A 72,089-nucleotide genomic window follows, 5' to 3' on the forward strand; every position below is an offset into this window, starting at 1 on the left:
CACTTATCTATGAGCAGAGAGAAAAGACATTTATTCTGCTATGAACACTGTGAATTGCAATAATGACCAATGTGGCAAAATACACCCACTAGCATAATCAGGCATGGATGCTACAGGGCTAATCAATTGCTTTCTGATTGGAATTAAAGCCCACTCCAGAGAAGAATGCACATTCATGGCACTGCAAATCTGGCTAAGCACCCAAGATTGGGAAATTTATAGACCTGAGGAGGAGCCTACTTCTAGTATTTTGGTCTTTCTCTCATCTGACTGCTTAAAACAAAAGTGGGGACCAGTCAGAAGATACTGTGTTAGTTTTCCAATATGACCAGAGAAAACTGACAGAAATTTAATAGCTTGAAACAAAACCCATTAATCTATTGTCTGAAACATATTCTTCTTGTGTTGGAAATATTTTCCCAGAATCCAGGGGCTGGCACCATTTTTTTTGAAATTTCTTGCTCCTTCTCTCTGTCTTTAATTACAGTCACAGCTACTATAATACTTTCAGTTTGTATCACTCGTTTTTTGTTTTCTTCCCCTTTTTTCTTGTTTTATTTTATTTGATTTTGTGTGTGAGGCAGGTGTCCTCACACTTATGTATAGTACAAGCTGGCCTCAAACTTGCAGTCTTCTTGGCATGCCTTCTTCTCAAACACCAGGATTGCATCATGCACAGTGGCACCTGGAACCCATTCTTTCAGTTCTCAGTATGCCCCCAATGATATTGCCCCCCCAAGACAATTCATGAAAAAAAGTCCCTATTTAAAGTGAGCTAATTAGCAACCTTCATTACAAATACAGCCTCAATTTCTGTTGCAATGTCATGTAACAGATTCACAGATGCCACTGTTCATCCCATGGATGTGTTTGCTGGGAGCATTACTCTGCCAATCACAGGAAACCAGCTTTGGTATATGCTGATTTTCTCTCCCCCTGCCTTCTCTAAACTACCTTATACAAAATACAAAATTGCTGATAGTAAATTACTTATTACATTTATTGATGTTGCTCCACCAAGGACTTATTCTCAACACAGCAAAGGTCATCAAAGAAATGTATGGAAATTTTAGGGTAAAATGTACTTCTTTCATTTTTCCTCTGAAGATCGTCATTGATGTGTGTAGCAAATAAACCATTGAATTTCTTAAGCTACTGGCAAATATGACCACAAAGAATGAGAAGAAAACAAAGAGAGGAGCCTAGTAAGTGGTGCTGAGAGGCAGGTAATAAAGATGATTACAGCATCTGCTTGGTCTGAGATACTCAAGAGGTCCACTTGCCTTTCTTGTGAAAGGCAAAAGCTTGAAAAACAGCACTTCTTGGAATAGGATGAATTCTAACGTGAACGTATAGAATAAAGTACAGCATAATTACTCAATGTGGTGATTGCCACTTCTCACTGTGGTAGTAACTGACCTAGTCTTGTGTTATGGATTGATCTATCTTCTATAATTCTAAACTGAATGAAGAGTAAAAGCTATTGCTTATATTCATTTTAAATAAATACAAGCAGGAAGGCAGAAAATTATTCAAAAACTCAAAGGTAATATGTTGGAAGAAATGTGTTATGTAACTTTTGCAACCACATCTGTGGCACTCTTTTCAACTCTGTGCTCTGGGACCTTGGTGGCTGCTAAGCTTCCCTAAGAATAGAGTTTCCTTCATTTCAGTCCAACTGTACTTGGCTCTCATTGCTGGCACTGATTCCTGGAACATAATGAAGCTGGACCCTCTTCTAGTTCTATCATCTGAAGTGTGCGATAGAATTTGACACTTTGATATTAACATTTATGCAAAACCATGGATCCCAAGGGGGTAAATGACACCTCCTTACTGATGCTGAAAAAGACTTGACAAGTGGCCACTGGTGAAGGAAGTAGAGATGAAGGATACACACCCTTTTTCTCATGTATGTATCAGATCCGAGCATCACTAGGGTACTGTATTGAGTTGGGTTTCATTTGGTCCGGGGCAATACGTGATACAACCAAATGATCCCATTTTTTCCTGTAAGTAGAAACCCCGGGAGTAAGTTCATAATTTTTATTCCTTGAAAATGTATTTGTCATTTTATTTTGTCACATTATTACTGCTGCAAACCAGAGAAGTAGTAGCATTACTATATGTAGTACACACCCCATAGAAAACTATACCTCCTGTGGATAATGAAATGAGATGTTCGATGAGATCTGTACTTCCTGATAGTACTGAGTTTGTAAAACAATCCTAGGCTCCATCATTTCTTGATACTTAATAAATGAATAATAGTTCTTACACTTTAGTATACTGTCTTGATTATCTGGTCTTGATTATCATTGTGACTAGACAAAGATGTGTAGCACTAGAGAAGTGTGTGTAAAAATTTTTCCAACACACCTCTAGCATTTTGCTCTATTCTAGGTTTTCTGAACCTAATAGAGATAAGAGGATTGACACATGGAGTAGGAACTCCATATGAGTGGCAACATTAGAACTCTAGGGATCCAGATAAGAATAAATATTAAGCGGGGTGCACGCTTTAATCCTGACACTCAGGAGGCAGAGGTAGGCCAGCATCTCTGAGTTTGAGGCAGCCTGTTCTGCAGAGTGAGTTCCAGTATAGCCAGGGTCACATAGAGAAACCCTGTAGCAATACATACATACATACATACATACATACATACATACATACATACATACGTAAGTAAATACATAAATACATAAATAAATAAAATAAAATTTAGAGAAGAGGAAGCCAGAAACCAGAAATCACGTGGAAGGTCTTTACTTCCTGAGTAAGTGTGGCTGTTGGTGCATACATAGCCTGGGAACATTATATTGCAACTTCTTTAGGGTTTCAACACAAAATCACATCAGCCATTTTCTAGAGAGCTTCCAATCCTTCATAATGAAATGGGCTTTGCAGACTGCAGCTTCTTGAACTGAGAAGCTATTGGGTTTTCTGTCTCTCTATCATTCAGATCACCATTGCTGGACTATACAGCCTCATATCTTGATGCTAAACTAATAAATTCCCTTTGCAATATATGTATGTATATTATATGTATAAGGTAGACAGAGAAATAGGTGATTGATAGATAAATGATAGATAGATAGATAGATAGATAGAGATGATAGATAAATAGATTGATAGATAAGAGAGAAAGTGACAGACAGACAATAGGCAGACAGAAAAAGATATATAGAAAGATAAATTCTTTTCCTCTAGAGAATCCTTATTAGCACAAACTTAGATTGAAATATTCTCAATTCACACAGTTCATAGCTAATAAATAACTTTAACACAATTCTTGGTTTTTCATGCTTAAAGATAATTATGTTCCATAAAAAATTGACATTTATATACTTGTTTATTTGAGTTTTAAAATAATATTTTTTTCAATCCTGTACCTACTCTAAAATAAGAATTAAAACATTTCCATGAAAAGGGTAGTAAACATTAAAAAGCACAGTAAACTGGTTGAGAAAGTGAGACCATATAACTGCTTCCTAATTTTTTATCTCTTCTTTGGGGCATGTTACTGCCTCTGAGGTAGATCTCTCTTCTTCTTCATCTGAGTACATAAATTCTTCTTTCATATTGAATTTTTCTTATATCACATACATGGTTGTGAATGACCTGTTTCTACTTCACATGAACCCAATTGCAAGGAGAAAACATGAAAATGAAAAAAGGTAACTATCAGAGAAATAATTTTAAAATGCACTCAGTATTGGATAATATTTGGTCTTCTGTGTCCTATTTAACACCAAACATAAAGTAAATTTTAGTAGACTCACAGCCACATTATCATGAATTTTATAGCATCAGACACAGAAAAAAAATTTTTTTCCAAACTCCTCCCCTGTCAATAGATACATCCCAACGGGAAAACACCTTAGAGTCAAGATGGTCAAACACAGGCCGGGCGGTGGTGGCACACGCCTTTAATCCCAGCACTCGGGAGGCAGAGCTAGGCAGATCTCTGTGAGTTCGAGGCCAGCCTGGGCTACCAAGTGAGTCCCAGGAAAGGCGCAAAGCTACACAGAGAAACCCTATCTCGAAAAACCAAAAAAAAAAAAAAAAAAAAAAAAGATGATCAAACACAATGGAATGAGAGCTGAAAATCCCAGGGTAATATATATTGAAGTCACTACCCATGAATGATCTCATTTTCCACTAAACCTGTGATGTCAAACTGCACTTCCATATGAATGTAATTCCATACGTGTTAATGACACATGTGTGCTATTGGCACAAAATGGCTATTTGGACAGTAAAGTGTGAGTGGCAATCTTTTATGTTACCTCTGGGTAGAAAGTGCATAATGTGTCATGCTCACTGCACTTGGCTTATTAAAAAAATATGGCCACTTGACTTTCTTAGCCAATTATGTATAAATCGAAGTAATGTATGTCACCTGCAGGTGGGCCTTTTCAGAACCTCTCTACAGAGCTCCCCTTTATCTGCATTGCTAATTACAGGAGCATTTGAGGTAATGACTTAGCTTGATTGGATTATAATGTACAAAGTGCCTTTTCCATTCTGCATTTGATATTCAGCTTAAATAAAAAAAAATAGCTATTTTTCTTGTTAAGTCACCAAGATGTGTAGATTGTTCATTAAGATCGCATAGCTAACTCAGCTGTTCTCATAGAGCAGGGAATCTCTCCCCATTCAAACTATCTGTGAACATAGACAAGTCATTTCCAGACAGGCAAGTAGTTAGAACAAATACTTCTATTTCTATTGTCCCAAAGTTACCTAAGAAAGTACTGACAGGAAAATTGATAAAGTATGAAATAGAAAGATGGGGAATTCACAAATGACTGGGCCAACTGTAAGAGCAATGAAAGGAAACTTGAACAGCAGCAGCCCCCTCAAGTTGAAGTGTGAAGAGCACAGCTTGAAAAATGGAAGAAGGGGGTGGGGATGCCAAATACAGTTAGCTGGGAAACAGGAGGGATAGCTCTGTAACAGGATACATGAGTACTTGAAACATTTAAATTATGAAGTAGGCAAGCCACAAAACAAAAGAGAAAAGTAATTAAAGATTACTAGAAAAAGTGTATTTTAAGTTTCACGTTAATGTAGAATTTCAAATGTAAAACAAAACACTGAATGAATTATAAATTAATGACATGTACAGAACATAATACATCTGCCTTTGACCTAGAATATCTTTTGTATACAATATAGGAATTAGGATAATACACCTCTAATGTAATATACAATACTAGGAAATAATCGTGAACAGGACAAAAGAGCATATCCTATAACCAGTACAGTTACAATGTGAATCATGAAATATATTCAAAAGGGTTTTTACTTTCCATGTGTATTTTTTATTTAGAGAAAATTATATTCTTTTTTACAACTAGATGAAAACTAGCAATACCATTATCTCTTCAAATACTCTAAAATATAAAATAAAAGCAGTGTGATCCATTTTCTCCATGGGATTAAAAGTATATTTTTGGTCTAAATATTAGAATGCACATTGTCATAGTGTCTTGATTACTTTTCTATTTTTTTTAACAAAACACCATGACCAAGGCATCTTGTAAAAGAAAGCATTTAATTTAGGAATTCATTATTTCAGAAGGCTAGAGTCCATAACCATCATGGCAGGAAGCATGGCAGCAGGAAGGCAGGCATGATGCTGGAGAAGTAGCTAAGAGCCTACTTCTGATCCAAAAGGAAGAGGTAGAGAATATTAGCTAACTAGGAATGGTATGGGCTTTTGAAATCTCAAACTCAACCCTTTGTGACACACTTCTTCCAATGAGGCCATATCTCCTAATCCTTCCCAAACAGTTCCACCAGCTGGAGACCAAGTACCAAATACATGAGCCTATAAGGTTCATTCTAATTCAAACTACCACATTCACTGTAGTTTATGCTACTCTAACAAACTACCTGAGACAATGTAGTTTATAAGGAACAGAAATGTATTTCCTACAGTTCTGAGTGATGAAAAGACCAAAACTCAAAGGGCTGAATTCTGGTTAGGAAAGTGAGAGGCCTGAAATCAAGCAGCATTGAAGAGAGGAGATGGAAAGACCAAAGGCCATCTATTTATTGCAAAACTATTCTGACTATACACTTCCATGACAACCTTAATTCATTCCTCAAGTCAGAGTCCTTGTGTCCTAATTGCTCCTTACAGGTTTTGCCTTTCAACAACTGTTGTATTGAGGAATTAGAAATACCAGTACACAGATTTTTAGGGTACCATTTAAACCATAGCTCTCACAATGTCAATCATTATTGCTGTGATTTCAAGTCCTTGCATACACTGCTAACAATTGTGCTGGGATCAAAGGAAGGCTTTGCCAATTTTGAGCCTGATCCACATGGGGAAGGCTTTGCAATTTCCCATGGTATGAGTTTTTCCTCCTTGACATAGCAAGGTTCAAGTTAATATTCACTGAGGATTTCATTGACTCCTTACATTTTCACTCCAGGCTTTCTCCATTTACCACTTTCCCCAAACTACTGTGAGTTATAGGGTGAATTTCCAGCTTGTGGAACTATTAGAAGTAAGGGAAACAGCATAAGAGATTGGACATAATGCTTTCAACTGTCTGTCTACTAAGGGCATGCATTCCTGACACAGATTGTAAGACCCCAAACTCTTTGTCTTTTTTTGATCCCCGACTACCGTGAAATAAGAGACCTGTCTCTACCACATTCTCCCCACCATGATATGATTGCCTTTCGATACACCGAAAAGCAACTGAGTTAAAGAAAACCTTCTCTCATAATAAGTTGACTACTTAAGACATATCTTGTATGCATGGAAAGTTAACTTTAATGCAGTCATCAGAGGCTTTACCAAAGAAAAAGGACACAGAGAAGATCAAGGGAAAAATCAGCAGGCCCCATGATCCAGAGAACTTGGCCAACACAAACTGAACTCCATGATTTTCAGTGGCTTTTTTTAAAAGAGAAATAAAATACATGAAGTTGCATGAGGGCATGTGGGTAGGGAGAGGATCTGGAAAGAGTTGGGGGAAGAAAACAATATGATAAAAATAAACTGAATAGAATTCTCAAACATTTAAAAAGAAAGAAAGATATTAGTAAAATCTTACATGTAAATTTATATATTTTTAGATCCATATATTGCAAAAGCAATCATTTGAAAATTTCTTTAATATAGTGAGTGACCATGCAGTGAGTCACTAGACTAGTTGATCCTATATAATACTATCCCTGGAGAGTTTTCTCTCCGGGTCCTGCCAAGCCCCAGCAGTCTGACAGCCCACTTACAAAATAAACATACTGACGCTTATATTATTTTAAACTGCTTGGCCATTAGCTTAGGCCTATCATTGTCTAGCTCTTACTCTTATATTCAGCCCATTTCTATTAATCTATACTTTGCCACGTGGCTCGTGGCTTACTGGTTGGTACCTTACATCTTCCTTGTCCTGGCAGCGGCTCCAGTCAATCTCTCCCTCTGCCTTCCTGTTCCCTCAATTTTCCTCTCTGTTAGTCCCGCCTATACTTCCTGTCTGGCTACTGGCCAATCAGTGTTTTATTTATACAGAGCGATATCCACAGCATAATACTTTTGTTTGGAACATTCTATAGCATTTTATCTCAACTGTCCTAATGCTGTGACCCAATTATACAGTTACTTATACTATGGTGACCCCCACCATAAAATTATTTTTGATGTTACTTTGTAACTGTAATTTTGCTACTGTTGCGAACCATAATGAAAATATATGTAAATATATGTGTTTTCCTATGGTCTTAGGTGACCTTCTTGAAAGAGTTGTTTAACCCAAAGGGATTGCAACTCATAGATGGAGAATCACTGTTCTAAAGGAATCAGGGGTTATGGTAGGCTTCTATATTCGGTAGTGCAAACAAGCAATAAACTAAACAGATAAAATTGTTCTAAAAAAGCAGATCATTGAGTGATCTCTACATAGAAATTATGTGGTTAATATAATTATAACTATGTGGCTTCTATTATCATGATTAATATTTGGCATATATTATATGAGCACAATTATACTATTAATTAACTCTATTATTTGTGGATGATTACGTGCATATTTCCTTGTCACCCAGAATCCACTAATCAGTACTTTGTCTTTGTGCATACCAATGCTTCACATGGATTAACTGTTTTTCCAACTATCTGGGAGACTGGGCTTAAGTAGTACTTGGGCCCAGGACTTTGGAGCCTGATTGAGCAACACAGAAAAATCCATATTGATGGAGAAGGTGATGCTTTTAACAGTATTCTTACCTAAAGTACACTCCCATCTGGCCCGGTCTGGAGCTCCCATCCAGACCAGAGACCCCCCAGCGGACCCTACAATCTACACACCCTGCCCCCACACCCATCCTTACCTAAAGTACAAAACAATGATTTAACCAAGCAGAAATCTAACTCATTCATTAACCAACTGTCCTAACTAAATAACTAAATAAATACATAAATGTCCTCCAAGTTAGCTCTAAACACATGTGCTGTTCCCATGCAATAAAATGTTTCTTGCTGAAATTTCTCCCTAACATGGCATGAATGTAAGAAGCAGGAGGCTACAGTTGAGAGAGAGCAGTAGGCAAAGGACTAGTTATGTGGTTTTACCTGAAAACCAGCCTTACATCAACCTCACGGCAGTATTAGAGGAAGGCAATGTCATGGGTTTTTTTTTTTTTTCTGTCCAACATAAATCATAAGTGACTAAGCATTGTGTTATGATTTACCCCGCAAAACTAAGTTTATCTTGGAGTGGAGACAAAACAGGAATGAATTACAACTGAAAGACATTTTCTGATATATTCCAAACATATGCAAACAAAAAAGAGCCAGGCTGAAAATCTATATGGCCCCTTCCTCAACATTAGGGAGTGACCTCATTGAAACTGTTAGCTACTACATGGAAAATAACCAAACAGATTAGCCTCCTGTAACAAAAGAAATAACATTACAAAGTCATATCACAAGCAACAAGATCCCATAGGAAGCAAATTCCGTAAACGGAACTTTCAAAATCCCTTTGTTCTGGGTTTATCACCATGAAGAGCTAAAGTTCACGGAGCTTTGGAAAGAGAGAAAGCTGTGGCCCACACTCCACGAAGTTCAGATCCCTTAATCCTTCTAAATTGCTCCTCCTTGTTTAGAGAGATCTGCTTACAGCCATCTCTGTGCAAGTGTAAACACAAATGCTCTCAGAGGGTTCTTTGTGCTTTAGATCTGCCAGATATCTCATGTCTCATTTTACAGGCTAGCCCTCAACACCACCATAAGCTTCTTTTAAAAACCAAACCATAATGTGTGGTGCATGTACAAATCGTTGCATGTCTGGCTTTCCCTATAAGGACTTTGGGTTTTGTTCCCATCACAATGCTTGTTTATAAATCACTGAATTTATAGCCACCCTCTTAACCATCTTCAGTCATCACATTTTATTTCTCATTTCTGAGGGAAAATACAGATCTCTCCACAGTAAAGCAGATATGTTCTCCCATTAAACTTGAGGTGGAATTTTGCTTTCTGTGTTTTTTTCTCCTGAAGTAGCTCACATATAAGACTAAATTGTGCCAAAAGAATTGAGATGAGTGACTTTGACACTAGAGCTTTAACATTTCTGGTGAATTCCATTAGCTATAAGTCAGGAAAACAAAATTTTAAGCCAAAAGCTTTATTAATTTAGTGTTGACTAACTGCCTATCTCTCCATTTTGTTTTGCTTTCATAGAAACACAGACTCCTACAGCTAGGAGAAACCCTGGGATTTTACCAAATACAACTTCTGATTTTAAAGAGAGAGTCCTATATCTCAAACCTCTAATTGAACCTCCCTGGGAGTAGAGCTGGAATGTCTTATCTTCAAATTTTACAGCATTCCTACTGCCTGTCCACTATGCACTGACTCATTTTCCTCAGCCATGGTCTAATGACAGGTTTCTTGTCCCAGGCACATTGCAGGGATCACAGGAAATGTTTGACCTGGAAGTATATTGGAACATTAGTAAATATAACCTAAGTGCAAGATGCTGTGTCTCTTAAACTTAACAAAGGCTGTAAAATGCAGTATAAAGGCTCCTTTTAAAGCTACTTTCAGAATTTATAATAGCAGTATCAAGAAAGACATTACAGGTTGGTAAGACGGCACAATTGGTAAAAAGGTAATAGGGCAAGCCTCAAAACCTGAGCCCAATCCCAGGAACTCACATGGCAGAAAGAGACTCAGTCAACTCCTGCAAGTTGTTCCCTGACCTGTGCATCCCATAATCCCATACTTGGGTACATGCATGCACACATACATACACACATAGAATAAATAAAATAATAACTGCTGTGGGATGGTCTGTATGTTAAATTGCTCTGATTGGTTAATAAATAAAACACTGATTGGCCAGTGGCCAGGCAGGAAGTATAGGCGGGACTAACAGAGAGGAGAACAGAGAAAACAGGAAGGTGGAGGGAGTCACTGCCAGCCGCCGCCATGACAAGCAGCATGTGAAGACACTGGTAAGCCACGAGCCATGTGGGAAGGTATAGATTTATGGAAATGGATTAATTTAAGCTATATGAACAGTTAGCAAGAAGCCTGCCACGGCCATACAGTTTGTAAGCAGTATAAGTCTCTGTGTGTTTACTTGGTTGGGTCTGTGTGGCTGTGGGACTGGCGGGTGACAGAGATTTGTCCTGACTGTGGGCCAGGCAGGAAAACTCTAGCTACAAATAATATTTTAAAGGGAGTTATATTTCATACCCACCATTGTTAAGACTCTGTTCTCTCTCTCTCATGAGAGAGAGAGAGAGAGAGTCTTATAGCTGACTATTTGAATGTACAGTTTTCAGGGTAAAATAATAAAGATTAAATAACTTTCTTAGCATAAGATTAAGGTGGTGCCGGGCGGTGGTGGCACACGCCTTTAATCCCAGCACTCGGGAGGCAGAGCCAGGCAGATCTCTGTGAGTTCGAGGCCAGCCTGGGCTACCAAGTGAGTCCCAGGAAAGGCACAAAGCTACACAGAGAAACCCTGTCTCAAAAAACCAAAAAAAAAAAAAAAGATTGAGGTGGATGGTGGCCTTAAAAAACATGAAAAAAAGAAAAAGAGAGATTAGTTCAGAGGCACATGTACATAAAGGTTGTACGAACCTACAGCACAGAGACAGACATTTGTAAACTGAGAATAGACACCTTGCCAGGAACACAAATGTTAGAATATTGATCGTAGAGTTCCAGTCTGTAGAACTAAAAAACAGTAAAACTCTCCTGTTGATAGGCCCCAATTGGACCAATAGCCCTCTTCAGAGTAAAGTGTACAGAAAGCTATTAATTTAAGAAATGTGGATAAATATGCAGTTCCTATTAATAGAAGTCAGGTTACATTTTAAAAAGCCAGCCATGTGTGTTTGGGTAGCAACTTTCCACATTGGTCCCTGACACATCTGGCTTTTAAAGAATGTGAACAAGACAAGCAGCTACAAACACAAAAAAAAAAACAACAACAATCTAATCAGGTCCTTAACATCCTGATTACATCCAACAAAAACATGTGGCAAGCCGTATTCCAGAGCAATAAAAAAAAATGTTGTGCTGTTGTTTCTATTTCTAAATATATAACAGGTCTAGAAAATAAAACAAACAAACTATCTCATCCTTCCATCAGGAAAACCAAAAATATCTTTAAAGAGAAGAAACTTCGAGACTTGTTTCCTCCCTTCTTGAACTCTGGGCTGATCAGTGCTTGGGGCTGGTGACAGGACGCCACCACACTCAGGTTCTTTTCAGCTAGTAGAGCATTGTTCCAGCTGACGCTGCTGGAGTAGTAATTATTTAAAGTTCTTTCCCCTTCCTCTCTAGCTCTTAGTTGCAAGTATTTTCCCCCAAACTGTTTCTCTTTTGTGTTGCCAGAAAAATCCAGGCTCTTTTTCAATGATTAGATTACCAGCCAGTGACTTTCCTTTGTTGAAAGGACAAGCTTTCTAACAAAGGAGGTGCCTTTCAGGGTAAAATGAGATGCAGCCAAGCACTGCCTAGCCTACATGACTGCAGTCTTCACACAGCTAAGCAACCCTGTAAGACACCTTGACAGTACTGTAGCGTGAGCCTCCTTCTTCCTCTTTCTTTGTCCTTTTTCAGCCTCTCTGCCTTTCGTAAGGCAGAGGGCTGAAACTAGGGCCTTCTTGGCCAAGCAGTCTACTGTGGCAGTAGAAGTCAGAGAAGACTGCTCAGACACAAGTCTAAGCCAATAGAAAGTCTTCATTAGGCAGCTGATGGCTACACTGGGTCTTCAAGATCCCAGTGTAGCCCTGAGCCTTCCTCGGGTGAGCTTTCAAGCATAAAAACTATATCCTGGGTTAACATACTTCAGTTAACAAGAACAGTTAGCCAGAAGCAGAACTACAGAAGCCCGAAAGGCAGATTAGTAAGTATATTTAGAGACTTTCCCAGAACTATGGACACTGATGGATTCAGTCTTTGTTTTTGTTTTGGCAGGTGCTGCTGTTTTTATGCTGAGTTTTATGGTTTGAATGGTACTTCCTTCATGGAGTCAGTGTGCTAAGATCTGGGGGCCTAAGGCCCGGGGAGGCGGGGGTTGGTTACACTGTCACAAAGCTATATCCCTAACCCTCATCTTTCTACCAAAATAAAAACACAGAAAAGATTGTCCAATCATTCTCCCAAATAACATTCAGTACTATTAAATAACAAAGTTTTTATTTTAAAAGTAAAAAGAAGGACTGAAGAGATAGCTCAGCAACTAAAAGCACTGGCTGCTCTTCCAGAGGACCTGGGTTTGATTCCCAGCTCCCACATGAGGACTCACAACCATCTCTAACTCCAGTTCCAGTTTATCCAACACCTCTTCTGGTCTCCCCAGGCACCAGACACATACACAGGCTATGCAGGCACACATGCAAGCAAAACATAAAATAAAATAAAAATAAAGGGGATAAAAGTAACGCCATTCAACTACTGAGGGATCTGGATGCAGGGATCCATGGCTAGGCCCCGGGTGGATCTCTGGGAGTCCAATTAGTGAGAATGAGGAGGGTTTATATGAGCGAGAATTGTTGAGACCAAGGTTGGATAAAGCACAGGGACAAATAGCCAAATGAATGGAAACACATGAACTATGAACCAATGGCTGAGGGGTCCCCAACTGGATCCGGCCCTCTGAATGGGTAAGACAGTTGACTGGCTTGATCTGTTTGGGAGACATCCAGGCAGTGAGACCTGGTCCTGTGCTCATTGCATGAGTTGGCTGTTTGAAACCTGGGGCCTATGCAGGATCGCTTGGCTCGGCCTGGGAGGAGGGGACTGGACCTACCTGGACTGAGTCTACCAGGTTGATCTCAGTCCGCGGGGGACACTTTGCCCTAGAGGAGGTGGGAATGGGGGGTGGGCTGGGGGGAATGTGAGGGGGGCTGGAGGGGGGAAAACAAGGGAATCCGTGGCTGATATGTAGAACTGAATTGTATTGCAAAAAATAAAAATAAAAATTAAAAAAAAGTAAAAAGAGATCACTATATATTGAACAAAAGCTCATGAATACATTTCTATTGTGAAGGAATAAAGGTAATTGCCATGTTTGTGTATAACCATTTAAACTGCTTCTTTTATTCCTCACTTTAAATTATGTCTTAAAATTGAAAAATTCTGAATTTCTTCCATGTTTTTTTCCAGTAAAAGTATTACAGGAAATTTCTTTTAGCATTGAGGGTACATTTTGTTTGTAAAAGACTTAACAGAGTGCTAAAGAAAATAAAGGAGGATATGTGATATCCTTGTCAATTCACTTCACCCATCCTAAGAAAACTGTTCATTCAAGGGCTTGTTTCAAGTTTTCCAATCATATCTGTCTCCTCTGTCCCGATATTCACAATCTGTTCTTGTCACTCACCTCATAGCCATTATTTTTGGCTTTCCCTAACAATCATCTCAGATCTGGAGGAACTGCCATTGTCAGATAGAAACCAAGGCTATATTAAGAAAAGGATTCTGGGAAATGATGTCCAAGAAAAGGAAGTGGAGGCAATAAAGTCTTGTCCATGAACAATGCAGTATATCTGAGAAAGCTGAGTAAGGAGCCCCATGCCCCACTGAAGTATGGCCTCTGATCACAAGGTCAATATTATTTTTATCACATCAGTACCATGTTTCAGACTTTATGCAATTCTGGTTTGTATTCTATCTTTATCTTTTATTTGTTTTATTTATCTTTGTTTCGGTGATATTTTAGTTTAAATATCTCTTTTATCTTCCTCCTCTGGAACTGTCTACCCTTCAACGGTGTTTCTTCCTCATACCCAGTCTGTCTCACACAGGCCCATAACCATGCCACAACCTCAGTTCCAAACTTCAATCCATTTCCATTCTCTTCCCCACCAGGGTTTTTCTCTCACTAATTGACAGTCTCTCATTTCCAACAGAACAGTGGCAATCTACACATGTCTTTTCTTTACTTGTTGCATGATGATACTTTTCTTGCTTCCTTGGGATCAAAGTCATGTCCTTCTGTTATTATCTGCTGTACAAAGATTCTACTCTGTAAATCTAAAGATAATGGGATCCTGGTCTTCCTTCAATTTGTACTGACTTTTATCTTTTAAGCATTAATTTTCTTTTTAAAATAAATTCACAGAAGCACTAAATCATGTCATATAAAGGAAGATATAAATAACAAGTCAATAGTTGTAGAATTCAAATTAAACTTCATAAAGTCTGACACACACTGGAATGTTATAAACAATATTAGACTCAGAGTCACAGAACATTGGTGCCTTAAGGAATGCTGCCTTATATAGTTGCTTTTTAATTTAAGATCTGTTATTCAACTTTCCTGATGATGTTTCATTTTCTATAGACTTCTTGATACCTCTACTTATGCTGTGTCTTCTGTGAATCTTCTAGAAAGAGCCTAGAATTGTATTTTCTAGGATTCCCTCCTCAACGTGGTTCATGTTTTCTATCTCCAAACATGTATTCATGATACAATGTATGAATGTTAGAATGAGATTGAAGTGGTGGCAGAAGGGAACTCAGGGGAAAACTCTGTTGTTTCATTTTAGTTCTGTGTCAGCATAGTATCATAAGACTGATCATGAGATCAGCTTATAAGATTTCATGTCTGAATCAAAACATTATGAGCAATCCTGACACAAGCTAACTGACATATATTCACTGTTGGAGAGGTGTTACACCAGCCAGATGGAAGATGGATGGATGATGCAACTAAATGACACATAGACTCTTTTAAAGATAACCTGAGAAACTATAGATTAATCTTCTCTCTCAGAAGACCCACTGGTATATTACTTTAATAAATTTCATATAATCCTAGCAAACATTTCTTGCTAAATCCTTTTTTTGCATCTTGTTGAAATCTTCTTAGCAAGAACCATGGAATTCTTGTAATATGAAGACAATGGTTGGTGAGCACTAAATGGTTGGTAAGTCTAAGGCCAATATACAAAGGGGATACCAATTTAAAGTATGACTGTCTCATGTAGCACTAGTTAGTAGTGCTCACCAAATGTATGAAGTGCAAAAACCAGCTGGTACTGTATGGCTTATACCTACTACTAGGCAGCATGAAAGAGATCATTTGCCTACCTCTTGAAGTTAGGATGGATTGTATAACTAGTTGGGGTTATGAGAAATGAATCATAGGAAAATATACAGTAAGCACTGTGGTGATAGTGTGTTCCCCAAAATATTGTGTACCCTAATAAACTTATTTGGGGTCAGAGAACAGAATAGCCACTAGATAGACATAGAGGCCAGAAAATGGTGGCACACATGTCTTTAATCCTATCACTTGGGAGGCAGAGATCCATCTGGATTTCTGTGAGTTCAAGGCCACAGTGGAAACAGCCAGAGGTGGTAACAAGAGCCTTTAACCCCAGGAAGTGATGGCAGGAAGCAGAAAGGTGTATAAGGCGTGAGGACCAGGAACTAGAGCTGGTTAAGCTTTTAGGCTTTTGAACAACAGTTCAGCTGAGAGGCATCCAGTCTGAGGAAACAGGATCACCTGAGGAATTGGCGAGGTGAGGAAGCTGTGGCTTATTCTGCTTCTCTGATCTTCTTGCTGGACACCAGGCTAGCTCTGTGTTCAGGGGAAAGATGGAGAATGCCAGAGCATGACATCTAAGTCCTCCTAGGGCTTCCATGGTGAAAGTACCTACATATACATACACACATGCACATGCACATGCACACACACACATGCACATAAACACGTACATGCACATGTACACATATGCATTCACATACATACATATAGCAGAAAGTATAGGGAGGGACGGTTGGGAAGAGAGACAGAGACAGACAGAGAGAGAAAGAAGAGAAGAAAAGAGAAAGAAAATGGCTAAAATAAAGTTAGTTATTGAGGCTGGCAGCCCAACAGTAGTTGGGCAATATCCTGACTTCTGGAATGTAGTTTATATTCATAAAACCATTCATAGTCACACTAAAACACCATATGCCTGCGAATCACTCAAATGACATGTGAACAAAACTTTTTCATAGAATTGTGGTATAAAAAAAATGTTGAGTAAAATGAAAAATGGCAAATTAGTGAACAGTGTGTGATCTTCATCAGCTAGAAATATTATTTTTAAGACACTTGCATCTTCTGTACCATGACTGAAAAACAACATAGTGGAGAGACATCTCATTGTAGAGCTTATATTTGCCACACTCTATTGGAAATCACATATAAAATAAAAATTGAATGGTAATTACTTACAAAAAAGAAATACATTGTAGCAGTATATTCCTGCTTCACATTTTAGATGAGGATGTATGACTATCTGGCTGTGGTGCTAATACATTCCATTGCTCATGTCAAAATTCTCACCTTCTCAAATTGCATGAGCACAGACGTTTTGGACCTTTACACCCATGTCATTCTGGGAAACAGTCTTACCATTCCTCAGTAATATTTTTCAAGTGAACTTGGTGCAGAAAGGATCACTGGCCCAGGATGTATTTGTCAGTAGGGGAACTGTTAGCAGTCTTCTTAATGACTGTAAGTCATAATGATATGCAGCCATTGTAAATGCCATTTGTAACATTTGTCCCTAACATGTGAGGCACAGTATAAAGGAAGGAAAGAATAAAAGTCCTGTATTATTCAATTATTTCATTTATAATTAAATCTGTGAGTAAGCACAGCATCTTGTAGGTCCAAATGTAAATAATGCCCCAATTATATAATAACATCTTGTTATAATTCTGCAATGTTCTGTAGATCTAGGAAACAGAAGATTTGTGAATGGAGATAAATCTATCTAGTCTCTATTTATTCAAAATTTCAATAACTTTTAATTTCTTAAATTCCTGTTTGAGGGCCTGGTGGTGGTGACACACGCCTTTAATCCCAGCACGTGGCTGGCAGAGGCAGGTGGATCTCTGTGAGTTCGAGGCCAGCCTGGCTACAGAGTGAGTTCCAGGAAAGTTTGCAAAGCTACACAGAGAAACCCTGTCTCAACAAAACAAAACAAAACAAAACAAAACATCTGAACACTTCTAGAATTTGGAAACCTACTTTTTAATGGAAAAAAAGTAAAATTTATATCTACGTATTAAGTTATCATAAAACTCTAAGACTCTTATTCTAGTCTGAAATATATTATAGTGATATATAGACACAAATATATCTATTCTTCCTTATGTGGACTTGTAAACATTTAATTTTAGGAGACGTCACATGCATTTTTAGATTCCTCATAAGTTGTGGTCCTTTAAAGAAAATCATATTGGAAAGCAAGCATGTAGTACACTAAGAAATATATAACATATTGTTTTTAATGAACATATCTTTCATGTTTTATAAATAAACATTTAATCTGTTTTCATCCTAGACTTGTTTTATCCTTATTTACATTATCTATAGGAAATATAATTATCAACTCAGTTACTAAAGGCAGATGTTTGGCATTCTTTCTTCTAACTCATCACCAGATTAAATTGACTCCACTTTATATCTTTATGTACCATTCTTCACAAAGAATTAATAATCTTTCCAAGTGACCAAAGAAGTGTTGCTTTTTAACAGGAATCCCAGAAATCTCCAGCAGACCCCATCTGCTAATAGTCAAACCACTGTGCAATTCTTCTCCCCTGAGAGTTGCATGGATATATTGATTTCTCAGAAACAGAACAGGACAAAAGTAACAGTATGTTATTTCTGAGCTTACGGTGAAAAAGCCCATGCTGTGTTTGATCTCCTCTGGCTGTCCTGCATCATGGTCTTCGATGAAGCAAGTTGCCACCATGAATTGCCTTATGGACAGGTTGACGTGGCAAGTAACTAAAGATGGCCCTGAGTTAATACTCAGTGAAGAACTGAAGCTTTCCATTCAACAGTCCACAAGGAACTTAATTCTGCCAACAACTACAAAGTCAATTTAGAAATGGATGTCACTGGGTGGTAGTGGTGCATGCCTTTAATCCCAGCACTTGGGAGGCAGAGGCAGGCGGATCTCTGTGATTTCGAGGCCAGCCTGGTCTACAAAGTGAGTTCCAAGAAAGGCACAAAGCTACACAGAGAAACCCTGTCTCGAAAAACCAAAAAAAAAAAAAAAGAAAAGAAAAGAAATGGATTATCAAATCAGCCCATAAGATGCCTGTGTCCTTAGCTCTTATTTCTATATCTGCCTCAGGAAATACTCTGAGCCATAGGTCCTTGGGAAAGTAGAGCTAGATTTTTACTACAGAGATTCTAAGATGATAAATATGGTTCAGATAAGACTCTAAGTTTGGAATCACTTGTTACAAAGTAGAAAATTAATGTATTTTCTTTTATTTCAAGCCCTTCATTCTCATATAAAAATCTCTAGCTAACCACGTAGTCAATACCTACTCATAAGTTTTCCTTTTCTTCTCTTTGTCCACAGCACTGTGGCCAGACTAAGTTTCTCCTCTTAGGTTTTGTAGTAAATGAAGCTCTTGTATGAATGAGATTTTTTTCACACTAATGTCTCTGTTAGTGGACTTCGTCTTCTTTCTTTCCATTGCTGAACTTTTTAGCATGTTTGATCTTCCTGAATCCTCTATGTAATGAAAGCTCTCCCTCCACCAGTAGCTGTCAGATGCTTTTAACCATTTGTTACATTCGGAGAACTTTTCCAACTTGACATAAACTTAAGTGTTGGATATTTTCATTCATTTAATCTGCATCTCTCCCTAAGGCCTGACTAAGCCAAGATCATTCTATACCCAGAGTCCCCCAGAGCATGCATGCCCCCTGTGCCGTGTTGCCAACACCATTGGACTGTACGAGCATGCAACATGTTTTAAGTGAATATGCTTGCTATGAAACTTTCTTTGCAGCTGTAGATGATGCAATATAATTATTTTAAAGTTCAAACAATATTTAGAAAATGGAACAATCAGAGTCACAACAAAGAATGAAGCCAAAAATTGATGACCTGTGATTCTCATGATTCTCATGGACAGAAATGTAGTTCTAGTCTTTGCTTTTAGTGTGGCTCCCCACCCCATACTCCTGCCTGAGAGATTGTACTATGAAGAAACAGTGTAGAAAGTTTAATTGTTTTGTGATAGAAAATGGACATTGCAATCAAAATTCAAATATTGTATTGAATTGTCACCTATTATAAAAATTACATCATCTTAAAAAATACCTGAAGCTATTTAAAGTACATTATTACAAACTTCTCAAAATCATACATACTCATATACTAAGGAGAAAGTCATGTGAGATGAATGAATACTGACACAACAGATCTGTAAGAGCACTGAAAAGCCCTCAGAAAATAAATGTCATCCTAGAGATATTCAAGCCTAAAATCTTGCTTGTTGTGTTTGATTGTAACACTTTGCAGAGTTTCTTAAAAACAAAGCAATATTTCTGTCTCCATTTTAATAAAGATGAGTAGCAGTTAAAACAAAACTCTGCTATTTACTGTTTTTAGTCAAAACAGGTAACCTAGAGCCCAGTGACACTTTCAATGTGACTTATTAGTTTGATTCAGAACTGAAAATTTAACTGATTCTCATTATGTCAACTTTATTTGCCCAATTAAAGGCATGTCAAACTGCACAAAAAATACAGTAAGCCCTTTCTTTTATTTGAAAATTTCCAAGCTTTCCTTTCTCCATCTTTCTGATGCTTGCCCCAAGGCCATTTCATGTTTAAAGGAATTGAATTGATTTCTGTGCCCATTGGTGCTGCCATTTGCCATCTGTTGTTTGAAGTATTTATATATTTAGAAACATGGGAAGATGAGAACTTTTGAATGGAGAGGATACAGAGACTAAAATATTCATTATATGAACAGTTGTTGATTCACAATATTTGGAAAGCTAGATTAAGATGTGACCTATTAAGACCACTGGATAAAAGGAATAATAGTGATGCAAAGGAAAGAAGCAACGTTGTAAGAATTTGTTGAGAATATTAGCATATGCTAGACACTTTGAAAGTAGAAAACTAAAAATAAACAATTTTGCTTAATAATCTTCAACAACTGTTAGCTTTTAAGAGAGTTTCTTACTGACAAATAAAATGTATTAAACAAGTTTGTGATCCTCTTTAGCCTTCTGATCCATTTATTGATATCTTGAGAGAAAGGGAAAGTTTTTAACTGGATAACACATTCATATATATGAAGGAAAGGCAATGAGATTAATGTGGTAAAAATGACTAAGTTGTGATTGTGAACTATTCAAATTATAAAGAAAAAGTTAAATAAACATCTCAGAATGGTATGTATGTAGCTAGAGTTTTCCTGCCTGGCCCACAGTCAGGACAAATCTCTCTCACCCACCAGTCCCACAGCCGCTCAGACCCAACCAAGTAAACACAGAGACTTATATTGTTTACAAACTGTATGGCCATGGCAGGCTTCTTGTTAACTCTTCTTATATCTTAAATTAACCCATTTCTATTAATCTATAAGTTGCCACGTGGCTTGTGGCTTACAAGTATCTTACATGTTGGTACTCATGGTGGTGGCTGGCAGCATCTCTCTGACTCAGCCTTCCTGTTCCCAAAATTCTCTTCTCTGCCTGTCCCGCCTATACTTCCTGCCTGGCTACTGGCCAATCAGCATTTTATTTATACAGAGTGATATCCACAGCATATGTAAGTATGTTTCTAGGGTTATAAAACTGCCAAGAGATCACACACACACACACACACACACACACACACACACACACACACACACACACTCATAAGAGAGAGAAAGAGAGGCCAGTGAAAAATATTACTCATGTTATTTATGTGCCTGGATCTCTTGGCATTCCTTCTCCCCTCTATTCCTCTTACTAATTCATACATTTCCCTTATTTTTCTATACTTCTTATGGTTGGTCTGTGGCTAATGTGTACCTCCTATGGTGGAGCTTGGCCAATATCAAACATTGTTCCCACGATATTTACTACATCGATGAAATTAGACTACAACCATGCTGTGCTTCCAAGATTTCTCTTCCCACAGTGTTAAGAATTCCCACAAAGAATTCATTTGCCTAATATGTCAACATCTGGAAAATCTGTGGAAGTCATAACTTATGATCCCACAGTTACAGCCCTGATATCAATGAGTGCATGAGGGAAGGAAGAGGGAGAAGTTCAGGGCATAGGAAACACTACCCAGAAGGAGGATGTATCCAGCCCATCCTGCACCTTCTAAAAGAATCAAACACATGAACTATAGTTTTGTAAGGTGAGATCTTCAGAAGAGGGAAGTCATAAATTAGTTGTTAGAATCTATAGCCAATGAGGATCTGAAAGAATGTAAAGTTTATATACCTGTTACTCTGGATTCAAATAAAGGTGCCAGGGACTAAAGAAACAACACTCTGATGACTTCCAACAATCTGAGACTTTAATACTGACAATAAAAAACTTGGCTTAGTTTAGATTTCTTTTACTATATTTGTGAACTGGAAATTTTGTGTGTTTATTTTCATACACATATGTGCATATATGTACACTAATATTTTACTAGCTTTGATTTTTAAAATATTAAGTGTTATTTTGATAGTAGGATTAAGAAAATATTATAGTTTTAATGAGCCTATCTTAATGTCACAATTTATATATTATTCTGTAACTCAATAAAGTAGTATATAACTATATAAAACTGTATATAAGTTGTAATATGACTTGACAGTTGACACAAATTTATGTTAGATGATTATTTAGACATGTATTTATGAAATTTAGAATATATTATGTATTATATATATAATTATACATAGTATATATGGTAATTCCTCACTAATAATAGAAACTGGCTCCAGGATACCATATGAATACTAATGTGGGAAGATGCTCTAATTAGTATATGAAATGGAATAGATTCTGAGCTGAAGTGATGACTAGACAATTAAGAGCATTGTTTGCTCTTGCAGAGTACACAGATTTGGTTACAGCATCCACATAGCAGCTCATAACTGTCTATAACTACAGCTTCAGGGAATCTGATGTCCTCCCCTGACTTCTGCAGACACTGTATGTTCTTGGTGCCTATACATACATGTAAGCAAAATGTTCATACACATAAAATAGAAATTAAAAAAATATTTGAAAGTAGAAAAATATATACTAGATTTGGGGGCTGAAAGGCTGGATCAGCAGTGAAGAAAATTTGTTGCTCTTGCAGGGGACCTAGATTCAGTTCTCAGTACCCACAAGGTGGCTTACAACTATCCAAAATTCCGGTTCCACGAGAATCAACCTCTGTGGGCACTAAGCACGCATGTGGTTCACATGAATACATGAGGGAAAAACACTCACACATGTAAAATATCTAAAGAAGTGTATTTCTTTGCATATAACGTAATAATACCATGGTCTATTTCAAATTATCTCTATTTATGCATATTAACAGTATACAATATTGGTTATGTTATTAAGTCTTCATACATGTACAAACTGTATTTCAGTATATTCACCCCTCACCATGTGCTCTATTTTCCTCTTCTCCCTTCCACTAATCCCCTTCTTCTCTCCAAGTAGCCCCACCTCTACAGTCTTGTCATTTTTCCTCTTGTGACTCAATGATTTTCATTAGAGATGGGTACAGGATCATGGTGGGAGTTACTTTAAGCAGTGTGAGGCACCTTACCAATGACTACTCTACTGAAGAAACTGTCTCTCCATCCTGCATCAATCATTAATTTGTTATAGCGTGCTTCATGGTAAGCTTGCTCTAGACAAAACACTGATGATAATGGGAATCCTGCTGTTTTCTCTTCCCTTTCCTCTTCCTCTTTCTCCTCCTCCCCTTCCTCCTCTTCTTTTTATTCTTCTTTGATTAATTAGTTCTAAAATCCAGATAAAACATCAGAAACTCTCTTAAACAATGCCTAGTTTTCATTTGCATTTCATATATTCTATATGACTTTAACTATTTTGATAGTTATTTTTAACTATAAAAATAGACTTTTTACTTTTAGAGATTAGGTGCTCACGATATTATTGTTAATTCAGATTCCAAAATGTTTGCTGCATCATTTAAGGTACTCTCTCCTCCCCCATCCAGGTCTGCATCTCAACTCTCACCAGACATTCTTCTGATTGTATCTAGCATAGGCTGTTAGTGCTGAGAACACTCCACGCCTCACCCCACTTCAGAGTCCCTTAAAACTACCCACTACTCAGCTATTGGTCCACAGTTCATCTGTTTCCACTAGTTTGGCTAGTTGTCTCTGTACTTTTTCCAATCATGGGAGACCTTGCCTTGGAGTATGTGGGAATGGGGGGTGGGTTGGCGGGGAGGACAGGGGAATATGTGGTTGATATGTAAAATGAATAAAAAATCTCTTAATTAAAAAAAAGGAAAAAGAAAACTACCCACTACATCTACTTCAAAATACACACATCGTCAAAAGTCAAATTGTTTAATATTTACATAAAAATGTTTTGAAATTCATGACAAATTTTTCATTTGAAACACAACTAGCACTCCCAGATTTAGTACCTTTCTGTCTAGATGACTCGTCTATTACTTTACAATGCCTTCATTTAAGATGCCATTCCTTGGGTTTCCACTTTAATCACACTATTAACTCCTAATATAGAAAGTAAAATTTTCCAAAAAAAATCAATGTGTTTCCAATACAACCATGTGTTCTATCTGCTTGAGTGATCTTCTCAGGCCGGGTTCAACTTTTCTTTCTATTTTATCACATAGGAATTAAGATTGTTAAACTTCCAAATTTTCTTCTGCATTTATATTTAACTTTCTTCAATGCATGATGCATCATTTAAAAACATTTTTAAGTTTTATTTTTCTTTATTTTTTTGTGTGTTTGTATGCTACATGTGTGTGGTGCCAAGAGAGGCCAGAAGTGGGCATCAGAGTGTGTGTGTGGTTGTATGCTTTATGTATGTGGTGCCAAGGGAGGCCTGAAGTGGGCATCAGATCTGGAGCTGAAGTTACAGGTGGGTTGTGAGCTGCTGAGTGTAGGTGCCAGGAATAAAACTCTTCTAGAACAAGTCAGTCCTCTTAACCACTGAGCCACCTCTGTACCCCCTCAATAGATTTTTATATGACAATGAGTTATCATTATATTTAGTTCAAAATGTTTTCTAATTTCCAAATGATTTCTTTTTTGCATCCAGGTTGTTTGAAATGCTTATTTGAAGATTTTCCCTTCATCTTAATTGTGCAAGGACTTTCTGAGTTTTCCATTTTGCTGTTGTTTCTATTTCCATCTTAATTTCAGTTTTGTCACAGTATATTTTTTATTTTTATTTAATTTTCAAGTTCATTTTTGCAGTACTAGAGACTGAATCACAGCTCTAGCCTCCAGCCTATGTTTTTTGGACATATATTTTTATTTTTTCCATTTCTCTTCTGCAAACCTGTTAGTAATACATTCCATTATTGTTTTTGTTTTGGTTGTTAAAGGTCTTTTTAAAAATAGCAATAAACTTTTAATCCCAGACCTTGAAAGGCAGAGGCAGATGGATGTCTATGAGTTTAACCACAACCAGGTCTACATAGAGACTACCAAGCCACCTAGGGCTACATAGTAAACATCTGTCTCAAAATAAAATAAAATAATAATAATAATAATAATAATATCAAAAACTTTCATTATTTTTAATATATAGTTCAATGATATTAATTATATTCACATTATCTACATATGCAAAAATAAAACATTTACAATCTTTTAATGGTATTATTTATTTTAGATACATTTTAAAACACACAGGGATTATAATTATTACTTTCTTATAACTTAAGCAATCAAATTTTAGTCATATTTGATACTTATTTACCATTCCACATACTCTTTTTCTGTTAACATTCAATTATTTTTTCTCCTTTTATTGAAAATAGTTTCTTTTCTCATTCAAAGTATCTTAATTGTAGATTCCTCTCCCTCTACTCTTCTGAGTTCCTTACCATACCCCCTCCCATCTAGATCCACTTCCTTTCTGTTTCTCATTAGAAAAGAACAGGCTTCTGAGTGATAACAACCAAACATGACAAAATAGAATGTAATAAGATGAAGCAAAACTACCATATTAAAGTTAGATTCAGCAACCCAGAAGGAGGAAAAGAGTCCCAAGAGCAAGCACAAGAACCAGGGACCCACTCATTCTGTTGGAGGACAGCTCCAACCTGTCAAGGGGTTCTTGGGAGGAGGAGTGAGGAAGAATTAGAGAGAAATATAGAGAGAGATGATTAGAAAGACAGAGATACAAGATGGCTTCTGGAGGGCCTTGGGTCGCCTCAAGTTTAATCGTGATGTATTTTTATACATCAGCAAGAGGAGAGGCAAAAGACTTCCCTCTTTAAGATCAAAGCACAATGTACAACCAAGTGTAGACCCTTCAAAACACCTGGTAACCACACCCTTGGTCAAATAATCCTATTATGCAGCCCTGCTGGATAAAGCAAGCTCAGACTTTCTGACCTCGAGTAAGGTCTTACTAGGGAGTCTCTGTGGGCCCCACAATTCTCATAGTCAGCCACCCCATGAAAATATTAAACTATTTAGCTGTAATAAATATGCAGAGGACTTGGTGCAGACCCATGCAAGCCCTGTGCTTGCTGCTTCTGTCTCTCTGAGCTCAAATGCACCTTGCTTAGTTGATCCAGAACACTTGTTCTCCTGGTGTCCTCTATCTCCTCTGGTTCTTAAAATCTTTCCTCCTCCTCTTCCACAGAATTCCCTGAGCTCTGAGGTGAGGGATTTGATGGAGAACTTACATCTAAACTCTCTCTTCATTGTCCAGTTGTGGGTCTCTGCCTTAGTTCCCATCTGCTGCTGGAGGAAGACTCTCTGTTGGTGACTGGATAAGGGACTGATCTATGAGTATGGGAGAATATCATTAGGAGTCACTTTATTGTTACTTTTTTTTGGCCAGTAGTGTTTGGGTTTACCCTAGGTCTCTTGGCTATCTAGTCTCTGATTCTTTGTTACCCAAGCAGTGTCAGGTATAGGTTACTTCTCATGGAGTGAGCCTTAAGTCAAATCAGACAATGGTTGCCTACCCCAAAAGTTCTGTACACTCAGATTGGATACATATTTACCATTTCATATGCTCTTCATTCATTCTTTAATTACTATTCTTTTATCTGGAATAATATTAATTATGTTTTAAATTTGGTATTTCTTCAGTATAGATAAAGAGCCAAAAACGCTACCCATAGGTTGAGAACCTGTTTTTACTATTTTTGCAAACTTTTCTACTTCACTAGCAATACACTTGTGAAAGGAAGACTCAGAAAAGACTCACAAAAAAGAAAATATATGTAATTTTAATGAAGGTTATAGGAGATGTTACATTAAAAAGGAATAGCTAAACCTTAAGCAATAGACATAATCTACAAAATGTATTAAAGGGAGTGTAGGTAAGAACCGACATACATCAACAAAGTCAATGTCTTTCAAATGAGTTTTTTGTGATGAAAACTAAGTCATATCTACACATCATAACCATATATATGAGTGATGACATACCTTCAGACATTGTGCCTGCAAAAGGCAATGATGAATTGTTTCTGTCAATGAGTCTAAAAGGTACAGCTAAGGTTTTATGTTGTCAGTCAGTATTTTCCAGACAAACAAGAAAGCTTGATGGATAGATGGAGGTATGGATAAAAGATGATAGATGATAGACAGATTGATAGATAAATAATAGATAGATAAATAGATAGATAGACAGATAGATAGATAAACGTTGGATAGTAAATTTACTGATACTAAATAGATAAAATTTACTGTAAGTGATTGGTTCATGATACAAGTGTACAAGTTGAAGAACTTCAATAGGAAAGCTGGAAACCCAGAAGATCAAATTTTATTCTCCCAGTTCAAGTTGGAAGGCCTGAGAACTAGGAGAAGAGATAATAAGAGTTCAATGCAGTGTTTCTCAACCTGTGGGCCACGAGCCCCTGGGGCTGAATGACCTTCCACAGGGGTCACCCAAAACAATCTTCACATCAGATATTCACATTATGATTCATAGTAGTAGCAAAATTACACTTAGGAAGCAGCAATGAAAATAATTTTATGGTTCGGAGTCACCACAACTTGAAGAACTGTATTGTATTAAGGAGTCACAGCATTAGGAAGGTTAAGAATCACTTGTTTAAAGCAAGTTAAAACCCAAATCCAAGTCTCATAAGAGAAAAAGACTGATGTTCCTCCCAGTGATAAAAACAAAATTCTCCCTCAGAATTTTATTCTGTCCAAGCCGTCAATGGATAACGTGAGGCTTATTCACACTGGAAAGGGTTATTTATACCACTCAGATTATCAAGTCAAATGTCTCTTTCATACATAAACAGCCTCACAGACAGGTCTGGCAAGAATACTGAACCAAACACCTGGGCCCAACACAATTCCGACAAATTGACGCCTGAAATGAATCAGTCCAAGATTTCATTTGTTTTGGGAGAATCTAGGGCTGGATAGTCTAGCAATTTTGTCTTGAGGTGCACTCTAGGCTTCTGTTTTATCTCAAGATAAGAGCTGTTTCTTTTGTTTTCCCAAAATAAAATGTACTGAGCACATTTACCCTGACACATCACTATAAGAGAAGAAAGTGGCAGTCTTGCAGCCATTTGGATTATATCTGGACCTATAGTTGAGTTTTGCTGTGTACTATTAATTCATTCATGGACAGATGATGAGTGTCTGGCCAGACATAAATAACACTCTGGCTACTAGTTGAAGAACTGTAGAGAGTTCATTTGAGGAGGTATGTTGACTGTCACATTGTCTCTCCTATTACCTAAAGAAATATTTGTATCCATCTGCAAAACAAATCCTTTAGGTTTGTTTTTGAGTTATCATAAATCAGTAATATTAACCAAAAATAAATAAATAAAGGAAGCCATGGGGTGGTAGTAGTGTCTAGTGCCAGGAGTGTCTTACCTGTCGTTGTGTATGTTTGTTTGTCTCTTAAGCAAGGAATACCTAAGGCATTGCAGGTAGTGAAGTTGTTGAATAAATTTCATGCTATAAATTATTAGCATCAAAATGAAAATCAAAATCTGTTAGATTTAAGGGAATTCACTGGGAGAATTTATATCTCTAGGTGGTTTCTAAAATATTTTTCAGGGGATAAAACATGCCATGATAAAATTACGGTTAAAAATTTCACATTTAAAAGTGATAGTTTCTAAGTGGAGCATTTCTATAGGAATTCCTAAGGACCTACTAAAATGCCTGGCATTTCTATAAAACCTTTCTAGATATTTTTGTTCCAATGTAACATTACCTCAAAGAATTCCACAGGCTGCCCCTCCCCACATCTGTTAGCAAAATCCTGTCAAATGTAAGCCAGGAAGTATGGTTCTAAGACCTCCAGCACTGTCAGTCAAAACTGATGATGTCAGTCTAACTGCCTACACAAAAGAATGAGGAAGTATTGTTTCTATCTCCTTGGTTTCTAGATGAAGAAATAGAAAGCCAATAATGTGTTTGCCTATCTTCTTAATAGATTATCTAGTTCCAAAACAAAGCTATTCAAAGACTTTAATTGTTTTTCTACAAATATATTCATATTTTATTTTATTTATAGAGGGTCTCATGTAGCCTAGGGTGACCTCAAACTCACTATGTAGCTGAAGATTTTCTGGAATTGCTGACCTTCCAGCCTCTGCCTCCCAAGTGGTGTAATTGCAGGTGAGTGTCACTATACCTATTACATGAGGTGCTGGACATCAAACCCAGAACTTTTTGCATTGTAGCCAACTTCCCAAACAGTCGTGCTATACCTCAGGACACACACACTTTAAAAGAAAGAAGAAATTTACATGCTAGCAATCTAGAGATACAAGTGGATGTGATCCCCAAGATATCGAATCTTTCTTGGAAATGTCTAAAACTGAATTCTGCATCATACCCAAAATATACACATATCTATTTTAAGGCAAAAAAAAATGTTTCATGTCACATATTACAATTAAAGAGGAAAGGAATTCAGGTAAAATTTTTAAAACCTGATAAAGTATAATAGGAGCAGTCTGAATACTTTCTACCCTTGTCAACTAATATGCCCTCCTTATGCTCTGTGGAATACATTATTTGATTTTAGAAAGTTATGCTTAATTGGGTCAAGAGGGTTGGGGGAGACAGAGAGAGTGTGTATGTGTGTATATGTGTCTGTGTTTTTACTGTGTTTGGGGCTGGGGTAATCTTAGGAAATCTATGTAAAGGATAATGATGCCATATTTCAAAATAAACACAGGCAAATCTAGAGATGTCCAAAGAGGCTTGGTATTTTACTAAATCTTACTCAACGAAAGGTGTTCCACTTAATAAATGGAGTCATTGGCACATTTTCTTCAAAGCATAAGCACAAGCAAAGTAGAGAGAGGAACTCAAGGCTTTAGCCACCAGCTAGCTCACAGGGAAGGCTTGGTACCCACTCTTCCCTCTAAGCGAGTCTGTTTCCACCACTACAGAGCCCCAAACCCAACATTCTACCTTTTCTCCTCTAAGTTACCAGGCCCAAAACTTTGAAAAGCGACTGAAGTTATCATTTACAGAAATAAATAAATAGATAAACAAATAAATTAATGAAATTAAAAATCTCATTTGAAATAAGCGCTGCTGGGTTGTCATTGTAGCTCAGTGGCAAAGGCTATGGCTGCATTAGCATGCTGTAAAAATAAGTTTGATCTCTGCAGCCAACATAAGGATGTAAGGAGAGAATGGACTCCACAAACTTGTCCTCAGACCTCAACACTCGTACTGTATATAACATGTCCCCCTCACCACACACACGCAATAACAATAATAGTAAAATGAAAGTTTTAACTTGAATGTTTCTCTTTCTTTCTGTGATTATCAGGTCAATATTAGGAAAAAAGTAATCTGGTTACATAAGGCCATAAATTCAAATAAAGAATGCATGACTAATAATCTTCTTAAATATTCCCAGGATTATGTTTAGTTTGAAAGGAAGGCTTATCACTAGCTTGAATGCTTTTGTAATAAGGGCAGGTCCCTGGAATTTAAGCATAATATACATTGAATATCCCTAACCCAAAAATCCAAAACCTGAAATACACCAAAATCCGAACCATTTGGGCACCCACATGATGTTATAGGAAAAAAAAAAAAAAAAAACAACTCAGCAGCTGACCAAAGGGTTAATAGTAAAAAATGCAGGTGCACTAAATGAACTGTATAAAATTACATACAGGAAATGTGTACACAGGGCCTATGAAACATAAGTAAACTTTATGTTTATACTTGAATTTCACTTCCAAGACACTTCACTGTGTGCATGCAAATATTCTAAAATCTGAAATAAGCCAAACTCTGAAAAACATCTTCCATAATTTTGGATGAGGGTTACTCAACATGTAGTAAGAAGAAGGAATTGGAAGGACCATATTCTTGTCAGTACTATTCAGCTGACTGATCTGAGCATCTCTCGGCCTTTCGTGCTCATTTGATATGAGGGAAAGGGATAGCCAAGTACCAAAAGTGTCTACGTTTTGGAAACGTCTCCTGGTGTGGTCTTGCTTTCCTCTGTGCTTTAGCTCCTGTACTGGCTTCATGTTTGTAAGGCATGGGTGCGTATTTCCCATCGTGCTAACATTTCCTATAATACTAGATTTTCAGCTTCTTTCAGCCCAGTGCTGCTGGTGGCCCATGGGATGGAGAAGCCCATTTGGGAAAGCAATTTCCTGAAGAGTGTCCTGATGTCGTAGTCTAGTTTTGCCTCCAACTGCTTTGAGTGGAATAGTGTTGTTTGCATGAGTGTGTTCATGGCGCTTTTCAACTGCTTGTGAGGAATGATAGCAACTAATTCTGTCTGTAAAATGAAGGCGACTGAAAAGGGTCCCTTGATGCTATTAAAGTTTCGAAAAGTAAAAGTTATTAACAATGATTGCTGACTTGAGTCTGCATCTGATTTCTTGAGAAGTTAAACAATTTAGTGAGCAAACTTGCCAATGTGGATATGGATAATTAAAATCAGGCATTTCATGAAGTATTAGCAACCAGCGGTCTGGAGACTGAGCATGTTGATCTATCTCCACAATATTCCCACCCTTTCAGGGATCTTGGAGAAGTTAAGAAGAAATATTGGCTGATGTTGATCCATGCTGTAAAGAGCAACTTTTGTAAAGAGCAACAATTTTCTGCCAAAAAATCCCATTGTTTTAAGTAACTCAAAAAGAAATGTTGGTGTGTGTTACCCCTACTTAAGTATTTCTGGTTCAAATTATTTTGTGCAACAATCAGTTCTGGCAGAAGGGTGGGTTTCCATGCACTGGTATCAAGATGATGGGAGTACGAGGCTGTTTCCAATTGCAAACTATATTAAAGAGTAATTATGTTCCATGGAAGAGATCCTTTCCAAGATAAGGCCAATGACATACTCTTTAGAAACATTTCTCATCATCAAGAATGTTTTCTTTTAAACGTGGTCCACCAACAATCTGTGGTGTGGGGGTGTGTTTTATTTCCCAAACCCTAAAACTGGACATGTTGAAGCTTATAATTTTTAGCTGTATCTATCCCATGTACAGAATAGCAAAAATAAAAGGTTTCATTGCTAAATTTCCATACCTGAATACAATGTGCTTTGGTCATATTGACCCTATGTGTTACTCTGCTTTTTCTTTTCTTTTTTTTCTTCTTTTATTTTTATTTTTTGGTTTTTCAAGACAGGGTTTCTCTGTGTAATTTTGGTGCCTGTCCTAGATCTCGCTCTGTAGACCAGACTGGCCTCGAGCTCACAGAGATCCACCTGGCTCTGCCTCCCCAGTGCTGAGATTGCACCATCACCGCCCATCATAGTCTGCTTTTTCTTATCCCTTCTCCCCCTTTTCCTTTCCATGTTAAAACAAAAACAAAAACTTATTTTGTGTTCTCTCTCTCTCTCTCTCTCTCTCTCTCTCTCTCTCTCTCTCTCTCTCTCTCCTTCCCTCCTTTATTTTTCTTAACTTTTTCCTTTCTTTTCTTTCTTGTTACTAGTTTTAAGACACAGTTTCATCAAGTTGACCTCCTCAGTTTTGAACTCATTCTGAAGAACAAGAAGGCTTTGAACTTGCTAATAATCCTATTGCCTTCAGCTCCTCAATACCTGGGATTATACACCAATACCATTAGGCATAGCTTCCTGCTTTACCTTCATGTCTCTGTGCCACCCATCAAAATTTCATTTTTGAAGGGGAAATGCAATACTGGTCTTTATGGGAATTAGTTGGTTAATTTACCAGAGAGAATTCAAATTCAGATAAAGTGAACAACCATCATTTTGTGTGTTCTAACTTTCTTACTTTGAAATTCTTATTAAATATAGTTAGAATATAGGTGATTTTGTTGAAATGGTCTTGTGGAGAATTTTTCTCACGATATCAAACAAACTGAAATCATGCATTTCAAAAAAGTCAAAATAAAAGTGAAATTAAAATTTTTAAGTGTCGAATCCTTAGCAATTTTAGATTTATCCATTTTTTTTTAAAGTGACACACAAAATTTATGTGATGACATCTGGCAATACTGGTGAAGAGCTGGAAGCTGAGACACAAAAGGAAAGAAGGACCAAGTGTTTGCAGTGAGTGGGATCTGGTATGTGAGTGGGATCTGGTGTGTGAGTGGGATCTGGCGTGTGAGCGGAGGCCAAGAGTTCCATGTTGATTTTTCTCAGTGAAATGGAAAAGGGCTCAATGGGTCAATGCACAGGTAGGTAAAAACATGATCACAAGTTTACGGTAGAACAAATTCCTTTGAAATGATCACTAGAAAAGGAAACCAATCCAGAGAATATAGAACAATCACTCAACAATGATGTCAATATTATGAATTTGACAGGAGATGGAACAACAGAGGTTTGGATTTGGTTCCAACCACACTAAGGTCCAAATGCAGCTGTGAAATACTTGGAGAGAAGATGAAACAAAAACGTGTGAGGTGAGGAACTCTTGACCTGTTAAGTGCTCAAAGGCTAAGCATGTTTGCCTCCTGATTTGGCCTGCATTATTACTAGTCTTCTAGAAAGAAGACTCTTCATAGTTTTCTTTTTCTGTTTTCTCCTTCCATTCTGAGTTCTTTTGGCTGCAACTACCTGTTGTGATGCAAACAATAAGTTTCACTGAGGGTTAGAAATTCAAACATCATTAACTTCTTAAGTTCTATATCAGTTAACTTTTTTATCCCATGACAAAAAAAAACAGGGCAGAAACAGCCTAAGGAAGAAAAGGTTTGATTTAGGTATGGCTGGTTTACATTTGGGACTGTCAGGAAGCTGTGAGTAGAGAGATGTAGGGCTGAGCTCCAACCATCAAAGGCCCTTGTAGTGCCCACTTCCACCAGGCAGACCCCACCTTCTTTAGGTTCTGGGGCCTCCAAAATCAATGCCAACATATGGGAAATGTGTTCAAACACATTAGCATGTGGCTGACATTTCACATTCAAACCATAACAAGTTTGTTTTGAATTATTCTTCTAAAAATAATATGACAAAATTAAGGAAAAGTCAGAGCTTTTGCCTAACATATCACCCCCGAAACACAATAATTAAAAATCAAAATATAAATGTACTCTATTTGAACAACATTCACTTTGTGTGCATCGCTACAGAGTGTACTGTGTATAACAACACTTCTAACACTACTTAATAGTTTTATTTTGACATATTTAAAGCCATTCAGATTTAAATCTTAATTTAGTGAGTAGACAAATATTTAGATGACCAGTAACAGCAAATAAAAAATTCAGTTTGATTGCCTGTGGCTTTTAAAGTTTGTATAGACAAACAAAGACAAAATTCTGTCTTGTAAAAATGTATGTCCACCTAAGCATATGTAATTACTCTTTGGAATAACCAAATTTTTATCTTTTTACATGAAAGGAGAAACAAAGAATACAAAATCATGTAAAGTAAAAAGCAAAATAAAAGTCGTAGATTTTCAGTAGAGAATGAACACATCCGCACGTTTGGTTGTTCAATCTACAGTGTATGACCCATGAGTCTCCTTGTTCCCCTTTCCATTTTCTGTTTATACTTCTTCATGTAGTTTATTTGTTCTAACTTTATTGTCTCCACAGATCTTGCCAATAATCTAAGAACTCTTTTACCATCTCAAACAACAAAATTAGAGTACTAGTCTGGCATCCTTCACAATTACCATAAATGTGAAATAAATGGTCAAAACCTTCCGATTCTATCTGGAAGCACAAGTTCATTGCCATCCCTTGTTAGGAGGAGAGCTACTTGGAAACACAGAACGGGTGCTCTCTTTTCACAAAGCTTGTGTTTCATTACTCTTTGAAGAGGAGAGGGATGGGCTGAGATGCTGCTGCAGTACGGATGCCAACAGGAATTGCCTGTGGCTGAGGCATACTTTCCCACACAAGCCTCAAATGCCAGTAGGTCAATATATGTCTAAAAATTCCCCCTTGCTTTCAGTGGACAACATGAAGTTTCAAAAGAGTCAGTGTAGGATGTGGGAAAGCAGCAGCGTCCGAAGGGAAAGAGTCCTGTGAACAGCTTCCACTCCATCTAATGTAAAATGAATGTTCCTTTCCAATTTTGATGATGAAAAAGAAAACGGACTATCAAAATAGTCCCTTCAAGGAATTATGAAAAAAAAATTCCTCTTCAACTACTTCAGATTTCATATTTCATTTTCCTTATCATTTAATTGTTTCTCTCTCTCTCTCTCTCTCTCTCTCTCTCTCTCTCTCTCTCTCTCTCTCTCTCTGTGTGTGTGTGTGTGCGTGTGCGTGTGCGTGTGTGCGTGTGCGTGTGCGTGTGTGTGTGTGTGTGTGTGCGCACGTGCCTCTGTTATGACATAAACACCTGATTTTAAACATAAGGAAGTCTGTTTAAACTGGAGATAGATTGCAGGTTAGGGATGGGAGCATATGTCCACTTCGAGTTTCAAATCTAGGACCCTGGATTCCATCTGGTGCAGGCCAATCCAGGCCCTGTGCTTGCTGCCTCAGTTATTCCCTATGTATATCTATCCTGCATGATCCCTTAGAAGCCTATTTGTTTTCTAATGAGAGACAGAAAGAGGGTAAATATAGATGGGAGAAGAGGTGAGGGGAACTTGGAAGAATAGAGGGACGGAAAAGCCATAATCAAGATACATTTTATCAAAAAACAAAACTACTTTCAATAAAAGAGAAAAACTTTGAAAGAAAGGAAAGGAAATTTTGTTTCTAGAACAATCTCCCCCTCTGTCCTTCAGCTGCGTATTGGGATCATCTCTGTGCTGACTTGAGTCTCCTAACCAGTTCTCCAGGTGGCATCTTCATCTTGTCATGTAATTGGTTCCCTACAAAGAAGAACAAAAGTGAGAACACATAAATTAACAATGGCTGCACAGCTTGTGTTTCTGAGTCAAGCTTCAGCCACTGACACTCAGGGTTTTCCTATTTTTAAAGAATATAGAACCAAATAATTACTAATATTTAGAAATAAGTACTCCTGTATCCCTAGAACTTACTAAGGTTTTTTACTTAAGATACAGAAAATAAAGAGAAGAAGTATAGCATCTTATACTTCTGGGAAGTATAGCTGGTTGTGCACCACTTAATCAGGCCTTTGAGTAAATCCTCTTAGGGTTTGTAACATGGTAGGTTGCCAAACAGGGACATTTCATGCACTTATCCTTAGGAACATGTCCTTCTGCTACATTTCCTTATGTACACACCCTTACCATTGCAGTAACGCTTCAAGTGCTGCTCGGGTATTCCTAATAGTGTACATCAGAAGACTCATCTCTGACATTGTAGATGAGTATGATAGAAAATGTTCTAAGCTATTCAGAATTCACTTTTAAAAACAAGAATCTTGTTCCTGGTGATACTTGTTTACAAGGAACTGAGTGGTTCAATTAGTAGAAAGTTGTTGACTCACAGTTCTGGAGAGAAGTAGCCCTGAGTAAATATGGTGGTAGAGTTGGTTCTTTTCCAAAACCATGAAAGAAAAAGCCACAAACACTGCCTGTGGCTAGTGGTTTGCTGATAATCTCTGGTCTTCCCAAACTGGACATCCTAACTCCTTCTCTATACAGTATTCTCCCTGGGTGCTTGTTTATACCCTAACTTCTCCCTTTTAGTGAGTGTAACAATTGTGGTAGAGTTTTGACCAACCATATTCTGATATAACCTCCTCCTAACACCTGAAATGACCATATTTCCAAATAAGGTTGCACTATGAAACACAAGACAATAGACTTTCAATAAAGTGACAAACCCTGAACAATTATTTCGTACTGATAATCACTCTCCAGTTCATAATTGGATCTTGCTTGCTTCTAGCCTTACAAAATATGTTTCCTCATTTTTGATACTGATTTATGTTTGAGATTTGCAAAGGCCCAATGTATTTTCACTTTCTCTACAAAGGCAGGGCTGGCGTCTATGTATTCTTTAGGCAAACAAATTATTACTAAGAATGTTAGCTCCTAGGGACAAGGTGGAGAAATTTAAATGTCTCCAATGCTGATAAATTACTCTCAAGTTGGAAACAGTCAACAGAGACAAGTTTAGAGTCAACAAACATTGGATACTAAAGGAACTGAACATTCTGCAAGGTACGGAACACTAAAAGAGAATAGCCGCCCATTTACTTTTATTTCCATGACTTCACCAAAGCTTAATTTTTCATTGTGAGTATCTGTCTTAGTGACAATCTGACATTCCCAAAAGATTAATTCCTACTAAGAAGAAACAGACTCCACAAGGGTGCATTTCAATGGCTTACTGAGCATCCATGGGCTTCAGCCACAGGCAGATTTTCTGGCTTGGATCAGAGCCTTAAGAATTTGGACAAATATTGCTCAGAAACATGAATGGAGAAGGTTCACTCTAGACGTTTTTTATGCCTTGTTTTCTTTCTTTTTTTTGCCCTCTAAGCAAACTATTCTTCAAGAAGCACAACAGGATGAAAAGATTTGGCCCAGAAGGGTGAGAAATTTACAAATAATGAGGAAAGGGGGAAAAATCCAGGCAACCAGGATAATCCATGTCTTGAAGACAGAGGAGCTAAACATCACTTCTTCTCTACAATTGAGAAACATCTAGAAGAAATTTATGATTTTAGTTTGAATTTTTGTTATTTTTTAGAATAAAAGGCATCTGGCACTATCAAAAACAAAGTGTAGGAGTGAATGTTTTATTTTTTTAAAGAAGTACTAAAGGGTCCCAAATGTCTTGCATCAGTGGCATTGACAATTCTACCACAAGGTTCTATTTCCAACTGCTAATGCAGTGAAGGGTTTAATGGAACACAAAGCTTAAAGTCTGATAACAAGCTAGGAGAGGAGCACATAGGGAGAGCTGACCTCAGCCTTCAGTGAGAAATGTTACAAAACATCTAAACATGGGGAAAGAATAGAGCTGTTCTCTATCCATGCACTTGCACTTGACTAATTAAGACTAGCTTGTTCTTCAATATGGGCACCGAGGCTTCTACTTCCAACCCCCCAAAAATGTGCAAGGATTCCTACTACTCAATGAAACTGAAGATATGTAGGTATTATGTCTTATTAAGGGTAAAAGTGACACATCATTATTTATCTGTGGAATTTTCCATCCTTGAGCCCTCAATATCATCTCTACTTGCATTTTCTCTTCAGATATAGTTCCCTTTTTCACTGATAGTGATTGGTAATGATCACTGGATATGCTGTATCAATTTGGACTTCTGAGTACAAGAAACAGAAGGTTGATATTAACTCTACATGTAGCAATAAATAAACCTTGGTGGATTAAAACAAGTCTGTGTGTTGTTTGTCTTAACAGTGTACAATAATCGATCCATCTGGACAGACTGAACTATCATACCAACACACAACAAGAACTGAATTCATGGATTTCTCCAGTCTAAAATACATATACATTGGTTCTGATTTTAATTTTCTTGTCTGTGCTAATATATATTCTGTATATCTTTATGCCTAAAGTTTTTGAGTTTCCTTCTTAATTTCCCTGTTCACCTGTATTGCCCATGTTCTACTTTTTTTCTGATTCAATATCTATAATATGTCATGATTTGCATGACCTTTATGTTTTTGTTAACTTTATTTTAAGTGCTCAATATTGCAAATGTTTCTTCTATTCCGGCACGTGGCATCTGCGCTGTTGTTTATGACAAAGATATGATTAACCGTTACTTTATCAAAGTATCATTAATTTTGACAACAATGCTTTATCTAAAAAAATGATTTCCTAGCTTTATGGCACAAAGATAATAATATTTTGCTTCATTTAATACCTTTATAGATGGGAGCTTTGCATGGTTACTTATTTGGTCTATCTGAATTCTGTGTTTTTTCTATAAAGTATTTCTCTCCATACTATGTATTAACAATTGACTGTTCTCCAGTGAGTTATAGAACATCCTTCACACACCCTAAGTGCATATATCATTGTCTCAACTTTTTAAAACACTTTCCCGGGGCATCTCATTTGAAACGATGTCCCTTTCTGTTGTTTTTTTTCATTTTGTGATTCCAAAAGCTCACTCAAGAATAGAAAGAGATACAGGTGATTTACAAGCTCCTCTGTTAAGGCACAGCCAAGATCATTGCTTGACATCCTTCCATAACCAGGTTAGACAGATAAGAGATTCAATAGAGGAGTTACATGAATCATACATACCAGATTAGAGAAAGTATCCAAGGATATTTGGATTTGGGTTTCCCAGAAGCACATTCTGAGACAAAAAAAAAAAAAAAATTGCACATAGTCAAAAATTTGCATTTGCAAGCAGCCATGATGGAGAAATTAAGAAGAGAGACAGATAAGGCAAATAGAAAAGGTGGCTGCCATTAGTGACACTAAACTTTACCTCTGTGGTAAAAACTCTGGGATTCAAAGCACAGCACAGGCTTTACAATTACTGTATGTGATGGGGCCTTGTTTGCAAATGATGTCATTGATTAAAAGCTACAGTCCTGGTATTATTCCATGTTCAACAAAAATATTAAAAGTCAAGAGAAAACTCCCAGGCACAGTGAAGAGACATGAGACATGGGTTATTTGAAGTACATTGTTGGTTGTCAGAAGGCAAAGGCAATGGGAAGCTGACAGACCAGTTATTGCCCTCTAAAGCTGACAAATTCATTGCTGGATAACCCTATTGAGTAGAAAATTAAATTCAGAAGCTCTGAGAAGGGCTTCTCAAGCTTAACTAATAAATAGGCCAGTCTGAAATCCTCATAAAACCCCTACAGAGCAAATATTATTCATGCTCCTCTTTTATAAAAATATTAAAGCACAGAGTGGTTAGAAAATCTCATAAGAGTTTAGACCCTGGTTTTGTTTTTACTGTTTTTTTTTTTTTTCTTTTCGGGAAGTTAAGGTCATTGCAATATCAAGACAGTTGATACAAATGTTTCATTATTTTTCTTGACTTCCAGTGGCACTTTCAAATCTATCAGTAAACAAAAAAAAATCTGTCTTTGAAAAAATATAACCGCTAATAACAAAAATGTTTTGTTTTTAAAAGCAAGGGAAACAGTAAGTACAATATGAATTCCAAATGTTGAATTATTTTATGGTTGAAATGTAGGAACACAAACAGGAAACATTATCCAAGCAGGGAGTGAACCTCATATTTAAAGTCCTCCCTTCTTATTTTCTCTTATTACCCACAGTGAAAACAGTATTGCGAAGCTGGGACCTGACAGGATATTTACCACACTGACCTGAAAATCTCTTGTGTCAAGCCCTTGATTGTCATTTAAAATTTAAATAATATGAAAATGTAGCAGTGTTTGGAAGCTCCATTTCCCTTTCTCTAATGTGCACTCATGGTCACTCACTATGCACTGTGTGGTGTGGCTTAATACTCCACTTTAGATCTTTAGATCCGGTGCCAGCCTGTTTGCTAAATAACTCATGGTAAGTAGTTCTGGCTCTTCTCTACCTGTACTCTTCTCTTTAGATTGACAGTGTGTTTTGAAATTCCCTTTTAGGATCTATTATTTGCAATGATGAAAGAAGATATGACCTACTCCTGTCCACTAAAAATTCTTAAAATAGGACAGTCTAATTTTTTATGTTTAGTTTTGAAATTTTCCTTTAGGAAAAGTAATATTTGTTTTAAGACTTCATATAAAACTACCTAGGTTTATATAGCCTGATGTACCCACTAATGTGTTTTAAACTTGCCTTGACTTATGCCTTTGTTCTGTAAGACTGTATTTCATGAAAGTGCCTCCACATTGGAACATAGAATTTGAGGTAACCAAATCTGTGTTCCTAAACCATGATGTCCCAAAAATAAAACTGTAACAGGATTTTCTTTTGGAATACCAGCTCCAGAATAATGACATGGAGTCTTTTTTATTGTGAAAGCTTGGCCTTAGCTTAAGCTTGTTACCAAATAGCTCTTATAACTTAAATTAACCCATTCACACTAATCTACATTCTGCCATGTGGCTTGTTTCCTCTCTTCCATACTGTACATCTGACTTCTCCATGTCTTACTGGCAAATCTCTTCTTCTCTGATTCTTCCCCTCCCCCCCCCCCCCCGAGTTCCTCTCTCCCCAGAAGTCCTGCCCTCCTTTCCTGCCTAGCTATTGGTGATTCAGCTCTTTATTAAACCAATCAGAAGGTGCCTTGGCAGATAAGGTAAAACAGACACATCTTTATAATGTACAAAAAGATTATCCCACAACATTTCTCACTTTTTTTTCTTTAGCATATCAGCTGCTATTGAATCTACTGATATTTTTAACTACCATCTGTGGCCTCATGGCCCTGAAGCCCTGCAGTCAGTGCCCCACCACTCAGGCTATGTTCTGGCAGAACTTCTGGCCCTGCCAGCATTGGCTCTGCTGCTGCAGCCAAATGTAGTTTCTAATTAAGTCTTTATTGTTCTATCTACCAATATAGACTTGGGAATTAGATGTTGGTATGGAAACCTGTTAGCTCAGAGGGGCTGAGAAGCAAACAGCTGACCTTCTTTTTAGTGGGAGATCCAGCAAGAGAATGTTTCTCAGGAAAGATTGTAAGAGCTAGTGAAACAGAAAGTTTGTTGTAAGAATGTGTCTCCTAGAAATGTCAGAGAGGCTACATCCACTAAGTCTCATCAATATGGCTACCTAAACAAGACCTGAGCAATGAAATCAATGGACGTGCTAACTTGGAAAGAGCAAAGCTCATGGTGCCTTGACCCTAGACAAAGAACAGAGGGGCCTGGAGAATACTAAAAATGGGAGAAACCAAGTTTGTTATCGAAAGATCCAGCAGTCAGCTCTGAGATCATGTACATACAGGTTACATAATACAGACTGAGAGGATGTAGTTATGTAGTTAGGAACAAATACGCATACACATAACTACAACTAAAAAAAAAGAGACCTTGAATTTGAGAATGAGCAAGGACTTGGAAGGAGGAAAAGGAAGTAGGAAAATGGTGTAATTACATTATAAATTTAAATATATATATATATTTAAAAGGAAACCCATAGCAAATGATTATATTTTTTAAAAAAAATTAAAAATCACTAGGGCTTGCAACATGATTTATAAAGATACTTAGCTACAAGATGAACACATAAAAACAATATCTGGAGATTCTCACCCTTTCCCCATCTCTTCTCTTTTAATTCCTTCTCGTCCCCTTGACGTCCTTCCTTGTTCAACACTAATTGTATTGTCTTAGAATGAGTGAACTGCCATTAATTCTACAGATATAAGAAAATTAATTCTCTCAGTTTACAGTAAACTGAGGGGATTAATATGCATATTCCTTCTCAGTAGCCCAGGCCCTGATGAGACTAAAGCTCCATGTAACAGTTGGGTTAAAGTCTGAGGACACTGAATAGGAGAACATAGCATGGCTAGGTGCTATTCCTGACCCACAGCTGCCACTGTTGGGTAATGTGTGAGAATGGTTGAAAGTGTATGGACATTTGTTAAATGTGTAGATAACAGCATTTCCCCCATTACTCACCTTCAGTATTTGTGTCTTCCATAGAAAAAGGAAACATGAAACAGTGGCAGTTTCAAAAAAAAAGTAGTTTTATACAAATAAGCTGACCTTCCCACTCCAAGCTCTCCTGCTGCTCTCTGCCAGACAAAGGAATGGCAGATGCCTCATTGCTTCAGCAGACCCTAGATACAACTAAAAAGAGATTCTTCCTTTATCTAGAAACCCACTATCCCACTTAGGTTATATATACATATGTACATGCATGCATACATGCATACATACATATATATCTGCTTTCTTCAACTTCAAAGGGAAAATTTATACAGAGCAAAAATCATACCTGTTCTCCCAGTAAGATGACAGCCAACAATTTCAGAAAAACTCTTCAATTTTAAAGTCATTAGGATGTGGAGTTGGCTCGGGAAATAGGAAAGACTGCTTTGCATGCATGAGACTCTGACTTTGAATCCCCAAGACCCATGGAAAAAGACTGGCATGGTTACAAGTACCTGTAACCCTGGAAGTCATGGGTGGACACAGGGAACTCTTGAGAGCTGGCTGGCCAAACAGTCTGTCTGACAAAATAAGCTTCTGCTTCAGTGAGACATCTTATCTCAAGAGTATAAGGTAGAGCATGGTAGAGAAGACAGCCAAAGTCATGCCCTGACCTCTACATGTATCACACTCACCCACACACACATTTGCATTATACACACACACACACACACACACACACACACACACACACACACACGTCAGCATATGGTAATCAGAAATAATAGTTAATTCATCCAAGAACTATCAAGAGATCCTAAAATTATAGATAGAATCTTGATAAGGAATGTGTGGTGATATATTGTGTTCCCCAAAATATTATCTAAGGATCAGAGGAAAAAGCTGCTTAAACATAAAAGTCAGGCAATGATAGTACACGCCTTTAATCCTAGCATTCAGGAGGCAGAGATCCATTCGGATCTCTGTGAGTTCAAAGCCACACTGGGGAACAGAGCCAGACAGGAAGTGATGTAGTTGGGCAGAAAGAGGAAGTGAGTTGGCAGAACAGAAAGGCATATAGGCATGGGTGTACAGGAAGTAAGTCTCTTTGGAGACTGAAGTGTCAGTGAGGTAAGGTTGGCTATGGCTTATCCTATTTCTCTGATCTCTCAGTTTTAACCCCAATATCTGGCTCCAGGTTTTTATTAATAAGACCTTTTAACAATTCATCTTATAAGAATGGAATATTTGCATAAAGTTAAAGTGTCTCCTCATCAAAATCTGTATTCATTCCAAAGAGAAAAACTGTAACTTCATAATGAAAGAGTTGATAGCCATCAACCAGGTGATCAAAGTTAGCATCCCCAGTAATGGGGGCAACCGTGGGAGAGGCATTTCTGATAAAATACAATGAGAAGATAGTGCTACTTCTGTGAGATCCCTGTTAGTAATGCAAAATGTGAGCCGGATCCTGAACACAAAAGCAAGACCAACTTAATTTGTGACATAACAGGGGATAATCTCAAAGATAATAACAAAAATATATTCTGTAATCTACAAATGTACCAAGATCAAGATAGTACAAGTCAAGGTAATCCTAGGACATCTTTCAACATTACAGAAAATGAAAGAGACACGACAAGTTGAATGTATCTTTCACAAATGGAGATATGGCTACAAAGGACATTTGGGACAGGGGCTATGAAACCCTGAAAAGTCTAGAATGAGGCTCTAGTGAAATGTATGTGTTCGTTTCCTGACTTTATGAGTATGTTTTTGGTTATATAGGACAGTTTCTGTGTTTAAATGATGGACCAAAATACTCAGAAGTTTGAGGTCATCAAAAAACAATTCATTAGAAAATTGGCAAAAGTGAACTAATTTTAGATTAGAAATCTTAATTTTGCTGTGTGTGGTTTTTTTTTTTTTTTTTTTTTGAAAAGAAAGGAAAAGAAAAAAGAATGCTTTTTATTTGGGCTAGGAAGAAACATTTTCTTTTTTTTATTTTTATTTTGCAATACAATTCAGTTCTACATATCAGCCACGGATTCCCTTGTTCTCCCCCATCCCACCCTCCTCACCTTCCCCCCAACCCGCCCCCCATTCCCATCTTCTCCAGGACAAAGCCTTCCCCGCAGACTGAGATCAACCTGGTAGACTCAGTCCAGGTAGGTCCAGTCCCCTCCTCCCAGGCCGAGCCAAGCGACCCTGCATAGGCCCCAGGTTTCAAACAGCCGACTCATGCAATGAGCACAGGACCCGGTCCCACTGCCTGGATGCCTCCCAAACAGGTCAGGCCAATCAACTGTCTCACCCACTCAGAGGTCCTGATCCAGTTGGTGACCCCTCAGCCATTGGTTCATATTTCATGTGTTTCCATTCATTTGGCTATTTGTCCCTGTGCTTTATCCAACCTTGGTCTCAACAATTCTCGCTCATATAAACCCTCCTCATTCTCGCTAATTACAACCATGGCTATGAGGGTGTTAGTAGGTTATATCAGTTGGGAGTTATTTCAGTCCACACTTAAAAGTCACCATTACTAAAAAAGTTTAGTTACAAAACTAGAATTCTTCCCAATGTATTCTGGGCCTAGTGAAAATTTATTTTACTCTCCATAATGGAAGTAAATAACTGGCTTGAATACAATCATATATGTGGTAAATACTTGTATATCACACAATTTGGGACAAATGCAAGAGCTTTCTGTTGTTATTGTCATTTGTTTGTTTTTATTTTCTTAAAAAGAATGGAATTTTTGTGGTAAAAATAGTACCTTAACTAGAATCATTCAAATAGACAATCTATGTCTTCATTTCCTCTTATTTTCAGTATATCAGTAACTTTGTAAATAAAACCATTTTTTTCATGTCCCAATCACACACTGACATACACACAGGAATATACATATTCTCATAATTAAACAAGAGATTCTTTGAAAACCATAGCAGCCACTGTTAGGACCCACTAAATCACTAAAGTGCTTCCATAGTCCAAGCTTGAGATAGAGCAGGTTCCCAGGCCCATATGGTTTTATAAGCCAATGACATCTGTTTACCATTGGCCATTTTCTAAGACCCACTTCCTACCACTTTTAAGAATCCCATCAAAGAACATCCATCTGGACTTCTAAGATGCAAATATTGCAAATTGCTCCTCTTTGGCAAAATATTTTGTTCTTCAAGTTCCTTGTTTTAAAAACCTGCACATCAAGGGCAGTAACAACATCCAAAGAAGAAACATCTCCAAGAAACAAATGGAGCAAGTTTTCACTATTGCTCTCACTAACTGGCTCTATGAATTGATCTCTCATGCTTTGCAAAGTTCTGGCTTGTAATCATTGCTGTGATGTTATTTAAAGATATTCTTTTCTAACCTCAAACAATATGGGCCTTTTAGTAAGAGCCTCTAAATGAACTAACAACCCTTAAAATTTGCAGAAATAAATATGGCTTGGAGAAGTGCCAAGTATCATCACCATTGGTGAAAGGATATTTGGAGCAGAAGTCTTCCCAGAAACCACATTCTGGAGAAATACTCTTGCATGAGTCTGTCTCACTGAGCTACAGCGGTGCCCAGAAAGAAGGAAGAGGTCTGGTTCCACAACCTAAAGGAACTGGGTCTGAAGTTCTGTTATTTGTTCTCATTACAACTAGGCAGGTGCCAAGACCTTTCATTTCATCACTTCAGTAAGATGTACAATGATAATAAGAGAGGCCACTTCTCTAGGGACACCATAATAATTGAAAGCCTGACAAAGAGTAGCCTTAAATAGCAGCTCCCATATGGTTTGCCGTTTGCATCCTTTTCTTCATACCTTTGGTCTTTTAAAGAATGGTGGCTGCAGTTTAATAATCTCCTTTCCAGAATAGGAGCAGTTCATAAGTTTAAAATGGATTTGTCTAGAAAGTACTGCTGTGCATTTTGTATCAACAAAACTTTAGCAGCTTGGCCGTGGGGGTCAAAGTAGCTTAGTCTATCTGCTTGACCCATAAGTACCTGATTTTGTCCTCAGAGCCCTTAAAAAAATGCTAGGTATGCTACTGTGTAGGCAATCCCAGTGCTAATGAGGACAGCTGGATCACTGTGGCTCACTTAACAGCCAGTCAGGTCTATGTGGTGACATCCAAGCCATGAGAGACCAAGGAGAATGGCTCCTGAGGAACAACTGCAGACATAATCTGATGTTTAACTATAAATGTCAAAATAGATGTCAAACCTAGCTGTTTATTGTTACATTCTTTGAAACCATGAAAAACACTATACATTTTGCTCTATCAAAACTTTGTTAGGCTTTCCTAGTAAGTCATATCCTAAGGATTCTGGACTCGAACTTAGGTGCTGACATTTCAGTGAAAAGACTTTTTATGAATAGTCAGCGAGAACAAAAAGCCATTTAACTGATGGTGCCCATGCCTCAGCTGCCATCTGGGCTGACATCCAGTGCTTCCAGACAGTCCACATCAACATCTCCTCCATCTACCAGATGTTAGAGCACATGGAGGAGCTGGTGCTGAAGAACCAGATCCAGGAGCACATCATTGTCATCAAAGATGGGTATAACCAAAGATGTCAGTGGCCTCCAGCATCTGCCCACTGGACCCTGCACTAAGAGACTTTGGAGGCTGCTAGAGGAGGTGTGGCAGCAGAGAAGGAATCTGCAGAGCCTGCAGTATCCCTGGAACAAGTTTAAATTTTTTTTTAAAAAAAGACATATCTTATGGGAAAGATGCATTAAAATGTATTAAAAAGTCAACTGGAGAAATTTTAAGAAAAGATGGTAGAGCAGAGCCACATGTTGGGTAGAGCAGCAAAACCACAGACAGCAAGGAAGGGTATGGGAACAATATGGGAGCCTGCTCTGTGTGCTGCCCCCCCACACACACACACAACACACTGTCCAGTTGCACAATCGATCTGGCTCTGAGCAACAGCAGGATGTCCAAGATGGAGAATTATAGCTGAAGTTTTCTCTGGTCCTGCCCAGCCCCACAGACCCTGAAGCCACTTGTAAAATAACCACTCAGAAGTTTATATTAATTAAAACTGCTTGGCCATTAGCTCAGGCCTACCACTGACTAGCTCTTACATTTAAATTAACCCATAATCCTTATTTATGTTTAGCCACTTGGCTTGGTACATTTTCTCAGTTCTGCTTTCATATCTTGCTTCCTCTGTGTCTGGCTGGCAACTCCTGACTCAGCCTTCCTTTTCCCAGAATCCTCCTCTCTGCTCATTCTGCCTATACTATACTTCCTGCCTGGCTACTGGCCAATTAGCATTTTATTTATCAACCAAATCAGAGCAACATACATTCACTGCATACAGAATGACATTCCCATCAGAGAATGTCATTTTTTTTCTGGATTGGGCTTCCTCAAAAGACTCCCATGGTCCATGCTGCTCCTAGAGGCCATGCTGGTAATCCTCCATGGTCCTTACTGCTGCCCAGGCAGTGTTGATACTCAAGGTCTTTTTGGATATCCATGGTCTGTGCTGCTGAAGGCCTTGTTGCTTTCCATAGCCTGTGCTACCTCTGGGGCCAAGTGGACTTCCATGGTTTTGATGTCCATGGGCCATGCTGCTGCAAAAGGCCATGATGATGTCTGTGGTCTGTGTTGCCGCTGGAGGTCATGTTGATGTGCATGGCCTATACTGCCACTGGAGACCATGCTGAGGTCTGTGATCCATATTGTGGCTGAGGGTCAAGCTGATGTCCATGGTCCTGATGGTCCTGTGCCTTCTCTAGAAACCATGTGGAAGTCCATGATCCTAGCTTCAGAAGACTGTAAAAGACAAGGAATCTTCTTTTTCAGTGGCGTGGAAGAGTGGAGACTCACAGTTGAGAATGATAGGCATGGAAGACTTATTCAGTGACAAGTTCTTCACCACTATGCCCCCAACCATTGACTCCAAATGAAAGAAACAGTCTAAACAGGAAGTCATTGAAGAGAACACTTAAAAATTGTGATAGAGATGGTGAAATACAGGTCTTCACAACTGATGGCTTCTGGCAGAGGTAGGGGTGGGTGGGAAAGGTCTTAGTTTTCTTTAAGGGGCTGGCCACTGGGACTTTGACCATGCTCCAGTGAGTATATGGGCAACACAAAATGGACTTAGTATTTTTTTATTTTTTTCTTCTTCAGTTTTTTTTTAGAGGATGTCACAAGTGAAATGGTAGACCTGGGAGGATTGGGAAGAGAATATGATTGGAGGGCATTATGTGAAATGCCCAAATAATCAATAAAAATACTGTTGGAGAAAACAAGAAAGGAAGGAAGGAAGGAGGGAGAGAGGGGAAAGGAAGAGAAGAAGGGGAGGAAGGGAGGGAGAGGGGAGAAGAAAGGAAGGATGGATGGAAGGAAGGAAAGAAGAAAGAAAGGAAGGAAAGAATCATAAAAGGAAGGAAGGAAAGAAAGAAAACCAATTATGACTCTACCTTGAAAAACCCATACCCACACATGAATGTGTCTTATCTCTTCTCTGGGCATCTGTTAACTTCTGTGCTTAAGATCTATGACAAAAATGTACTTAATAAACTCCAGTTTTGCTTCAAAAACAATCATTTTACTGTATTTCCTGTGCCAGCTTTGTTCTATGAACCTCATTTAGTCATAGAAGAACCTATCAGGTATTATTGTCTTCACTTCTAGAAAGAAGAAAGCCATCCTTTGTAAGGTACAACACCTCTGCTTTTGCATATCACAGAGTTTGAGCCAACATTCAAATACAAACCCACTTGGAGGGCCACCAGGCAAAGTCCTGTAGGTCCTGTTCCTACTCAGACATGACAGCCTCAGAAGTGATAGCAACTGCTCTGAAGAAATGATTAGCAAAGTTGCCAGCCTGCCGTGATGCCAAGGTTACTTAAGCCCTCTAACAGCTCATACAAAAGTGTCTGTCATTTCTTTGCATCTCAAAAAATACCTGAATGGCAATAACAAGGTAATGGCATTATCATGTAAGTAAAATGATAGTAATAAATAAAAATCACCATTTAAATATTTTGAGAACATTTCTTTTTTAGATTAAATGGTTAGCATTGCCAAAAAGAAAGCCATTGGCATGACAATGCTTACATCTGTTTTATTCCTTTATTACATGTTGTTTGTAACTGAGGCTTTTCTGCTATTTTCTAGGGAATTGAGTGAGTGACGTTTTCATTCACTAGAGAGCAACTCCTGGAAGTACTGCTATTGCTGGTACTGAATAGATAATTTGGAAAGGGCTGACAGACAAGTCCTATTCCAGATCCCATTGTTAACAAAGAAAGAGTAGAATGACAACCGTGGAGGTCAGGTACCTGACCTGATTCTTGTGATACCACAATTCGTAGAAAGTTTGACTTCCTGAAGTATGAAAGAAAACTGTTGTCGTTAAGTAGGTTAGGGTACTGGGGTCTTGAAGTTCTATACTGGAAGAGCAAGTAGGTTTTGGCATGAACTTGGCAAGAATAAAGTAGGCAAAAGTCTTGTGAGATCTGCCAAACCATAACCTGAGCCTGGTTTGAGGCCGAGGCCGTGCACAGAACAGACCACGGCAAGGCCAAGTGCGTCAATTTAGTCTAATAGTCTGTTGTCAGGGGTGGATAAAAGATGTCTCTTTTTGGCTATTTATAATACTAAAAATGTGTGGATTGGTGATGGTTAAAATGTATTTATCCCTATGTGTTTGTTGACAATCCACGGGCTCTACTGCTATTGTTTAGGAGGGAGTGAGGTCTCTGACTTCTATTTGCAGCCTCTTTGGCATAGAAATGACATGGTTGATGTTGAAAGCTGTGGTTTGGTGTTAGTGGCACCTTGGTCCAAGTGTTTCTTGGCCCACAGTGATGTATCCTGGACAATTTAGTTAATCCCTTTCATGTGTTCAGGGACTAGGAGTGTTTGAGCAGTGTTTTAAGGGCTAATAATATTTTCCCTTATATTTTAGTCTTAGGCTTCAGTGAATGAACCCAGGCGTGACTGAGCCTTGTAAGAGAATCTACCAGAATTTTATTCTAATATTCCAAATAAAAGAACTTTTGGAGTCCTGATATGAGTACCACATAGGTTTCTAGACGACTCTTATATTGGTGGTGGTGGGCAGTAGTGGTAGTCAGGCCTGTTTTTAACCACTGTTCAGTTTAAGAGTCATTATTGCCAACATGTGATGCCTATTGGATCTCTGGAGCCGGTGGTCATATTATCATGAGGCTTTTACTCTACAGGTGATCTTTTATGCAGTTTCAGTTGGTTATCCAAACATGGCAGATTAATGAGTCTTAGAGGTCCACGGGTAGATTGATAAAGCCACACAATTATAAGATAGCTATTGCTTCCTGAAGAACTCTGTGACTAGTAAATATATGTGTGGACTTTTATTTTGAATATGTAACAGAAACAAAAGGGTCTAAACATTTTAAACGGTTTACACATATTTAGAAAATGTAGTGAATAATTTCTGCCATTGGCTCAGCATTATCAGTGGCTGATGAAGCCATAATAAAAAGATAATCATTGACTAGTGATATCATTATTCAGGTCCTATCAAGGGAACCTTGTTGTTGAGATATCATGAGTATAGCCTCCATGCCATGTCTAGAAAACACTGCCTAGCAACAGGCATTTTGGTGCTCAGTCTCTTACAATCTTTCTGCCTCTTTTTCCCTGGGCCTTAGATGTAGGGCTTGTATTGTAGATGTATCAGTTGGCCCTGGGCACTCTATGGCCACTTACTTTCTGCAGTTTGAACAGTTGTATAATCTGTGTACTAACCCCTATCTGCTGGGAAAAAAAGAAACTTTTTTGATGAGGGATAAGAGTTACCCTTATCTGTGAATATAAGAACAAATATTTAGAATACAGTTAGAAATTATAATGATTTAGGAAATGGTACTAGTAGGTTTTCCTATAGGGTCTATGATCTCTCCATCCACTAGTAGTTGACTAGTTTTAAAGTATCAGGCATGGATCATCTCCTATTAAGTGGGACTTAAGTCCAACTAGACAGTTTTTGGTTAACCCTAAGTTAAAAGTGCAACTATTGTACCATTGAGGACATCTTGCTGGGCTGGTAATTATTGTAATTTGTAGCCTTTAAAACTGAGTATGATTATCAATTGCTTTTCTCCCTTGGCAGTTCGCATAGTTCCTTCCAATATTATGAGAGCTAGTTCCCAGGTAGAAGGCCTTCTAGGTCAATTCCAGTTTGAATTCTCCAAGTCCACTGTCTTAAGTACATAGTTTCATCTGCAAGAGGGCCTTACGCTCAAGGTCCAGGAGGCAGCCAAGGGCAATGACAAAAGTCCATATTGTCTTGTTTTGAAAATTCTCTGGATTCCCCTGACCAGTACTCCAAAGGATGATTCTCATGCCTGGCAATGGGGATCTGTTAGAGAGTATATGGCTATTGAAGAGAGCATTGTCAACCCATGTGGTGTAATGCACACATGCACACACATGCACACACACACATGCTTGAATTGTATGTGTATTTTGGAGTAAGCTCATAAAATGATATGCTTCTCTATGGCTTTTTCAACATCCTTGGTGTTCTTTATATCTACTTCTCCCTCCTTTCTCTATATTATCCTCTCCCCTACTTCAATTAAGTGCCATCTCTCTTTTCCCCTCCCCATTTCTCACTTAAGAAGTTGACCTGTTGGGACTCTATCTGTGGACATATCAGTGAGCTTATCATTTATGTGAACAAATGCTTCATATAAACCAGGTGAAGGAGAAAAGCTTGCAGAGGTTTCAGTTCATGGCTGCTTGGCCCCATTCCTTTGGAACAGACATATCCTGGTGAAGAGGACGTGGCAGTGGTTCTCATTGTACCTGGGAAACACACAAATAGGAATGAGGCGGGGTCTCAATATCTCCTTCATAGAAACATGCCCAATGGCTGAACGTCCTTCCTCCAGAGCCAAGCTCCTAAAGGTTCCCCCTCCTTGTAATAAAGTCAGAGGATAGTTACCAAGCCTTGAAAACATGGCCTGTGAAAGATAATTAAAATCCAAGTCACAGTCAAACATTAGGCAGACACCAGAAAATCCTGAAGAAGAAGGAGAAAAAGGATTGTAGGAGCCAGAGGGGTCAAGGGTACCACAAGAAAACATAGAATCAACTAACCTGGGCTCCTAGGAGCTCATAGAGACTGTATCGACAACCAGGGAGCCTCCACGGAACTGACCTAGTCACCCTGCATATATGTTACAGTTGTGTAGCTTGGTCATCTGTGGAACTCCTAATAGTGAGAACAGGGGCTATCTCCAAAGCTTTTACTGGCTTTTAGGACACTGCTTCTCACCCTGGGTCACCTAGCCCAGCCTTAATATGTGGGAAGCTGCTTAGTCTTACTGCAACTTGATATGCCATGTTTTGTTGATACTCATGGGAGACCTGCCCTTTCCTAAACAGAATTGAAAGAGATGTGGATTGGGGGATGGGCATAGAGAGGGTGAAGGTGGGACAGGGAGAAGAGGAGGGAGAGGAAACTGTGGCTGGGATGTAAAATAAATAAATAGGTAAATAAATTTATTTTAAAAAATCCAAGTCATAATGATGGTTGCATTTATCATCTGGTTTTTGCTTGATTTGCTCAGTGGAGGCAGAGGATAGGTAAGAGTCTCATGTATTTGCCCAAAAGGTATCTTTTTTATGGAGATGCCTCAGGCTGATGCTCTTTCCTTGTTGAATACCAATTTCTAAAGATTCTTCTCTGGAAATTGATCCCACTTCTCCATGACTGTTTGCCACTGTTACTATTTGTTGTGGGATGTCTTTCTGTACACTGTGAATATGTGTTGCTTTGCTCTGATTGATTGACAAATAAAGCTGCATTGGCCAATGGCAGGGCAGGATGGAGTGAGGCAGGAAAATCCAAGAGAGATAGTGAAAGTACAAAGGAGAGTGAGAGGAGACACTAAACTATCGTCCAAGGAGCAACATGTAATGGCACTCAGGTAAAGCCATGGAACACGTGGTGATACATAGATTAATAGAAATGGGTTAATTTAAGATGAAGAAGCTAGCTAGCAAGTAGCCTATCATAGGCCATACAGTTGGCAATTAATATAAGCCTCTGAGTGATTATTTTATAAATGGTTGTGAGACCTCAGGGCTGGGAGGGACACAGGAAAAGTTCCAGCTACAACTATTCTGTTATTCAGTGCTGTCCATTGACTTCCTTAAGCTACATCCACGATTTCCAAATATCTCCTTTCTTAAAGCCCCTTGAAATGATTGCCAGCTCACTGTGTTTACTGTTTTCTGTTGATTAGCTGATTGACAAAGAATAAGGCTCTTCATTTTCATGAAATTTTAAAACAAAGCTGTGATTTATCCCAGATCTCATGTTTTGAGTTTATATTTATATACTATCACAGTCAGATTTGTTCATTAGAATTTGACTGTAGGGCTGGAGAGATGACTCAGCACTTAAGAGCACTGATTGCTCTTCCAGACAACTTGGGTTTGATTCCCAGCACACACATGATGGCTCACCACCATCTGTAATTCCAGTTCCAGGGAACAGACACCATCTATTGTCCTCCATGGACACCAGGCAAGCAAATGTTGCACAGACATACACAGACAAAGCACTCATAGACATAAAATAGAAATCAAAATAACTTAAAAAATAAATTAAAATTTGAAAATTACATGTGCCCAATAATCACTAAGCGACAATTATTTTCCTAACTTTACAGGAATATAAGTGTATACTTTGTCTTTAAGACTGAGGAATATCTATTCAGGAATTCAATATTGTTCTCCAATGTCTCAGTCTGTGTTAAAGGCAATGACTACTAGAGACCAAAAGTAGTGTGAGAAGAGACCTGTTGATGATGATAGTGACAGTCGTATAGTGATGTGGTAGGGAGCTTCAGGGAAAATACACTTAAAATACTAATTAAGTTAAATGATAATAAGACATATTTAAAACATAAGGAAAAAATGCTCAAGCCTAGTATGAGTGTAATGCTTTTAGCCACGGAGATTAAAGTTGAGGAAGAAAATTTTAGTGTATGTTTAAAAAGTGAAAAGAATCCTGATGAGTCCTTCTTGAGGACTTGTATTATGTTAACTTCTGGGGAAAAGTTTCTTAGTGGGAGTGGGAAAAGAGGAGAATTCTTAAATAAATGGGCCTGTGATTATGAACACAATGTGAAAAGCTCATTCCCCACTGACTTCTAGCATTTTGCATGTGTTCCTCATTAGCTGTATTAGCTAACCTGAATTTTTGATGAGTTAGTCAAAATAGGACATCGATTTCAGATAAAAGTAATACCTGGAATGCAAAAATGTATTCTGCCAGTTTCCCAACATTTTGCTCTATCAGAATCAGAATCGGTTCAAGACTTTTCATCTAAATAAAAGAGGTGACATATTTCTAAAGAGACCAAGTGACAAATGAGGAATAGCTTACAGATATTGTGGATATACATAACGATTAGAAACTATTTTTTTGTGAGTTATGTGTAAATACATAAGGAACATATGGACTATATTTCTCTGGCAATACACCCCAGATTGAAAATTAAAAAGAAAAAAATAACCACCTTGGCAAAAATCTGACAATAGTTTGCCAAACCTCAACAGTTGGAAAAATAGCTTGAAACATTTAAGGAACCCAAACATGGATGAGTTTGCCCTAGTTAGAAGGCCTTTTACGGTCAGACGAATGTGGGTAATAGTGGAGGAGGCAGGGTGGGGAAACAAATCATGAATAACACATGGCTTGGCATCATTCCAGTCAATTTAACAGAAACTCAAATTAAAATATTCCACAGAATGTACCTGACTCAAGCTTTCACACCAAACAAACTCAAGAATTCCCATGGTTAGTTGACCCAATTTGAAAAGTTTTAACAAGTTAGCATCTCCATATTGTCTGGCACTCTACTCTGTTAAATATATATTCTGGACTTAGCAGGATTTCAAGAAGCCTGAGCAGGCAGGTGGGCAGATAGGGAAAATCACGTGACTAGCAATTCTTCATTGGAGGGGAGATTAAGAGGATTCTGGGTATATCAGAAGTGAAATTCTATGTCTAAAATTAAGTACTGTACCCACAGAGAAGAAAATGTTAGTAAGCTTTAGATACTTAGTAAATCTGGATTAAGAGCTTTAGGTATGCAGGTTTGCAAAGATGAGACAAAATGGAAAGAAGCTGTCATGACCAGAAATAGTAACCAGGAGAATACTGAAGAAACTGAGCACAAAACTGAATCTCTTAAGGAATCCTGAAGACATAAAAATTAGTCAGTCAGGAACTTTTTGCTCTGATTCCCTTAAGAGATGGATTAAAAATCAAACACAGATAGATGATAGACAAACACAGACAGATGATAGACAGGCAGGCAGACAGACAGACAGATGATAGATATTATTTTCAATTTTCCCTACTAAAATTATATTTTTAAACTCAAACACATTTAGGTAAAGTTGAAGCCTTAAATTGGTTGAAAATAGCAAAGGACATGCATTTTTAGTGTGCTTCAACATCTAGGTCTCCTGAATTGTACTGTAGAAACTTGAACAAAATTGAAGAAGATAAGCCAAGCCTCTGAGGTATATATATTTGATAATTCATGGAAATGTGAAAACCAAAAGATAATAATGATTACTTCTATTTTCAAAGCAGGTAAGAGTATATAATGGTAGTTTTATGATTAAACATGAGTAAAACTAAATAATATTTTAGAATCTATATGATTTTAAAATATGTTCACCTCTCAGGGGATTTTAGGATATAAACTGTTTAACTTATTGAAGCTTCCCTAAGAGGGAACTGGCTACCAGTGGATAATTTCTCACATTCATAATTCTGAAAGGATTCGGAGAGACAGTAATGGCTATGGAATAGTAACTAGTATAAAGTTTCAACTGCCTTCAAATAAATAATTATGAGATAATTCAAAAACATTTTAAATGAGCAGAAGGGTGAACTTATCTGAAGTGCGTGTGTGTGTGTGTGTGTGTGTGTGTGTGTGTGTGTGTTAAATTCTTCACACTGAGTAGCTATCAGTCACTTTCTCTTCTCAATTATCATTTTCTAATTCAATGTTTATGGCAGGATGACCCTGAGCCAAGGTCAGAAATGAGAAAGTTGCAGGTGAGTGTTGAGGAAGGGCACAGCCATGGGCATGAAAAAGCTAGTGTTGTACTCTTCAACAAACCAGCCATGCCATCGCACACGCTCTTCCTGACAGCTTGTGCTATGGATATTAGATTTACTACAAACTGCATACCACAATTGCATGAACCAGTTCTTGGTAATAAATCAATCAGTTGATTAATACATTGATCCTGCTCATTCTGTATTTCTAATAGAAAGCTAAACTAGATTTTTTTATCTAAGCTTTAAATATATATATATTATAATAATATATATATTATAAGAGCTCTTGCAAGATGAATACTAGACGAAAGGAGCCAGGTGGCTCCTCAAAAAGCTGACAAATGCCAGAGTCCATGAGAAGTTGGAGAGATCAGAAACAACCTTCTGTGACCACCTGAAGAAACCTAGGCCACTGATGACTTCATCTTGACTCTCAAAAGTTATTGGACAGATGACCTCCCAAATTACAAAAGAACAAATTTCTGTTGCTTTATGCCACTTGCTAAGGAGACCAATGCATACACAAGGAAAGCTGGCTAGGTTTTGGTTTTTTTTCACAGAGATCACCACAGTCCCATCGGGTCCAGAAGTGTGTCTAAAGTAAACAAATTCATGCAGTGTGTGAGATTGCAGAAGTTGTCGATATCTCCTTGAGGTAACGGTCACTTGGCAAGGTTTTTTGCATCTGTAGGTATAGATTAAACACATTTTCATGAGATGATTTTTACTCAGATAAATACGAGGCAGAACATTATTAAAATAGCAAAAGCAGAAAATTCGAAAGTGAAGAACTAAGGAGGGAGTAAGAGATGCTTATAAACTGGAACATAATCCTACATACCTGGCTAAATGGGGGCAATAGGCTGATAATGAAGTGTAAAAAGGAATCTGAGGTCCTGATGTTGGCTTTTTTGCACGGTACTAAAGATTTTTAACTTAATACTATGGAATTGGGAACTCTGCAGAGTTTTTCAAAGCAGTCAAAAGATCACAAAGTATTATTTTATTGGTAGTTTAAGATGCTAGGTAAGTAAGAAATTGAATGGGGTCAGACAGCAATCAGGAGCCCATTAGGCAGACACTGGCAACACTCTCGGTGGCATATACAACAGAAGTGACAAAGAGAGGAACGCAGGGTTATTTCTGAGGTGTAACTGACCAAATAAATATTAGGAATGAGAACTATTTCAAGGTACTTTCCTGCAACAGTAACACAAGTTAGCAAACAATGCCATTAACTGAAAAAGGTATGATAGAACAGACTTGAGAAATGTTTACACAATCCATTGACTTCTTAAATATTTACTATCCACCTACTTTGTCCGGGATCTGGGCTACTGGCATTCAATAATATCCCAGGCCCTTGAGGAGGTCAAGCAGTACACCCAGGGTGAAGAGGGAAACAAGTCACTGAGGGACTATTCAACTTTTTGTTTAGTTTTGTTTTGACTTTTGAGTAGGCATGTAATATAGAAAGGTGAGATAGAGGGTAAAGAGGCTGTTATTGGGACAAGAAAGAGTAACCAATGTGAAGTGAGAACCTCCACTGTTAACAAAAGGTTAAACTGGTTAACAACATTAATATCACCCTAATCACAACTGGAACTTACTAATTTTTTAAAGTTGACTGATTCGCCAATATTGTGGACTTCACATACAGATGGCACACATAAGTACCTCCTCTTATGAATATTCCATCCTTTTATGGTCTTTTTGGTGGGGCAATTTATTGTCATTAAAAAGCTGCTCGCAAAGGTGGTACTGTAGGTAGAATTTTTCATCAGGACTGCTGGCCAGCTCCCAAATAACTACACAGAGATTTGATGTGATAGCTTAGGCTTGTTATTAACTAGCTCTTACAACTTTAATGTGTATTTCTTATCTAAGTTCTTGGCTCATGGCTTGTTACCTCATTTTTGACATGTCCAGCTTCCTCTGTATCCAGCTGACATCTCCTAAGACTCTGCCCTTCTTCCCAGTGTCTTCTTAGTCTGGCTTTCCTGTCTAATCTCTTCCTGCATAGCTAAGGCCAGATAGTTCTTTATTAATCAGTGAGAGTAATAAAATACACATTTACAGTGTACAAAGATTATTCCATAGCAGTGGTACTGCACCAAATGACTCCTACCCAACATGAATGCTATAAGGAAAATATTTTAACAGATAAGAAAACTCACTATTCCTAATTTCACAGACTGAAACTGGTATTTTGGAACTTAAAACACAAGTTCTACTGCATTCAATATGTAAACTGCCTTATAAGCACACAACTTAAAATCCTGAAACAATCAACACATAGATATCTTTTGGTATATTTGACTTGTTGCTGGAGAATTTCTCTCCAGCTTCTGCTGCCAAGTCCTGCCAGTCCCAGAGCCCACTTACAAAATAAACACACAGACTCTTACATTATTTAAACTGCTTGGCCATTAGCTCAGGCCTATCATTGTCTAGCTCTTACTCTTATATTTTGCCCATTTCTATTAATCTTTACTTTGCCACATGGCTCGTGGCTTACCGGTACTTTACATCTTCCTTGTCCTGGCGGCGGCTCCAGGTGATCCCCTTTCCTTCCTCCTTTCTCAATTCTCCTCTCTGTTAGTCCCACCTATACTTCCTGTCAGAGTATATTCACATATAGCGATATCCTCAGCACTTCCCCTTTTCTTCTTTTTTAAAAAGGAAGGTTTTAACTTTAACATAGTAAAATTACATATAACAAAACAATTATCAAGCAAGAATTACAGTTACAATATTAAAGAAGATATCCTATCTATCTTATATTTGTGAGTTTAAGGTTTTATATCTAACTTATCTTTTACCATAACTAAGGAAAATTGTAAGTATCTAGTCTTTAGCCACATCAAAGACCTCAGAAGGATATACTACTACCTGAGAAATGGGAGAAGGATGCAAGCAACTTTTGGGAGTCTTGCAGGGTAGACAGAGACAGCTGACAGCCTGAATAGTTATCCAAAGTTCCTCTGTAAAGTTGGGGCATCTGTCTTCAGCCCACAGGCCTAGAGTCTCTCAGTCACTTTTTTCTGTGTCCTGTAGAATGTCTGGCAGTTTCCTCTGCAAAGCAGGAATCTGAAGGACCATTTTGTCAAGCAAAGTTCAGTGGTCACCTTCCTATGGGTCCTGCATGTCCAGTTGATCAAGCAGTCTAGGCAAGAACAGTTTCTTGCCCAAATGGCTATTTTTGCCAAGGTGAAGATAAACTCCATATGGAGTGTCTTCAATGTCCATACTCCTCTCTGAAGTAAATCAGTGCTGTCAGGAGCAGACATGTCTCACTGTCCAGAAAGTCTAAATTTTTAAAATATTTTAAATGCTATATTCTGTAGGTCTTTGAAGTGTTTGAAGACTACCTATGTATCTGAAATATATCTATGTGTACCTAGAAGACTTAACTAACATAGCTACAAATATGATTATCATAGATGATTAATTATTAATCTATTTTTAATTATCCATTACAATTTTAATTGAGTTACATAAACATAATACCTCAAACAAGAATAGAAATATATATATATACAGTATAACAAAATTAAGTTTAAATTTGTATCAATAAACTAAAGTCTATAGCAATGTAAAACATTTTAAACAAGTTGTTACTCTTTAAAAGTAGGTTCATTAATCTATCCTTTCATCCTATCATATCTAAACTATCCCCCTTATTTTTTAGAAAGAGATTGTATTATAATCAACCTGCTTTAAATAAAAATATTGGTTTTTGTCTGTCCCACACCAGAGGGCTCTTCTGATTTGGGACACAAGAATCTCTTAACCATTTTGTTTAAGCAATATGTCTAGGTTTAGAGGGGGAGTGATCCAATTCATTCTCTAAAGCCAGCTTGATTCAGTTCTTTAGGGAAATAATAAAATATTTCTATCACCAAATTTTGCCATATTTATAGAGATTGCCTTTTGTTAGTTTAAAGGAGATCAAGGTCCTCAATTAGAGATGCTATGCCTTTGGAATTCAATGTGTATGTAGTTCTTTTTAATGAAGGCAAACAATTGAACACAATATTAAGCTGAAAAAAAAGTCACAGTATGTGTTATAGGGATGACTCAGTAGTTAAGAGCATTTGATGTTCTCACAATGGACCCAGAGGATCCATATGGTGTCTCACAGCCATGGTAACAACAGTTTCTGTAGTCTGACACCCTCTTATAACCTCCCTGGACACCAGGTATAAATGTGCTACACATATGCACATTCATCATTTGCATTAAATTAATAAATACATTTTTAAATTCATAGTGTACATAATATGATGATTTCTGTGTGTGTTTGTGTGTGTGTGTGTGTGTGTGTGTGTGTGTGTAACATATGTATATATAAACCACTAACTCCATTTAGTGCTCGCCATATGTGCATTATTTTGGGGCAATCCACTGGAACATGGGTAATCTAACAGTGACCACACCCCAAAAGAAGGATGATTATCCCTCCTCTAGCAACTATCAACTGCCAATCCAACCTAGCTTGGGGGTGGAGCTTATGAGTTACGCTCCATATACACTGAAATTTTGACAGTATCTTTCTTTTAAAAATATTTTTTGTTGGTTTTGACATGCAAGGACCATCTGGTGTATTTGTTACCCTTCACTTTGCATGCATACCCTGAAAAGATTAACCAACTATTCATCTATTTTTCTTGATCATTCTTATATTCTCTCTCTGCTTATATAAAAATCTCACCTTTAGCCAAAAAGTTTGCTTCATAAATGCTGAGTAAATAAAAATCCTTCTAACTACTGATTTTTGTCACATTTTTTTCAGCCCTAATGTGTAGCTGAAAGTTTTCCTGTGTGCTGCCTGGTCTGCAGCCGCTCAGACCCAAGTAAACACACAGACGTTTATATTAATTAAAACTGCTCAGCCTTTAGCTCAGCTAAGGCTTACTATTTACTAGCTCTTACACCTAAACTCAGCCCATTTCTGTTAATGTGTAATGTTGCCACATTTTCCATGGCTTTGCCTGTGTGCCATTACATGCTGCTCCCTGGGCGGTGGGCTGGTGTCTCCTGACTCAGTCTTCCTCTTCCCAGAATTCTCCTTGTCTGCTTATCCTGCCTATACTTCCTGCCTAGCTACTGGCCAATCAGCATTTTATTTTTTATTTTTTTTCAATCAGTATTTTATTAAACCAGTGCACAAAAGCATTATCCCACAGCATTTCCCCTTTTCTGTTTAATTAAGGAAGGTTTTAAAGGTTTTAATATAGGAAGGTTTTAACTTTAACATAGTAAAATTACACATAACAAACAGTTATCAGCAAGGCTTACAGTTACAATATCTAGTCTATTATATTTGTCAAAATTAAAGAAAATTATCTATTCCATATCTGTGAGTCTAAAGTTTCATATCTAATTTATCTTTATCATAACCAAGGAAAATTATAACTATCTAGTCTTCAACTACATCAAAGACCCCAGAAGGATATAGTATTACCTAAGTAAACAAGAAATGCATTGTAAGCAACTTACAAAATTCTGGAAATGATAGAGACAGCTACCTGCCTGGACAGTCATCCAAAGTTCCTCTGCAACATTGGGGCATCCATCTTCAGCCCATAGCCCTAGTCTCTTAGTCACTTTTTCCTGTGTCCTGTAGAATGTCTGACAGTCTCCTCTGTGAAGCAGGAACCTGAAGGACCATTTTGCCTTATTTTGGCAAGTTTAGTGGTCACCTTCCTATGAGTCCTTCATGTCCAGTTTATACAACATTTTTTCAGCAGTCCAGGCAAGTACAATTTCTTGCCCAAATAGCTATTTTTGCCAAAAAGAAGATAAACTCTATATGGAGTGTGTTCGATGCCCATCCTTCTCTTTGAATTAAATCAGTGCTGCCAGGAGCAGATGTGTCTCACTGTCCAGAAAGTCTAAGTTTTAAAACATTTTAAATGTCATATTCTGCAGGTCTTGGAAGTGTTTGAAGATTGCCTACCTAATTGATTACAAGGTCAACTTGTAATCACACAGACACAATATTATAATAAGGAATAGATCCCTAATACTTCATTCTTTTCATAAAATGATCACAGTCTCTATTAAAATTATTGATTTGTCATTAAGCCCTAAACTTGAAAACTGCACAATATGAAGCTCTTAAATTAAGTCCATAAGAAACACATGGTTTGTTGAAGACACTTGTGAAAAAGATATCTGTGGATAAAAGTGAATAGCAATGGGCTTCTTGAAGAAAGAGTGTGTGATTCTTACAAAGCAAACAGAATTTGGGGTCAGGAAATCTGAACAGGTGTCCCTACTCTGCCATATATGAGGTCTTTGGCTTTACTCTAGCCACACATTATTTTCACACCTAAATGCACCCATGAGCAAAATACTATTAGTCATAACCCCCTCATCAATGCCTTGAAAAAAATACAGTCATCTGTCCAAATGTACAGTCATTGTTACCTAGTAAGCACTCCATATATATTTAGTTATTAATGTTAGTGTGAAATAAACAGGAGGTACGCAAGTGTATTCAGCAGAATTTTGGACAATATTCTCTATAGTGGTTTTACTTGTAAATGTGTTGGGGAAAAGAGTATTTAAGACACAAGAACCAAGAGAAGACAATCTGAGGAAGCCATGTGGGCTGTCAGGAGGTCAACTGAAGTCAAGAAGCCAGGCCAGAGTGTTGTAAGTGTCGGTGCACATCAGGAAGCCATGGCAATAATGCAACTGTGTGCAGTCTCCTGCCAGAACTCTGAGGAACTGGCAGAGCAGACAGCTTGTGAGTCACTGGTAGTCAACTTGCTGTAAGTGAGAACCACCTGCAGTTAAGACAAGTGTCTCATTGAATTTGTTAGAGCAGGAAAAAACTCAAGGATCTCTTTGATGCAAAGTACACAGTCCTCAATGCTGGCTGGCAGTGCTTTCGAGGAATTTCTTCCTGCTGCACATATATCATATCAAAGTGTCTCTTCTATGCTTTCTTATGAAGGAAAGTAGGATCAGGGAACTAGATCTTCATGTAGTGAATATCCTGCATTTAGTGCTTCCCTTTTCTAAGACTCATTTCAGTTTTTAAATTATGTGTCGGTTTCCATGTGGGTATGCATATGAGTGTAGATGCCTGAAGAGAACAGAAGAGGGGGTAGGATTCCTTGGAGCTGGAATTACAAATGGTTGTGTGTGACCCACCAGATGTGGTTGCTGTGAACCAAATTTGAGTCATCTGCAAGAGCAACAAGTGCTCCTAACTGCTGAGACATCTCTCCAAACCTAACCCCAACCTATTTACAAAATTAAAGGGAAATTTTAACGTCCTAAGAAAACTGTAGATGCCAAAGTTCTATCTCAGGTATAGACATGCAAACCTAAACTGAATTTTCTAAACCATAACACTACTGCCACTCCCAATCTATTTTCCTTCTCTCCATCTTTTCCAGAGAAGCTTTCTTATTATCAAAGTTAAATCTGGGCCAGAAAGTTTATTTAATGGGTACAGGTGCTTATCATTTGGGCCTGAAGACTTGAGTTTGATCCAGGGACCCCTGTATAGATGGAAAAAAAAGAACAAATTCCATAAAGTTGGCTTCTGACATGCACATGCACGCACCATTTCCTGCATGCCTACACACACACACACACACACACACACACACACACACACACACACACACACTGTGATGACAATAAAATTATAATATTTATACAAGTTAAATCTTATATATTGACACCTAAAAATTCTTTGTCTCAGTTTTTTTCCCTGTTAAAGCTACTAAATCTTGATAGTTCTCTATTCTCTTCTAACTATTTCTAAATAAGTCTTCAATTTCCTTTTATGTATTTATATTCCAATTTCAATAAAAGCCTCAAATCTCTTCTATATTTTCTAAAATTTTACTAATAGAAAAAAAGGAACACTAATACACTGCTTCTGGGACTATAGTTTAGTCCACCCACTGTGAAAATCAATATAACAGTTCCTCAAAAATTAGAAATGCAAAGACATATGATACAATTATACCACTCCTGTGTATAAATACTCACAGGAATCATCTAATATTCACCAGTGGTACCTGTATATTCATGTGCATTGGGACACAATTCACAATAGCTAATTTGTGAAATCACTTATGCATCTATCAATAGGTGAATGGATAAAGAAAATGTGTGTATGTGTGTGTACACTCACATTAACACAACAGTTTTATTGGGACATAGAGACAAAAATCCATTATTTGCAAGAGAGTGGGAGAAACTTGAGATCGTTATGTTAAGTACAATAAGACTCAGAGAGACAAATGGCTCATGTTTTCTCTCATATATATATATATATATATATATATATATATATATATATATATATAACTTCTTTCATTTATATATGACATAAAAACATGGAAGTAGATGAGTGGTTGTTTGTGTAAAGGGAATGGAAGAGTGGAAGAAAGGGACAAGAAGAGTAACATTAAAGTGAATATTAGCAAAGTATCTGATAAATATACATGAATATGTCAAAATAAAGCCCAGAATTCTCTAAAATAAAATAGTGTGTAAGTGAATAACTATGTAGTTGATAGTGGAAAATGAAAGTGTAAAACCCTAAGTGAAGCTCCTCTGTTTCAAAATGGCCCCTCTGGCTGGAGGGAAAGTCACAGAGAGTGCATAGTATTTGGGACGGGGCATGCGTTTGAGTAACAATCTTAAGCTAGTTGTGTGATGTTTTTATTTGTTTGTTAGAATAAAGTGATTAAAATGCTTGAGATAAATCAACATATGAAGAGTTAACATGTGGTGTTGTATTCCCCCAAATATTTTGCATGCTAATAAACTTATCTGGGGTCAGAGACAGAGCAGCCACAATATTAAACATAAAGGATAGGCAGTGGTAGCACACGCCTTTAATCCTAGCATTCCAGAGGCAGAAATCCACGTGTTCAAGGATACAGACAGGCATGGTGACTCATCATACCTTTAATCCCAGAAAGCAAGCCTTTAATCCCAGGGAGTGGTGGTAGAAAGCAGAAAGGTATATAAGGCATGAGGACCAGAAACTAGAAGCATTTGGCTGGTTAAGCATTTGGCTGGTTAAGCATTCAGGCTTTTGAGCAACACAGTTCAGCTGAGAGCCATTCGGATATGAGGACACAGAGGCTTCCAGTCTGAGGAAACAAGACCAGCTGAGAAGTTGGCCAGGTGAGGTTAGCTGTGGCTTGTTCTAGTTCTCTGATCTTCCAGTTCACCCCAATAACTGGCCTCAGGTTTGACTTTTATTAATAAGAACCTTTAAGATTCATGCTACATCAACATTTATTGGAGTTCCTTGCATTGGAGGCTGCAGTGCATGGTTGGTTGACCCCATTGCTTTCAGGGTTGTGATGAGGCTGTACATCATGGAGGCAGCATATGGAGACAAAGCTGCTCTCTTCATGGCTAAGAGGAGGAAAAAGGAAGGGGATGGGACCTCGCCCCCTCAACACGTGGATGTTTAAGGAACACTTACTCAAGACATAATGATGATTGTTACTGTATTAAACACTCACAGCTGGGAAATGCCAAATAGTGCTTCTCTTTTGCTCTCCTTAGTATGTTTTTTCTCGGGAGCAAAATTTGTAGTAGATGAAAGCAAAGAAGCCAGCGTCTTTCCATGTACTAATGTTGATGTGCAGAATCAGGAGAGTCGGTGAAAGTGCAGTTTCTTCAGCAGGCCAGGGACTATAGCCTGAACTTACAACTTTCTAGAGTGTAGTTTTGTGCATATGCCAGAAAATATGGAGATATGCAAGATCAGTGTCTGTGTGTGTGTGTGTGTGTGTGTGTGTGTGTGTGTTTGTGTGTGTGAACCTATGAGTACACAAAGAACAGAGGAGGGTGTCAAGTAACTTGTTCTATTATTTTTTTAGCCTTATTTCCTTGAGACAAAGTCTCTTAATGAATGTAACACTAGCTGGTAACGAGCAAGAACCTCCAATCCTCCTGTCTGTGTTGTCTCCCTACTCACTCCCATACTACTAGAATTACAGGTGCCATGGCCATACCCAGTTTCATAGGTTCTGGTAATTTGAACAAAGGTCCTCATATTTGAGCAGGAAATTATCCTATCTGCTGAGATATCTTCCTAGCTCAAAAACATGAGTTCAGTAGAGTCTCACAGAGAATACATATCAGGTTGTTATGGTAACTAAATGCCAAAGATGAAATAAGAGTCCGGCTATCTTCTATACTGAGACTTGCAGAAATGTAAGACAATGTTACTCATTTCCCTTTTTCTAATTTAGAAAGTATAGTTATTTTCATGGTTATTGCCTACATTATCACACAATAGATTTCTTATAAGATAAATCAACAAATAATTATGTTTCCGGTTCTAGTTTGTTTTTTCAATATGATAAACTCTCCAGTAATTTTTAAAGAAAGAGAGCTTAGAACCATTAGTGATTTGCTGCTTTCTGGTGTATTTTCCCTTTTTTAGCAAAAGCATGAAGAAAAAGAAAGTATAATCTCCTACTTTATAACTATGGTTTTTTTTAAAGCAGTAGTACCCATATGTTTTATAGAACCACATTAGGACAAAATACTTGTGGACATTTGTTTTAAGAAGAAGGAAAACAAAAAAGAAATTGACTATGTCTGATGATATTTTATGGAAGGTCAATAAACATCTAGGGAGTTCTTGTTCAAGTCTCTAATGTTGGGAAATGACAGAACAGGAAACCAAGTGAGTCCTAATCCCAAAATATGTTATTCTGCCCCAAAAGCAGATGAGTCAGTTCATCCTTGGCTTCCTCGAAGCGTTGTGTTTTCTTGTTCAACTCATGCAGAGTATTTGGGAAGGACATTTCATCCAGTGCAGGCTACTATTTTCATCGCTGAACATGCTGTTTCCTTTATGCATGTCTTCTCTTCAAGAGAGTAGATGTGGGGTAATACATGGAAGAATTTTCCGAAGGTGTGGCTCTGAACTGTTGCCCACACACAGGCTTGTGTTTTGAATGTCTATTCCCTAGCTAGTGTCCCTAATGGGGAGGTATGAGAATCATTATGAAGTGGGGGTCTAGCTAAAAGAAGTAGTTCACTAGGATAGGGCCTTTGAAGGGTATACCCAGTCCTTGCTTTCTGCTTGTCTCTCTGCTTCCTTGTCTGCAATGTGACTCTGCTGCTTCCTCCTACCTCCATGAACTGAGGGGCTTGATGTCATGCCTTTCTTGCCATAATAGTCTTAAATTTACTGAAACTCAGTGCAAAAACAAATACCACCAACCTCAGATGGTTTCCATCAGATATTGGGTCAGAGCTAGGCAAAATAATCAATACAAATTCCTTTGGTGACTTCAAATATAGGAAGAATGCTTCTGGATACTTCCAACCAACATTTATTCCAGGCGTGATTGGTTCAATGGTTTCATCTTGGCCTTAACCACTTGAGCTTTGTTGAAATGCTGAGATTTTTGACTCTTTGTAAGTTTATTTTAATGGAAGCTAAAATATATGGGAGATTATATATATATATATATATATATATATATATATATATATATATATATATACACACACATCACCATGCCTCAATACATTTCACCAGTTTTCCATTTTTTCCAATGTGCTGGTGTATAAACTGTTCACTGGATGAACTGCTTGAAGATTTTATCTCCTTCTTTGAGCTGTAGACAGCATAAGTGAAATTCTTCACAAGCACATTGAGCCATTATTTCATTTCCTTTGTAAATGGACCCATTTTATTGTCTATCTGAACACACAATGGCCCTGTTCTTATTTAAGCTCTCTTCTCTCTGCCCTCAACAATAATAGTTAGCCTCCTTAGGAGGAATTCTTTTGAAAGAAGTGAAGTATTGTGCTTTTAGTTTTTGCTTTAATCTCTTTAGCTGCTTGTTTTGTAATAAAAGGTATTATTGATTATTCCATACCAAATGTCCAGCCCTGGGAATACACATCCAAGTGACATTATAAATAGAATGAACAAGTTTTGCTTATTTATTTAGAGGAAGAAATATATTGCATGTAACAATAATTAATAGAAGAAATGAGGCCATGAAACATAAAAAGAGACAGGAGGGGTGTATGGGAAGGTTTGTGGGGAGGAAAAGGAAAATGAAGTAATTATAACCTCAAAAATAAAAAAGATTTTTTTAAACCCTTGAACCAGATATGCCAGAAAACTGCAATATTCAAGTTCTTCAGGAGTTCTCTCAGATGTTGAGATGCATGAACATCTCATCCAGTGATCCTGAGGATCACACTCACCATGCCAGCCATGTAGTAGGGAAGATTATTTTGTGACACTGCTCAAGTAGAAATAGCCAACACTGAGTCTCTTCCAAAGTGGGGCTCTAGAATAGAAGGGGTGTTATTAAATTGAGGTAGTGATTTTGTTTTGCTCTTTTCTTTCTTCAGTTTCAAGCAAGATAAAACAATTGATGATGATTAATTGCCATTCACTCCTCAGAAAAGATTATTATGCTACCTGAGGTTGATTCATTAAGGAAGCAAACACATGTTGAAAGTCTGTAAGGTCTGTCATTTAGTCAATGAGTGTGGATGATTCTTACACCCTGCAGAAAGTCTGCCTAGCATATACAGGAATTTAAAGTACTTAAAACTATTTCACAAACTATTTTAAGACTGTTGAGGACTCTGGGCATAAGAAGACAGGAACAAAAGAGATAATTTTTCTTTATAGTGCTCACAGATGTCATAGATGATGGTCATCAGAGGTATATTCTTCAACCCCTTTGAAAGTGCTTCTCTTGACACGGACTTATATTTTTAGTACCTAGAACAGAACACTTTAGTCTTAAACATTTTTATTCTTCATTATGTTTGTGATTCTCTTTTAAAACTCTCCTTTGAGGACCAAGTCAGAGATAAACTTTGAGCTAAAATGTAATGCATATGAGAGCATTAAAACAAAGCCACTCAACTAAATGGGCTTTCTTTTAACTCTTACTTATCTACTGAAATAGGATTCAAACTGTTTTGTTGAATTTCACTATTGGACAGTCTAAACATTGATGTCTGTTACTGATAGTGATACATTTGTTGGTCACTTGAACTACTTCACAAGAATCCCAATGCTTCACCCTCATAAAACGCCAGCAGCATAAGTGCTATAATTGCCTCTCATTTGGAAAGGAGGAACCAAGAACATGAAGTTTCTAACTGGCTTCCATGGCATCACAGTGCCCAGCCAGGGATAAAAACGTGTCTCTTAACTGTTGTTGCTTTTGAAAGATGTGACTACCAAAATAGAAAGTCAGCACAAAGAAAATTTTTTTAGTATGAGAAAAAAAATAAGGGAGCTAATTACACTAGCCTAAATGAAGATCATACCTTGATTAACCTTGCTAAGCCCCGGATTCTGGAATTTCTCTTTTGTCAACCTTTCTTTCTGTCTGCTTGCCTTTCTTCCTTCCTTCTTCTTTTCTTCCATATTCTCTTCTCTCTCTCTCTCTCTTTCTTTCACATTTCTGTGGGGATTTATCCAAAGTAATTTTCATTTTGTATTTTGTGGCACTTGCAAAATAAGGTGATATTGAGCAGAGTCTAAATACATGCTGCTTCTGTTTTGTTCTCTCTCTCTCTCCTTTTTCCTTGGCTCAAATATGTTTTACATTCCTCAGCTTCCTTTGCACACCCTTAGGGTGTGGCCCTATGCTTTTTCTACCGTGTAGCCTATATTTTTGTCAATGGTTAGAAAAGCGCATTTTCTAGGAAAAGACAAATAAGAGAGACAGTGCCCTTTCTACTTTCTTTTTATCTTCCAATTCTATGTCAGTCTTGGGAATAACACGTTAGGAATTGGGCAGAACCACAGGATGGAATAATATGGTTCCTTGATGACAGTGTAGGGTAGAAGCATGTCAGCTACTAAAACATACTGGACTGTAACATGAGCTACGAATGTTATGAAACCATTGAGCCACCAGAAGCTTAAGGGTCAAGCAGTTAAGTTCTCTATTTCTTTCCTTCTTATTTTGTGCATATTTGTATGTTTGAGGTAGCTATATGTGCATATCTGAATAGGTGTGTGAAGACTTTAGCGTGTGTGTGTGTGTGTGTGTGTGTGTGTGTGTGTGTGTGTGTGTGTGTATGCGCGCGCATGCATGCCAAAGATCCATTTCTTTCACTGAACCTGGATCTCGACAATTTGACTCAGGAAGCTTCAGGAATTGGCCTGTATCTGCCTTCCCACCACTGGGATTGCATACATAGAGCACTGTACCTGGAATTTTAAGTAGGTGCTAGGTATTCTGATTTAGGTACTCATGCTCATGTGTCTAGGCCCAGTTCCTTCTTCCTGTGTGTTCCCTAGATCTCCTGACCCCACAGAAAATGTGCATCTAGCTGAATTTAAAATGAATGTTCTAAGGGGAGCTTCAGTGTGGGAAGCTCTTTTAGAATCAACTGCTCTGGCACATATAAGGGCATCTGAGTGGCCAAGGTTCATACCCTGAGCCCATATCCATAAGAAAAAGACGGGAATTTTGAGGATGTAGATTGTATTTCCTGAGATAAGTCCAGTTTTTACTATTAGATAAAATGTGGTAAAGACTTGGAACAAGATATATCAATAAATGCCTAAATACATAACTGTTAAAATAGTTAATGCAGGTTTTTCATTGTTCATGCCTCCTCCTTCCCATTTATTTCCCCCTTTTTAAATTTTTTTTATTTTTATTTTGCAATACAATTCAGTTCTACATATCAGCCACGGATTCCCTTGTTCTCCCCCCTCCCGCCCCCCTCACCTTCCCCCCCAGCCCACCCCCCATTCCCCTTTTAACTGAAGTCACACTGGCAAGGAACGAGAGGGTGGCTCATTTTCAGAGTGTGTATTCCAGTGAAGATGGGGAAGGAAGAGAGACAGGACGAGGATGCTATAGAGCAAAAGCTAGCGTAAGAAAGAGTGCTGGAAATTGAGAAAGTGTACAGAGGGAGGGAGTAAAGAAGGGATAAAGAAAGCAGAGGAGGAATTGAGGGAAGGAGGCAAAGAGAAGGAAGGAGAAATAAAAAGTTAGAAAGAAAACAGAGAGAAGCCAACCAAAAGCCAACTGTAGCTGGAGTTTTCCTGCCTGGCCCACAGTCAGGGCAAATCTCTTTCACCTGCCAGTCCCACAGCCTCTCAGACCCGACCAAGTAAACACAGAGACTTATGTTAGTTACAAACTGTGTGGCTGTGGCAGGCTTCTTGCTAACTGTTCTTATAGCTTAAATTAATCCATTTCCATTCATCTATACCTTGCCATGTGGCTCATGGCTTACCGGCATCTTCACAAGCTGTTTGTCATCGTGGCGGCTGGCAGTGTCTCTCTGACTCAGCCTTCCACTTCCCAGCTTTATTCTCCTCCTTGCCCCGCCTATACTTCCTGCCTAGCCAACGGCCAATCAGTGTTTTATTGATTAATTAGCAACACATTTGCCATACATCCCACAGCACTTCCCCTTTTTTTTTTTCAAAAAGGAAGGTTTTAACCTTAACAAAGTAAAATTACATATAATTTGGGAATTTGGGCGTAGTTTCTCTTACTACTTCCTGCTGGAAGGGGGCGCTGTATCTTATGGGGAAACAGAAAATTTTAGAATTATGGAATAGTCCATGAGGCTGTATCATCTGAGCCAGATGCCTTCAAACCATTCTGAATGTTGGATCATCTGGGCCA

This window comes from Peromyscus eremicus, chromosome 12, assembly GCF_949786415.1.
Source record: "Peromyscus eremicus chromosome 12, PerEre_H2_v1, whole genome shotgun sequence".
NCBI lineage: Eukaryota > Metazoa > Chordata > Mammalia > Rodentia > Cricetidae > Peromyscus > Peromyscus eremicus.